Raw genomic sequence first — 72,089 nt, 5'->3', positions numbered from 1 at the left:
ACTGAACTTTTTGTAGTACTCTGTGCAGATCCTTGGGCTTGACACTTGGCATTGGCTGCCAGAATTCTCTGGTCCCTATTGTCTTTGCAACATTTATCTAGGGGGCATTCTGGCTCCCATGTCAATACAACATGGGGTCCTCCTCTGCACCTCCTGTACCAAGAAGCCCAAGGCAGTGTTAAAGAATCTTGGAGTACATTGCTGCACCATCATTCCGTCCTCTTCCTGCTCAGACACATACATAATCAGTTCCAGCACTTGCTCCAGTCAGAATCCAACTGCTCTTTAAGGGGTGCAGTCTAAGCTGAAGTACTGCAGTTTTAAGTGGTGCTAGACTCACACAAATTGGGACTTTTTGCTGAGGCATGTAGCCACTCAACAGAGTGTTAACTCCAGATAACAGGAATCATGCAAATAGGAAGGCATAATATACCTGTTTTCAGGGCTACTTTTCTGTTGTTTACAGATGGATAAAAGGCGTTTGACAAGGTACCTCACAAGAGGTTATTGCAGAAGGTAAGGGGGCATGGAGTTGGGGGTGGGGTGTTAGCGTGGATAGAGGATTGGTTGTCAAATAGGAGGCAGAGAGTGGGGGTTAATGGGTGCTATTCGGATTGGCGGTTGGTGACTAGTGGAGTGCCCCAGGGGTCGGTGCTGGGGCCTCAGCTATTTACCATTTATATAGATGATCTGGAGGAGGGAACCGAGTGTATGGTGTCGAAATTTGCTGATGACACCAAGATTGGGGGAACGGCAAATTGCACGGAGGGTGTGGAGAGTCTGCAGAAGGATCTAGATAGGCTGGGCGAATGGGCCAGGAAATGGCAAATGGAAATTTAATGTTGGCAAGTGCGAGGTGGTCCACTTTGGTAGGAATAATGGTAGGAAGGACTATTTCTTACGGGGCGAAAAACTGCAGCAGGCGACGGTGCAGAGGGACCTCGGGGTCCTTGTGCATGAGTCGCAAAAACCCAGCCTGCAGGTGCAGCAGGTGGTCAGGAAGGCAAATGGGATGCTGGCCTTCATAGCGAGGGGGATTGAATATAAAAGTAGGGAGGTCTTGCTGCGGCTGTATAGGGCATTGGTGAGGCCGCAGCTGGAGTACTGTGTGCAGTTTTGGTCGCCGCACTTACGCAAGTATATTTTGGCCTTGGAGGGAGTGCAGAGGAGGTTTACTAGGCTGATACTGGAGTTGAGGGGGTTGAGCTATGAGGAGAGGCTGAATAAACTAGGCTTGTACTCGTTAGAGTTTAGAAGAATGAGGGGAGATCTCATTGAGACGTATAAGATGATGAATGGGATGGATAGGATAGAGGTGGAGAGACTCTTCCCGCTCAGAAAGGACAGTAGGACTAGGGGGCACGGCCTCAAGATAAAGGGGAGGCGGTTTAGAACGGAGTGGAAGAGGAACTTCTTCACTCAAAGGGAGGTGAATCTCTGGAATTCTCTGCCCGTTGAAGTGGTGGAGGCTGCCTCGCTAAATATTTTTAAGATGCGGGTTGATGGGTTTTTGATAAGCGAGGGGATTAAGGGTTATGGGGAGAGGGCGGGAATGTGGAACTGAGCCACGACAGATCAGCCATGATCTTATTAAATGGCGGGGCAGGCTCGAAGGGCTAGATGGCCTACTCCTGCTCCTATTTCTTATGTTCTTATGTTCTTATATCTGCTTCACAGAAACAACAACTTGTGTTTATATAATGCCTTTAATATAATAAATGTCATTAAGGTACTTTACAAATATTATTGAACAAAGTTTGACACCAAGCCAAATAAAGAGATATTCGGTCATCTGACCAAAAGTTTGGTCAAAGAAATTTAAAGTTTATTTATCAGTGTCACAAGTAGGCTTACATCAACACTGCAATGAAGTTACTGTGAAAATCCTGTAATGGCCACACTCTGACACCTGTTCGGATACATGGAGATTGATTTTCGTAAGGCCAATGCACCTAACCAGCATGTCTTTTTGACTGTGGGAGGAAACTGGAGCACCGGAGGAAACCCATGCAGGCACAGGGAGAATATGCTGTCCTCACACAGACAGCCATCAAAGCCAAGAATTGAATCTGGCTCCCAGTTTCTGTGCTACCGTACCACCCAGGTCGGTGTAAAGGAAGGCCTTAATTTACTTCATTTCTGGGATGTGGGCATCACTGGCTAGATCAGCATTTATTGCCCATCCCTAGTTGCCCTAGAGAAGGTGGTGAGCTGCCTTCTTGAACTGCTGCAGGCCCTGAAGTGAGGATACACCCACAGTGCTGTTAGGGAGGGAGTTCTAGGACTTTAACCCAGTGACAGTGAAGAAATGGTGATATATTTACATATTACAATATTTACATATTGTCAAGTTTCTTGAGTGTTGCTGGAGCTGCACTTAGCCAGGCAAGTAATGAGTATTCCATCACACTCCTGACTTGTGCCTTGTAGATGTTGGACAGACTCTGGAGAGTCACGACATGAGTTACTCGCAGCAGGATTTCTAGTCTTTGACCTGCACTTGTAGCCACATTATTTATATGGCTAGTCCAGTTCAGTGATAATCCCCAGAATGTTGATAGTGAGGGAGTCAACACGATAATGCCATTGGATGTCAAAGGGCGATGGTTAGATCCTCTCTTGTTGGAGATCATAATTGTCTGGCACTAGTGTGTGCAGAGGCAGAGAGATTTAGAGAGAGACCTCCAAAGCTGAGGGTTTTGTCAAAGGCATGACTGCAAATTAAAATCGGGAATGCTAAATAAGTCTGAATTGGCAGAGCACAGAAAATGTGGGGGAGGCTGTAATCTGGAGAAAATCTCAAAATATAGAATGTAAGGTCATGGACAGATTTGAAAACATGAATGAAAATCTTAAAATTGAAATGTGGTTAACTGGGAGCCAATGTAGGTCACCAAGCACAGGGAGATGGATGAACAGTACTTGGTGAGATTTGCTGGGTCAAAGTCAGCAGTTTTGAAAGACCTAGTATTGCAGAAGGTAGAATACGGGAGGCCAGCTAGAAATGAATTAGAAGAGTTATGTTGAGAAAAAACAAAGGCAGGGAAGTGGGCCTCAGCAGCAGATGAGGCAAGAGCAAACTTGGGTGATTTTACAGAGGTGAAAATAAAATGTCTTTGTGAAGGCATGGATGTGTGATAGCTATCCATTTCAGGGTCAGATATAATGTCAGGTTTGCAAATGGTTTACACCAATCTCAAGCAGCTGTCAGAGCAAGGGCTGGATATTACTGTATTAATATATAGATATTTACATGTAAAGTTCGGTTGATGTTACGTGAATTGGATTTAAGAGTAGAATTGTAAAGATGGTGACTGCCGAGAGACAGCACTAACACGCTATTACCGACTCTTGGAAGCCCAGTGCCCTTTAAAACTCAATTGAACGTTGATTGGCAGTGGACTGGACTCCCTCTCATGTCCCGCCTGTGGGAATTGACGGCTCTCCAACACAACCAGGCACAGTGCTCCAGTGGCCAGAAGAGATACTGCAGCACTCTTCCTGGAACTAAGTCCCAGCACTGTTCTTGAGGTACATCCCGGGGGAATGGAGGTCCCGGGCAAGGGGGAGATGGAGTTGCCCAGGTTGGGAGGGGGTACTGGGGGGGTGGGAGAGGTCAGGAGGAGTGGGGGCTCATGGCATTGGGAGGTAGGCCTGGGTTAGAGGAAGGGCTAGAACTCCAAGGTCCAAGAGGAGTGGGCACCCCATATCTGAAGGGTCGTTTGGATTGAGATGCTCCCCCCTTCCTTCCTGAGATGGAGAAAAGTTTATTTCCCTGTTTCTCAGCCTACTCGCATCCACTTCCTCCAGCTTAAAATTTGAGGCTGGGCGGGAAAAGATCCTAAAGTGGCCATTAGGACCTTAATAGGTGAAAGGGTTGGCTTCTTCCGAGGCTTTGGCCATCCAACCATGAAATTGCATCTATATTGGGCCAGACGGGATCGCAGCAGGACTCCCATCCATGTAATTTTATGCTCCCTCCTCCTGCCTCAGAACCAAAGTAAAATTCTGCCCTAACATTTTTGATTGTAATATACCAATCTTTTAATTGTGAATAAAAAGCTGAATTGTTTGATAAAAGCAAACTTCAATTAATTTTTTTCAACAATTATTTCCCCTCTTGCTACAATCTTGATAGAGTCAAGCAACTTTATTTTTAAATCAAAGAAATACAAAATACCAATTATTTTACAAAGGAATGCAATCGCAAGATTCCATGGTTTAAAATAGAAGAATATTTACTGTCCAAGAGTCAACCAAGCAAACAATAAATGTTATCTATTCTACACCATAACATGCAGAATTAATGAGCTAAATATGAATTAACAGGCAAATTGTAACCAAAGATAAGCCACAAATTGCAAATTAAATGGCAGATCCAATTAAGCAGGTTTTACAAATTGATTCAGAGTCCACTCAGTTTTTTGACGATTACACTCAGAGTCCTTCAAAATCTGACTTCCACTTGAAGAACTTTAGTTTCTCCATTAAGGAACTGGACTGATGCCCAGCTGACAGCAGTGCATAAACCAGCCTGAAGTCCACAGGTATGATCTTAATCACAAATGCACACGTTTGCAGAACCAGCTCAACTCAGTCAGGATGGTATAGATCCACCAGCGTTATCTTCAGAAATATTTATTCTCTTTGCTTATTCTCAGCTTCTGAATCTAGCCTCTTCTTGAGTCATCCTCAACTTGTCTGTCCTGCTCCAGTGCACTCAGCAACTGCTGCTCAACTTGGACTGACACGTGTCCTTTTAGTTTTGATTTCTCAATCTCAGTTTGTTTTTGGTTTCCTTAAAGATTGGGAGATTCCGTTTCATTCTGAGGTTTGTCTTTTCTGTTTCCCCTTCAGTTTCATTTTCAGTTAATCTTCTGTTTTGAGTAATGGCCTGTCTATAAAACACACAAATTAAATATATAGCTTCCCCGTTTCTACTTCTTCTGAGCTTGTTGACTTATTGCTGATGTGGATTGTCCAAATAGCCATTCTCCATTAATGATGGGGAAGAATATGCTGATTTTGGATTCTTTAACTATTGGTGACTGAAGCTATTTTAAAGAGATTTGCACCTTAAAATTGTGGCCTTGAAATTGGATGTCTCTGCGCCCATTTTTGGATGTTGAAAGCCTGCATTATGGTAACGAGTGTATTGCATTTTGAGACATAAATATGCTTCCTACATATAGGAAAAGCAACACATTAGGTGCTAAGGCCCATGCCAGAAACAGGTTATTTGGCTCACTGAATATTTAATGATATTTGCTTGCTCGACTCTTGTACTGTAAATATTCTTCTGTTTTAAACCATGGAATCTTGTGGTTGCATTCCTTTATGAAATAATTAGGGGTTTTCTGAATTGCTTTTGGTATCTTTTCAAAGACATGTGGCCCAGCCATTGTTTTCCAGATGTTCTGTTGCAGACTCAAAAAAACACCAAGGTAAATGATTAAAATACATTTTCCTGAATGTGGAGCCAGGTGGAGTGACTTTCATAGCAGTTTTCTTCATCATCCCTTTTCTTACTCAGTCTTCTTTGTTCCTCATGTCACAACAGCCCAAGCTTTAAATCTTCTTCTCTAATTAGCTAACTGGGAAAAAAACATTAGGTATTTGCAGCTTTCTGTCTCAATGGTAGTGAGGCTCCAGGTCCAATAATGTATATGTCTCGAGCTTACCATTTAGGCACTGTAATAAAAAGGTATTTGAGAGAGCAGGTGTTGATGGTGAACTGGGAAACTGTACCACCCACAGTGTGATGTAAAGACACACATTACCTGAGACCAGTTATGGTCTGGACAGAGACCTATGTAGAAACAAGCATGGAGTTAGCTCATAGCTTTGAGCTATACAATATGCATATGTACATAGTTATGTATAGTTATCAATAAACACTTTGGGGATGATTTTACCAAAAACATTATAAGTGGCAAATGGGTGTGAAAACAGGAGAATCACGCCCATTTTTTAAGCAAGCTTTCAGACATAATCTTCTGCCACTTAGTGCAATTCACATCAGTATGGGGAGTGGATGGAGTCTATTCTCATCAGAAAGCCAGCTGCTCACAGCTTAAGGTGCCATTGCACATGGGCAGATCGCTCAATGTTCTGTGCACAAGTGAGCACACAACACAGGAAATCTGTCATTCCCCCACCTCCCTAGATATCCCCCCTCCCCTACCTGCCAGATATCATCCTGATAAGCCCCACCCCAGCTGATTGCTGCCCTGATAATGTCTCCTCTCTCCCTCCGGCGATCACCACCCTGATACCCCTCCTGCCCACACCACCCCCGACCCATCACTGTCCTGGCTGATCCCTGGTTGAGTATACACAGCTCCCTCCAGCCTATCTCCCCTTAGGCGCTGCCCCTTGGCACTGCTGAGTGCCCAATGGGCTCTGCCAAGGTACCAGGCTAGCACTGCCCAAGGGGCACTGCCCTCCCACCTCCAACCATTCGGAGGGCCTCAATGGCCTCCGGTCCCATCTGCAAAGCCATCAAGTCATTTGGTGTGGGCCATATATGACCTCCCATTTTCTATGCCTTTTAGCATTGACAAAGGATCATCTGGACTCGAAACGTTAGCTCTTTTCTCTCCTTACAGATGCTATCAGACCTGCTGAGATTTTCCAACATTTTTTCTTTTGGTTTCAGATTCCAGCATCTGCAGTAATTTGCTTTTATCCAATGTTTATGATCTTCACCGGTTAGGATCTTCACCAGCAAGGCTACTACGGCAAGTGGGCCTGGACAATTGTGTCCGATGCTCACTGATCACATTGAAATGAATATTTAAATCAGCCTTGTGGACTGCTGATCATGCCTGAAATCCATTGTGAAAGATTGTGAAAGGCGAGAAACCGGGCACGAACCTAATTTTTCGACCTGCATGACGAGTCGGTAAGATCGCCCCCTTAATGCTGAACCATACAAGACCAGAATCTCTTTGTGATCCACTGAACATTCAACTTACAACTGGCATAGGGATCATTCTTGTTCTCTACTTGGGATAATCAAGTTTCTAGGCCTCCAAGTCTTTTTCACTGAGATGTGTTTTCTTCCCAGTCAAAGAATCGCGAATTTTGTTGCTGCCTACTGTCACTTTTCTCTCTGAGGTGGCTCAGTTGTAATACAGTGCAGAGTTAATGCTTAAAATCATATTTGAAACTTGTTGATATTTTGTCTGACTCAGTAAAATATTCATCTGATAGAATGCCATAAGTGTGACATTGGACATGCGTTTTATATCTTATCTGCATGCATGCTTTGTGACCTTAGTATAAAAATATGTAAACAGCTTTATGAAATCAGTTGCTATTTTAAATACACTCTTAAAATAGTGAGCAAAGAAATGTTATGTTGATGCTTTTCTACTCATATTGTACAATGCAATTTCAACCAAATAAAGAATTGAATTTCCCATTGTGAATTCAGCAGGCAAACCTATGCCTGTTACTCTGTGTGCTGTGCCACAAGGCCACCCTGAGGCAGACCACTGAATCATTAAAAATGTTCAAGAAACTTGAGCAAAATGTGCGACAGAGTTCCATTCAAGTTGCACCTTACTTCCCATCCAATGATTTCCAGATACTCTGGCCTGAATGGATCTGTTGTTTTTTTTGAGGGAGGGTTGGGGGAAACAAGAAGAGGGAAAACCTGGAGACTGCACTTCTCCCTGGTCTGGCATGTCACAGTCCAAGAGATCTCAAGGTTTGTTATAATTTAGATTTATGAAATGCCAGCAACAAACTTGTCTTCATTCCAAAGCAAGGTGATTACATTCTGATAGGTCAGCATTCATCAGATCAAAATGGCATGAAGTTGATTATCTTTTTCTACTGTACTGTTTCACCCATTCGTATATGCATTAACTATAAAACATGCAAAAATGTTGTTTATTCTGAAACAATCCTGTTTCAACTAAACCGTGTTTATACATTGATGATAACTGAGTAATTCATGTCTGCTGCGCAAAAATCTGTCAATTACTTATCTCTAATGCTCAGAACAACAACCTTTCTTAGCTTGATGTAAATAACATGGTTGCGATATCATAGTTGATTATAACACAGTTATGCGTTTGATCACAGATTCCAAAGTCAAGTAGAAGTACCAGCATTTAATAACAAGCAGTTTTGTAGAGTGCGGTCCACTGTTAAAGTGGTGCCCTGCTCCTGACTGTCACCATGTTTTTAAAGTCCAGGTTGTTATGGTGACAATGTTGCTTTTGCTTGATAATAGATATCAGATCAGTTTTCTTGATGCCTCAAAAGTAAATAGTACCTATCAATTAAATTGGACACAGTTATGGTGTTTCAGCTTGGGAAGAGTTTACAATTTTCAAATCCGTCTTCAGACGCATTATATTGACTGTGAAAGTAAGGGAATAGTACTAACAATAAATAGATAAATCTGTCATTATTTTATTGATCAAATCATTTGAAATTACATTTACTATATGTGAATTAATATGGCTACCATTGTCTTTTGCAAAATCTTTTAAATGATTTCCCTCTATTAAAATATAAAAACAAACAACAAATTGACTTGGAGTCGTAAAGAGATTTCGAATTCATTGACAAATGGGTAACATTTAATTGCTGCTGGGTAAGTGGAAAATTAGTTATAAATTTTCAACACGAATTATTAATCTTTTCTTCGTAAGAGTCATTCTATTCAGTTGCACAATAAATTAGATATTGGTATTTTGTTCACCGTACATACTACTTTCATAAATTCTAGTTGTTTTTCTAGATTGGGAGTATTTTCCCTAATTAAAACAAAAGCTTAATAAAACAAAGAAACAGGTCAATTCTTTGTACTACTTCCTTAAGATGTACGGATTTTTGTTAGTAAGTATTTTCCTGCTTCCTGGACAGTGATGGGGTATACAGTCAAGTAGCAACTATCCTTATGTTTTTGCATTTCACATTCAAAAACCATGGAATTAGATTTTACTCCCTTTTCTGATTTGACCTCATATTTCTCTGCATTCAGCACTCCTATTGTAATCCAGTTCTGAGTCTGTATCCCAAATTATTTATATAGCTTTTCTGCTAATCTTTGTGAACACTGTTTGACCCAGATCAGGCTGGCCTTGGATATTAGTGATATGTCTTAGTAAAGTACAAGATCTTTCTTGACTTTAATTCATTCATCTAAGTTGTTTTTTTCCTCAGCTCACAGCAATGTCTGATAATCATACTTTGATAGTTCTCTCTGTTCAAATACAACATAATAAATTGTGTGAATTTCTTATTTCATGACTTATTGTTGTAATGTTTAAAAATCCAAACATTAAAATTGAAACTGCTCAGTGTGATAAATAACAAGGAGGTGCTTGAAAACATAAGTTTAATACTCCCTTCAAGAAGCCAGTTAACAAAATGACATTAGGAGAAACATTATTTTGATCTTAATTGATATTGACTGTTCATTCCAAAGCAATGTGATCTCCCGGTCAGCAGCTTCACATATTAATAACACATGCGGTAAAGGCAAGAACTTACAGATAATGGGATCAAGGCAGAAGAAGGCACTGTCACCAATGATGGGGTAAAGGAAGGGAGGATGCATAAATTCTGGAATCAAAGAAAGGATATATGGCTGAAGGATATTACTAGGATAATGTAAATTAGATCATGAATGGAGTTAAAAATAAGGATAAGGATGTTAGATTTAATGCAGTGTTAAAATGGGGACACAGTTAAGAATGGAGTGGGCAGGGCAGAGTTTTGAACGGGTTTATGGGGAATGGAGACTGAGAGACTAGCAAGGCAGTGTAGTCCAGCCTGGAAGTGACAAAAAAGTGACCACAGAGGGGGAAGGGGGGGGGGTGAAGGCAGGTAATATTATACAGATGAAGTAAACATTTAGGACTGAGACAAGGAGGAATTTCTTCACTCAGAGGGAAGTGAATCTTTGGAATTTTCTATCCTAGAGGGCTGTGGAAGCTCAAGCATGGAGCATGTTCAAGACAGAAATTGATTAGCACAGGAAGTAGTTGATGCCAAGACATTGAATGTATTCAAGAGGTGGCTGGATATAGCACTTGGTGCTAATCAGGTCAAATGTTAAGGTGAAAAAGCAGGATTAGGCTATCGAGTTGGACAATCAGCCATGATTGTAATAAATGATGGAGCAGGCACAAAGGGTAAAATGGCCTTCTCCTGCTCCTATCTTGTTTGTTTCTATAGATTTCTGGATACTTATGACAACAAGGGATAAGGGGATAATGGAAAAGTGGTACATTATTAGCATGATCTGTTTCAGTGACTAAGCAGGCTGAATGGACCAAATGGCCTCCTCCTGCTCCTATGTTTCTATTATTTATGATGGAGATCATAAAATTCCTACAGTGCAGAAGGAGGCCATTCAGTCCATACAGCCTGCACCAACAGCAATCCCATGTATTTACCTTTTTAATCCCCCTGACAGTATAGGACAATTTAGTATGGCCAGTCCACCTACAAGTGGGTGAACCCTAATATGTTAGCATGATTTTCAAACCATTAGACATTAAGGCACTGACAGAACTACGAGTATTAAGTTGAATAACTTTTAAAAGAAGTTTATGAGCTAACAAGAAAGCACTTTTTACATATGAAATGCAGTCAGAGATTTAAACAAGTGATTATGATTTTAAAACACATGCTGATATTTTGAACATATTAATGTGCTTTTTAAAGGCATGTTGTTCATTTTAGCCAAGAGCAAATTGCTGCGAAAAATATGGTAAAAGGCATTAGGGCGAGGCCATATTCCAAGAGAGTGTTTAGACCTTGAGAATATGCAAGATTTATCAGTACAGTTTCGAACAGAAAGAACTTTTAGAACACTTAATCATAATTCAGGAATAGGATTTATTCACTGTCCAGTGAGTTTACAGGGATAGGGTGAGATTGTTATCAGTGCAGCCTCAATGGGTGAATGGCCTCCTTCTGTACCGTAGGGACACTGTAATAAGTTTTTTTATATTCTGGGAAAGGTATATTTCAAAGAATGATAAAGAAAATTAGGAAAAGATGAGAGGAATAATATATTTAAAATGAGGTTGGAAGCTGTGCTAAGGAGTGACCATGTGCTCAGAAAGAAAAAAAACAGTAAAATGGGGAAATAAGAAAACTGGTCTTGTATGTTTTAAAATTGAACACCAGTAAAACTGATTTTTGCTTCTGGGAGATTTCCTGACAAGAGTGCTGTGCAGGGGCAGAACTGTGAGGAATTGAAGTGAGCAGCCTTCAGCCACCCCAAAGAAGTGTCCATTTGCTCCAGAAAGCTAGGTGTTGTTTAAAGACTTAATTTCCACATTTGAGTGAAAGATGCCTTTGAAATACCTCCCTTATAGCAAAAGTGGGTTGTGCCTAGTGGTGATTTTACTGGATTTTTTATAGTTTTTTTAATGAATTTGTGGGATGTGGGAATCACTAGCTGGACAGCATTTATTGCCCATCTCTAGTTGCCCTTAGAAAATGGTGGTGAGCTGCCTTCTTGAAACACTGCAGTCCATGTGGTGTGGGTTGACCCACAATGCATTTACAGAGAAAATTCCAGGAGTTTGACCCCAGTGACTGTGAAGGAATGGTGACATAATTCCAAGTTAGGATGAAGAGTGGTTTAGAACATATAACACTACAGTGCAGAAAGAGGACCTCCGGCCCATCAAGTCTGCACCGAACACAATCCCACCCAGGCCCAACCCCCACATCCCCATGTATTGTACCCACTAATCCCTCTAACCTATGCATCCCTGGACACTAAGGGACAATTTCTTAGTATGGCCAAGCAACCTAACTGGCACATCTTTGGACTGTAGGAGGAAACCGGAGCACCCGGAGGAAACCCAAACAGACGCGAGGAGAATGTGCAAACTCCACACAGATAGTGACCTGAGCCAGGAATCGAAAATTGGAGGGGAAATTGCAGATGGTGGTGTCCCATGTATTTGTTGCCCTTGTCCTTCTAGATGGAAGTGGTTGTGGGTTTGGAAGGTCTAAGACTCTTTGGTGAATTTCTTAGTGCATCTTGTAGATAATACACACTGCTGCTCCTGAGTGTCAATGGTGGAGGGAGTGCATGTGGTGCCAATCAAGTGGGCTGCTTTGTCCCAGATGGTGTCAAGCTTCTTGAGTGTTGTTGGAACACACCCATCCAGGAAACTAGGGTGTATTCCATCAGACTTCTAATTTGTAGATGCTGGAAAGGCTTTGGGGAGTCAGGAGGTGAGATACTTGCTGCAGTATGCCTAGTCTCCTGCAGTATGCCTGCCCTTGTAGACAATGTGTTTATGTGGCTAGTTTCTGGTCAAGGGTAAGCCCAAGGATGATGACAATGGGGGATTCAGTGATGGTAACATCATTGAATGTCAAGGAGTGGCGGCGGTTGGATTGTCTCTTACTCGAGATGGTCATTGCCTGGCATTTATGTGGCACAAATGTTACCTGAAGCGGTGTTTATTTCTGAGTTTAAGCAAATAAGAATCTTTTGGGGAAATATGATGTGAGACTAACTCTAACTATGTGAATGTAATCTTGTGTGTTTAAGTTTTCTTTTGTTTCAATTTACTATTTCAATCTCCAAAAGTGTTACGAGAACTTGTGGCTCACAGTCGTAGAGGTTTACAACCCAACTTATCTATGCTGCCCTTTTTTTAAACCCCGAAGCTAATTACAATTGCCCTCATTTGGCCCATATCCCTTTATACCCATCTTATCCATGTAACTATCTAAATGTTTTTTAAAAGACAAAACTGTATCTGCCTCTACTACTACCTCTGGCAGCTTGTTCCAGACACTCACCACCCTCTGTGTGAAAAAATTGCCCCTCTGGACACTTTTGTATCTCTCCCTTCTCACCTTAACCCTATGCCCTCTAGTTTTAGACTCCCTTATCTTTAGGAAAATATATTGACTATCTAGCTGATCTGGGCCCCTCATTATTCTATAGACCTCTATAAGATCACCCCTCAGCTCCAGAGAAAAAAGTCCCAGTCTTATCCGGCCTCTCCTTATAACCCAAACCATCAAGTTCCGGTAGCATACTAGTAAATCTTTTCTGCACTCTTTCTAGTTAATAACATCCTTTCTATAATCGGGTGACCAGAACTGCACACAATATTCCAAGTGTGGCCATACCAATGTCTTGTACAACTTCAACAAGATGGCCCAACTCCTGTATTCAATGCACTGATCAATGAAACCAAGCATGCAGAATGCCTTCTTCACCACCTGTCCACCTCTGACTTCACTTTCAAGGAGCTATGAACATGTACCCCAGATCTCTTTGTTCTGTAACTCTCCCCAACGCCCTATCGTTAACTAAGTCCTGCCCTGCTTCAATCGATCAAAATGCATCACCTCACATTTGTCTAAATTAAACCCCATCTGCCATTCATCAGCAGCTGGTTCCTGCCTACAACACATGCGAGAAGCACGCCATTTACAGGTCCAGGCAGTGGGCGATCTGGGTGGGGGAGGGAGGGGGGGGAGGGGGTGCGGTCTGTCCCGACTGTCTGCCCCTCTACCGCTGCTACGTTCGCAGCCGGGTGTCCATGGAGGGGGAGCACGCAGTGTCCGCGGGCACAGTCGACGCTTTCCGTGCCCGTTGGGCACCGCAGGGGCTGAGGTGCGTTGTAGACCCCGACAAACACATTTTGATTTGACGTGTCTTAAGTTTCCTTTGTACTTTTTGTTTCTGTTCCGGCCGTTCCCCCTTTCCTTTTTGGGGAGCCGCCCCTTTTTCTTTGTCCTAACGAAATTTGAGTTTGTTTATTTGGTTTGACCCAAAAGACCCCCCCCCACCGCAGCTGTGTTTGCAGCCAAGTGTCCCTGGAGAGGGAACATGCAGTGTCCGCGGGCGCAGTTGACACCTTCTGCACCTGTTGGGCACTGCATGGACTGGTGTGCATTATCGACCCTAATAATCACATTTTAATTTGATGTTTTCAAGTTTCCTTTGTACTTTGATTGTGTTCAGGCTGTTCCCCCTCCTTCTGGGGAGCTGCCCCTTTTACTTTGTCCTGACTTGAGTTTGTTTATTTGGTTTGACCTTAAAAGAGGTCAACACACGTAAAGCTTGTGTAGTAACAAACAAATTGAAAATCACTGATGGTTCCCTTTGGGATTTGGTAAGCAGGGCAATTAGCACCTGCCGGATGATAACAATCGTGATGGCTTTCTTTTTGCCAGTTGGTTGAGGATGTTATTACTGTTCTGTAAATAAATATCTGAGGATCCAAATGGGGGACACAGAATGCAGTAGGAACAGAGCGTGAAGCTGAGAGGAGTCACAGTAATAAAAATAGCAGGAGGCTGAGTTGGACTCGCCATTCAGCACAGACACTGATTCAGACACAGCCAGTGAAGCGGAAGTCGCCCTTTGTGGCGGTTGCCATGGGTTACCGGCCGCTTCCGCCGGGGTGACGCAGGCGCAGACGTTGGAGGAGGGGAGACATCCGGGTCTCGGTGTCTGCTGCGCATGCGCTGGGGGCGGCTGAGCCGTTGGCGGTGGAACGATACCGCGCTCGAGAAGAGAGAGACCGGGGACCGGGAGCCCAGTGAGCAGCCGGAGGCCGGGTAGGCGCTGTTCACACCCAGGGGAGGATCCATCCCGGCACAATCCCACCCCCACCTCCCTCATTAATTTTTGAGCGTGTTGCATGGTTTCTGGGGAAACCGAAGTCTGAGTGAGTGAGTGGCTGTGAGGGGGGACCGCAGCTCCATCACACAGAGAGAGAGGAGGCAGACAGGCCGGGGGGCGCAGGGAGAGGCCAAGGGGGCTAGGGGCCCGACACAACCAGCAAGAATGGGCTGCACACTGAGTACCGAAGACAAAGCGGCGGTGGAGAGGTCCAAAATGATCGATAGAAACCTGCGGGAGGACGGGGAGAAGGCGGCCAGAGAGGTCAAGCTGCTGCTGCTTGGTGAGTGAGTGACTGTATCCGAGCGCCTGGGGGCTGGGCGAGCCACGGCACTGAACCTCCCATCCCCACCTCACCATCTCATCATCTCCCCATTTCCCCACCCCCACCTCATCATCTCCCCATTTCCCCACCCCCACCTCATCATCTCCCCATTTCCCCACCCCCACCTCATCATCTTCCCCCCCCCCCACCCCCACCTCATCATCTTCCCCCCCCCCACCCCCACCTCATCATCTTCCCCCCCCCCCACCCCCACCTCATCATCTTCCCCCCCCCCCACCCCCACCTCATCATCTTCCCCCCCCCCACCCCCACCTCATCATCTTCCCCCCCCCCCCACCCCCACCTCATCATCTTCCCCCCCCCCACCCCCACCTCATCATCTTCCCCCCCCCCACCCCCACCTCATCATCTTCCCCCCCCCCACCCCCACCTCATCATCTTCCCCCCCCCCACCCCCACCTCATCATCTTCCCCCCCCCCACCCCCACCTCATCATCTTCCCCCCCCCCACCCCCACCTCATCATCTTCCCCCCCCCCACCCCCACCTCATCATCTTTCCCCCCCCCCACCCCCACCTCATCATCTTCCCCCCCCACCCCCACCTCATCATCTTCCCCCCCCCCACCCCCACCTCATCATCTTCCCCCCCCCCACCCCCACCTCATCATCTTCCCCCCCCCCCACCCCCACCTCATCATCTTCCCCCCCCCACCCCCACCTCATCATCTCCCCACCCCCACCTCATCATCTCCCCCCCCACCCCCACCTCATCATCTCCCCCCCCCCACCCCCACCTCATCATCTCCCCCCCCCCACCCCCACCTCATCATCTCCCCCCCCCACCCCCACCTCATCATCTCCCCCCCCCACCTCATCATCTCCCCCCCACCTCATCATCTCCCCCCCACCTCATCATCTCCCCCCACCTCATCATCTCCCCCCCCACCTCATCATCTCCCCCCCCCACCTCATCATCTCCCCCCCCACCTCATCATCTCCCCCCCCCACCTCATCATCTCCCCCCCCCACCTCATCATCTCCCCCCCCCCACCCCCACCTCATCACTCCCCCCCCCCCACCCCCACCTCATCATCTCCCCCCCCACCCCCACCTCATCATCTTCCCCCCCCACCCCCACCTCATCATCTCCCCCCCACCCCCACCTCATCATCTCCCCCCCCACCCCCACCTCATCATCATCTCCCCCCCCACCCCCACCTCATCATCATCTCCCCCCCCACCCCCACCTCATCATCATCTCCCCCCCCACCTCATCATCATCTCCCCCCCCACCTCATCATCATCTCCCCCCCCCACCCCCACCTCATCATCATCTCCCCCCCCACCCCCACCTCATCATCATCTCCCCCCCCACCCCCACCTCATCATCATCTCCCCCCCCCACCCCCACCTCATCATCATCCCCCCACCCCCACCTCATCATCATCTCCCCCCCCCACCCCCACCTCATCATCATCTTCCCCCCCCCACCCCCACCTCATCATCATCTTCCCCCCCCCCACCCCCACCTCATCATCATCTTCCCCCCCCCCCACCCCACCTCATCATCATCTTCCCCCCCCCCACCCCCACCTCATCATCATCTTCCCCCCCCCCACCCCCACCTCATCATCATCTCCCCCCCCCCACCCCCACCTCATCATCATCTCCCCCCCCACCCCCACCTCATCATCATCTCCCCCCCCCACCCCCACCTCATCATCATCTCCCCCACCCGCCCTCTGCTGGTTTGTCAGATCGCTCCACTGTTTTGTTTCGTTTCCCCCTCCCCCACCGGTTTGCACCACCATTTCACACCCCCACCGGTTCGCTTTTTCCCCACCCCCCACCCCCCCCCCCCCACCCGATTGCCTCACTGGTCCGCCCACCCCCCCCGCCCGATTGCCTCACTGGTCCGCCCCACACCCCTGTCCACTGGTTTGCACCCTCTCCCCCGTCGGTTTGAACCCCCTCTCCCGCTGATTTGCTGCCCACTGGTTCACCCCCATCACAGGCCCACTGAATCTCCCCATTGCCTCATAGTCACTGGATCGCCTCGCTCCCACCTCAACCACTGGATCGCCTCCCATCCCTGACCAGATCGCCCCACTGCTTTGCTCCCCAGTGGCCTACCAGATTGCTCCAGCAATTTCCCCCCGCTCCCCCATTGCCCCACCGGTTTGCCCCAGCTCCCCTGGTTCACCCCCCCCCCCCCATTGCCCTGCCCCGGTTCGCCCTCATTCCCCCCCACCCCTCCTCTCCTGGTTTGCTCTCATTGCCCCCCCACCCCCACCTGGTTCACCCTCATTGCCCCACCTCTCCTGGTTTGTCCTCATTGCCCCCCCCCCCAGTTCACCCCCCCTCCCCCATTGCCCCCACCAGTTTGCTCTCCCCCACCCCATCACCGCACTGGTTCGTTCGCCCCCACCCCATCGCCTCATCAGTTCGCCTGCCCCATCGCCCCACCAGTTTTATCCTTCCCCTCCCCCATCACCCACAAGTTCGCTCCTACCCCACCAGTTCACCCCTTCCCCACCGGTTTGCCCCTCCTCCATCGCCCCACCAGCACCACAACCCCCCTCCCCCACCCCAGTTCGATCCTCCACCATTGCCCCACCAGTTTGCCCCTTCCCCTCCACCATTGCCCCACCAGTTTGCCCCTTCCCCTCCACCATTGCCCCACCAGTTTGCCCCTTCCCCTCCACCATTGCCCCCCCCCATCAGTTTTTCCTCCCTCCACTGCTCCGCTCCACTCTTGCCAGTCCATTGGTACTCCCATCGCCAACACCCTTTCCCATACCCTGTCCGCCACGTGTACAACACTCGCTCTGGGTTTCATCTTGTGAACTTTTATCTAGTTTAGTCATTTTATTTTTGGTCAGTGCTTGACTTTCTAACAGCAAAAACTGCTTGCTGCAGAATCACATCATTGTTTCTTTGTGTTTTAATGCTTTACATCCTGTCATCCAGCTTTGCAATCCAATCTCTTTCTTTTGCTCCCTCTTGTGCCAGAGTTGTGGTCCCCCACCACTGCCCCACGTCCCAAAATAAAAGCCAAAATGTCAAATTTGTGGATGCCAGATGAATCTAGCTGCTGCTTATTTTGCTCCCAATTATAATGCAGTTTAGCTTTTGGAATGTGCAGGGAACGAAACGTTTGGAGGTGACTGCCTTTTCAGACTACTCTGGGTAGATAATTAGGAAAGTCTCTTAAACTGCTGACCAGCTGCGTTAGTATTGTTAATTTGTATTGACATCCCACTGATGTCGAACAAAATTACTAAAACTGCAAACCTATACCAAATCTGTTTCGTTATAACTTTACGTTTTTACACACATCTGAATTAATAGGATAGCAAAACATCAATGAGTTAAACAGATTGTGCGCGTTCAATGACGCGTTTTCATACAAGGGAGCTCTGCGCATTTAGTGCAGTTTAATTCTCTGATTCAGATTGAGCATTAGTTATGGAATCACGATTTTCTGAGTTTTATAATATTTTGATGCAGCTGTTCCAACATCATAGGCTTTAGGTGTGTTCATTTTCAAACAATCACTTCCTGTTTCTAGGTAACAAATGTGCTGCAGCATGCAAGATCAAAATAGGAAAGAATGTTTTGTGCTTAAGTTCATACATATTGACCAGAGTGCTTAAGTTTAAAAAAAAAACAACTAATTGCAATTCATTCAAGTATATCAGTCTGGCAAAACAATTGGAGGTGAAAATCTAAGCAAGTCCAAACATATTTTGTAGTACGATTGCACTTAGTTTTAATCTTTTTATGTTGTAATGTTTCTCAAATTTGTGATTTAAATATTACTTTTTCTCAGGGTGATAAGGCTTGCTTTAAATATGTAACTCATAAAATGGAGAGGAGGATTTGGGCAGGATTTCTTTAGTGCAAACTATTGGTGATACCCATCGTGTTTATCATATTTAATAGGCAGTTTTCTAAATTGGATTTTCTTTGAACTTTGAAGAAATTGGTACAGTCTGACATTGAAAATATTACTCTGCACATTGAGTATTGAAAAAGTTAATGTTAGTAATGGATTAGTCGAAGGAGGCAATATTGATGTTTGTATTTTCATATGTAATGATGTGAAAGCTGCCTTGAGGGTTTGTTGCCTCATAGGTACAACAAGTAATTGGGATGGCAGCTGATTATTGGATTAGATAACATAATGGCATTAAAACTGTTATCTAAAGCATTAGCTATACCTAATTGGATATAGACTAAGCAAACAGAAGCTGAGTAATCAACACCACATTGGGCACGTGATAGCGCCCATATTCCCATGATGTATATATTAGTACACTAACCTTTTTCCTGCATTTGGTAAAGCTAGAAAATGTCATGCAGTGTATGTGTGCACAAATGGTTTTTGGTTGAATATAAGAACATGGGCAATCAAAGTGGGAGGAGATCACATAACCATGCATTCTGCTGTGCCATTCAATATGATGACAGCTTCAACTCTACTTTTCCCCTCCACACTCCCCATATCCTTTAATTCCCTTAGAGACCAACGTTTTGTCTGTCATAGCCATAAATATATTTCATGATGTAGCATCCATAAACTTCAGGGATAAATAATTCCAAGGATTCATAACCCTTTGAGTGAAGGAATTTCTTTGCACGTCGGACCTAAATGACCAGCCCATTATCCTGTGACTGTTGTCTTCATGTTCTAGATTCCCTGCTGGCAAACATCTTTAATGTTTACTTTATCAAGTTCTTTCTGAATCTTGTATGCTTCAAAAAGATCACATCTTAATTTTCTAAGCTGTGCAGCATCTAGACCCAATATGCTCAGCCTCTCATCGTAGGAAACCCTCTCATTCCAATCTGGTGAACCTTTGCTGTGCTGCCACAAAACTATATTCTTCCTTAAATAATTTAATGCATTTCTCTCTACAGACCCTTATGAGTAGTAAATTAATACAAGTGGAAACTTTAATCACGTGACTTCTTTCAGGCTGAGATGATGCCTGTTTTGGGCGCTGTACTTACGCAAGGATATTTTGGCCTTGGAGGGAGTGCAGAGGAGGTTTACTAGGCTGATGCCGGAGTTGAGGGGGTTGAGCTATGAGGAGAGGCTGAATAAACTAGGCTTGTACTCGTTAGAGTTTAGAAGAATGAGGGGAGATCTCATTGAGACGTATAAGATGATGAATGGGATGGATAGGATAGAGGTGGAGAGACTCTTCCCGCTCAGAAAGGATAGTAGGACTAGGGGGCACAGCCTCAAGATAAAGGGGGGGGGGAGCGGTTTAGAACGGAGTTGAGGAGGAACTTCTTCACTCAAAGGGTGGTGAATCTCTGGAATTCTCTGCCCGTTGAAGTGGTGGAGGCTACCTCGCTAAATATTTTTAAGACGCGGGTTGATGGGTTTTTGATAAGCGAGGGGATTAAGGGTTATGGGGAGAGGGTGGGAATGTGGAACTGAGCCATGACAGATCAGCCATGATCTTATTGAATGGTGGGGCAGGCTTGAAGGGCTAGGTGGCCTACTCCTGCTCCTATTTCTTATGTTCTTATGTATGTTCTTATGTCTGTCCAGGATGCTGGGCTGGGTTAGCTGCATCCTGGCTGCTGCATATTCCCTGCTGAACACAGTATTTCAGGTGTGATGTCACCAGAGACCTGACCAGTTGTGACCAGAATTCTTTGTGTTCCAATCCCTTTGCAATAAAGGCCAACATGGCATTTGCTATCCTAACTGCTTGCTGATTCTGCATACTAACTTTGTTCCTTGTATGAGTACACCCAAGTGTCTCGGAACTTCAGCATCTACAAATTTCATACCATTTGAAAACATTCTGTTCCACTGTTCTTATGATCAAATTGAATAATCTCATTCCCACATTATCTCTATCTACCACTTTGTTGTCCAGCCACTTATCCTGTCTAAATCTCTTTGCAGCCCCTCCACAGCTTGTGTCCCAGCCTAGTTTCATATCAGCAAATGTGAATATATTACTTTTTCTCTCCGTTAAGTCGTAAATTTAGATTATGAATAGCTGAAACTCCAGCCTTTGTGGCCCTCTGCTAATCATAACTTGCGAATTTGAAAATGACACATTTATCCTTACTCTTTGCTGTTTGTCTGTTAACTAATTTTCGGTCCATACTCGTATATTGCCATGCTTAATGAAACCTTATCTTTGTGGCACCTTCTGGAAAAGTGCCAGAATCCATTATTAAGGAGGTTAGAAAGGGATAGTTATAAAAACACTGATGAGGCAGAGCCAACATGGCTTTTTGAAAGAAAAATTGTGTTTAACTAATTTTAAAGTAAGCCAAGTTGGATGAAGGGGAAGGAGTATATGTGTATACTTGGATTTCCAAAAGGCATTTGATAAGGTGCCACATTGAGGTTTACTACGCAAGATAACAAATGGTTGCTGATTTCTAAAACAGTCCCAATCCTCATTACCACTATTCTTTGCAACATAAACTTCATTTTTAATCTAATACTATAGCTTAATAAGTCACAAATGGATCTTTCTTGCTGACTTTTTCAATAGAATGTATTTTTGTTTAACATTTTGAATTGTTTCTTTACATGTTTCTTGCTGTTTATTTGCTACTATACCTTTTAGTTTATTCACCAATCAACCTTAGCTAGCTCTCCTCTCATACTTGTGTAATTGGCTTTGCTTAAGTTTAAGATTCTTGTTTGTGATTGTGTGGGATATGTTGCTTTCAAACTTAATATCAAATTCAATTGTATTAATGATCACTATTTCCCACGGATCTTTTACAACGTGATTACTAATTTCCTCCCCTCATTAAAAATGCCAGATCTAAAATAGCTTTGTCTCTAGTTGTTTCCACAATATGTTGCACCAGGAAACTAGCAGAAATGCATTCTACGATCTCACCATCCAGTTGACCCAGTCTATATGAAGATTCAAGTCACCTACAATTGTTACTTTGTCTTTGCATGTTCCAATAATTCCTTGCTTGGTGCTCTGTCCAGAGGTATAGCTACTGTTTAGAGGATGATGTAAACTACTCCTCGCAGCATTTTCTGTCTATTGCTATTTCTAATCTCCTCCATATTGAATTTGCTTTCTGATCTTCTGAGCCAAGGTATTTCCTCACTGATGTCCTTATGCCATATATCAGGGCTATGTCCTCGTTTCTATTCTGACCATCTTTTCAAAATAGTATACCCTGGAATAGTTATTTTCCAAACTTAAGTTTATTAGTGTCACAAGCAGGCTTACATTAACACTGCAATGAAGTTACTGTGAAAACCTGGTCTTCTTTTAAACTTAACTCTTGTTATGGCAAATAGATCTAAGCCACTTGCCTCGATTTGTGTCACTGGTTCATCTATTTTGGTTTGTATATTTGAATAAAGAGCCTTTCATTTGTTTTCTTTGCCTACATGGACTTTACTAGCTGATGCACTTTTATCATTCCTGTCCTACTCTGCTTGCCTTTATCTACATTGCTACACTGTTCTGTTGCCTTGACCCTTTCACTTTGAATTTCTAATTCATCCTTCACCCCTCTCCTATTAGTTCAAAACCTCATCTCCAACCCTAGTTATACAGTTGACAGAATGCTGGTCCCAGCCCGGTTTAAGTGGAATCCAAACCAATGGAACAGCTCCCTCTTTAGTGTCAGTGCCCCGTGAGTTGGCCTGTTCTTCCCACAGCACTGAGTGCTTCAATTCCTTATCATTCATTACTTAATGTATTTGGATCAAATTGGATTAACATATGTAAAAAGTTTTTTGTGAACTCCAGTACTTTATCCTGTTTAAAAGTACCATTCTAAATTCAGCAGGATGTGAAATCAATAATTGTACTGTTTCACAGTTTATGAAAGTTTGACAAAGTTATATGAAAGTTGTGCACATCTAACATTTTGTTGATTGTTCTGTAGAACATTATCCACAGTTCAGAGGTTATAATTCAGTTGCCAAATTTATGCAGTGTTCTAAAGTAATATTTCTGGGAGGTGAGGGAAGATGAGGCATGGCTGTTTTACTCCCATGAACTTGCAGCAGGCCAAATCTTAGTGTCAGTTTGATGAAAGGGGAAGTGAGGTAGATGGGTGAGGCTGAATGAGGGAAAAAGGTGTGTAGGTGAAGAATTGAGTGAATGATTGGGAGCCGGTTAGTTGGTATGGAAGGTAAAGTATCCAGGTAAATCCTGCATAACTGGTCCCAAGTATCTGACGCAGACTTTCACCAAGGGTCCTTTGCAGTGCAAAGCAGCCGATTGGCAGTTTAAACTTCCTGGGAAATTTCAGCTTGTGTCAGAACTTCCCATTGCTTATCTCCCAACTTTTGTTCCATCTCTGATCTGGATACTGGGTGATTTGGGCCAGTATGATCTGTGTCTGTATGTGTAGTGAGCTAATCCTTTCCATTGCTGGGCATTTGATCTTGGTTTTCTTGAGTCACTTAGAGAAAAGTGGAATTGTGCTGGTATCTGCCAGTTTTTCCAGCAGAAGGACTTGAAGTAAATCTAAGTTCTTGTATGCTTATTGAATGTAAAAGGTCAGCTTGTTTTGATCACAAATGTGGTCATAGCTTCAGTGCAGCAATTAACAAACTGGAACGTGGAAATTGAGACAGTTGCATTTGTGCTTTAATATGATGATTGATAACCAACTTCTTTTAAAGGATGGATTTAAAATTGAAGTTTAAAAAATAGTGGATAAGTATGTGTACTACTTGTGCAATGAAATACTGTGATTGCAAAAAGTTTACAGACAGGAAGTCAAGTGATAACAATACTCGAGATGTTTTATGAAGGAATGGGTCGCTGGGTAGATATGTTTACTCATTAAATTCAAGCTAATTGAAGTGCTTTTAAAAAATCATTTCAACTAAAATAGAACTTGGTGGAATTCTATAAATAGCTATAATTCTATAAAAGCCTTACCAGAATCCGGTTCAAAACATGGACCAGTGCCTAGAACTAATTTATGGATTCAAACATAAAATGAGATTCACTTGCACTACAGAATTTTCACCTGTGGCCTTACCTTGATGATTGATTTTTGAAAATGATTTTCTTGGCTACCTTCAAGCTTCAAAGATTTCTGTAAATCGCAAGATAAAGGCCCCTGTCTTTTTGAGCCTTGCGATCTCAAGTTTTAAGTCAATCTCTGTTCCTGGAGCACAACTTTTTCAGTAGATAAATATATACGGAACATGAAGGCTGATTGTCATGTGCATATGTAGCTAATCTTGATCAAGGCAATGGTGGGGATATTACAATTAGCCTGTAATGGGGATAAGGAAAAGGAAAAACTAGCCAAGTTTCCTTATCTCTATTGCTATCTTGTAATGCTGTTAGTAAATAATTGTAGTTGTTGAAGGCATTATGCCTTTCTACAGTCATATCCTAGAAGGATAGTTAGCTGAAGAGTGGAAGGATTTGCAGTGCCTGCGGAACAGTACACTACTGTGGGTAGCTGCCTTAGGAAATGAAAACAGATAAATACTACTAGGTAATAACCATTTGACAAAATGATAATTCGGAAACTGCAAAATATAAATTGAAACTCAGATTTACCTTTGCCAAATCTATTTCTCATTCAATATTGCTGAATAATCCACCATTCACCTTCAGACAATGACTTGGCTTACTTTCCTCTTCTTCATTAAGGTGACAATGGAGTTGGAATCCAAACCAAAATTTATTACTTTCAAAAACTCCTAATTAAGATTCTGTTCATTGCAAATTCGGACTTTAATCTTCCAGCTAACAATGGTGGTTACATTGATTATTTTGAAGAAATGATGCACTTGCATCTGAAAGCTTTGATTATTTAGTTGGAGTGTGTAAGTTAAAGGAGAAGGGGAAATCATTTATGAAATATATGAGAATGAATAGCAATTTGTGAAGGTGATTAAATGGTTTCTATCATGTTGGATTCCTGAAATGCATGCATTCTTGAGCATCTTTGTGATAATGAGAAGTAGTGCTACTTTTTTGAAGATACTGCAGAGAATAAATTTTACTAATTGGGGTACCTGACATTGGGAATCTCTAGGCTTCTTAAGACAGCTCAAGGGTTGGAAATGTTTTCTAGTTAAATTAAGTAAAATGCCAGATTTCACGTGTGGAAAAATGAGAATTGAGTAGTACTCCAACTGTCTACTAGACCACTCATTATTGCTGTATTACTGTAGGATTTCCAATATGTTGTTGTTAACTACTTGTTCAATGCTTCCACCAGAACCTTTTAATAAAAGAAAGTAAATTGGGTATTCTTGATGTGAATACTGTCTTATAGATTGTTAGGAGCTTAAAGCTGATCATCAAAAGGTTGATTGTAAAGGCAATTGATTATCCTATTAAATCAATGTCAAAAAAGAATACATTTCATTAACCAGAAACATAAGCTATATCCTATGTTCAGCTATATCCTGTTATAGATGGCATGCTAAACCTGACCATACAACTGTTAATCATCTGTTTAATTGACATCTTGGGAAACCAGGCAACAATCACTGATCCATTTGAGGTGCCATGGATTGTTAAAATGTGATGACTTTTCCACTGCAAGTTGCATGCAATATAGAGTTACACCAATCTATTACTAACATTCTTCTAATCAGAGTGGACTCTGTGCTAATAAATTTATACTTTAGATATATTGTGTCAGGTTTCCTTGCCTAAACGAGAGTAACTTTTGTTAATGAAAGCAGATCAGCACAAATGGATATGATCTGGTGGTCATTACAGAGACGTGGTTGCAAGGTGACAGGGACTGGGAGCTGAATGTCCAGGGGTATCAAGTGTTTAGGAAGGATAGATGGGAGGAAAAAGAGGGGGGGGGGAGGTGCGGATAGCTCTGCTGATTAAGGATAGTATCAGGGTGGTAGTAAGGGAAGATATAGGCGCCAAAGAGCAAAATGTGGAATCGTTGTGGGTGGAGATTAGGAACAGCAAGGGGAGGAAGACGCTGGTGGGTGTTGTCTATAGGCCCCCAAATAATGACCTGGAGGTGGGGTGGGTTATAAACGCACAAATAAATGCTGCGTGCAGGAATGGTACGGCGATAATTATGGGGGATTTCAATCTACATATTGATTGGTCGACTTATGTTGGACGTGGTGGGCTTGAAGATGAGTTCTTGGAATGCTGCCAGGATAGTTTCCTTGAACGGTGTGTGTTGGAGCCGACGAGGGAGCGAGCTATCTTAGATCTGGTGTTATGTAATGAGGCAGGTAGAATTAGGGACCTAGTGGTGAAGGACCCTCTTGAGAAGAGTGATCATTGTATGGTGGAGTTTCTGATGCAGATGGAGGAGGAGAAAGTAGGATCCCAGACCTGTGCCCTTTGTTTGAACAGAGGGGAGTACGATAAGATGAGAGAGGAATTGGTGAATGTAGATTGGGGGAGCAGATTGGTCGGTAGGTCTGCTGAGGAACAGTGGAGGATCTTTAAGGAGATCTTTCTTGGTGCTCAGCAGAAATTTATTCCGATAGTAAAAAAAGATCGTAGGAGGAGAGATAATCAGCCATGGATAATGAAGGAGATAAAGGAGAGTATTAAATTAAAAGCTGAAGCGTTTAGAGTGGCTAAGAGTAGTGGGCGAGAAGAGGATTGGGAGAGGTTTAAATATCAGCAAAGAATGACGAAGAAGTTGATAAAGAAAGGAAGGTTAAACTATGAAGCTAGGCTAGCGCTAAATATAAAAAAGGATAGTAAGAGTTTTTATAAATATATAAAAAGGAGAAGGCTGGCTAGGGTGAATGTTGAACCCTTAGAGGATGAGAGGGGGGATTTAGTGGTGGGGGATGAGGAAATGGCCGAGGCCTTGAATAACTTTTTTGCTTCGGCCTTCACGGAGGAGGACGCGAATAGTTTGCTGGGTGTCAACGATGGAAAGATGGTAGGAGTGGAGGGCCTGAATGAGATCATTGTTACTAGAGAGGCAGTGCTCGACAGACTAGAGGGACTGATGGTGGACAAGTCACCAGGACCAGATGGAATGCATCCAAGGGTTCTGAAGGAAATGGCGGAGGTAATAGTGGATGCCTTGGTGATTATTTTCCAAATCTCGCTGGATTCCGGGGAAGTGCCGGAAGGTTGGAAAACAGCTAACGTTACGCCGCTGTTTAAAAAGGGTAGCAGGCAAAAGGCAGGGAATTATAGGCCGGTTAGTTTAACGTCTGTTGTAGGAAAAATGCTTGAATCCGTCATCAAGGCGAAAATAGCGAGGCATCTTGAGGAGAATTGTTTGATAGAACAGACGCAGCACGGTTTTGTTAAGGGGAAGTCGTGTCTGACGAATTTATTGGAATTCTATGAGGATGTGTCTAGTGCGGTGGATAGAGGGGAACCGGTGGATGTGGTGTTTCTCAATTTTCAGAAGGCGTTTGATAAGGTGCCGCACGAAAGGTTGTTACAGAAGGTTAGGGGGCATGGAGTTGGGGGTAGGGTGTTAGTGTGGATAGGGGATTGGCTGTCAAATAGGAGGCAGAGAGTGGGTGTCAATGGGTGCTATTCGGATTGACGGTTGGTGACTAGTGGAGTGCCCCAGGGATCGGTGCTGGGGCCTCAGCTATTTACCATTTATATAGATGATCTGGAGGAGGGAGCCGAGAGTAAGGTGTCGAAATTTGCTGATGACACAAATATAAGTGGAATGGCAAATTGTGTGGAGGGTGTGGAAAGTCTGCAGAGGGATCTAGATAGGCTGAGCGAGTGGGCAAGGACCTGGCTGATGGAATACAGTGTTGGCAAGTGTGAGGTTATCCACTTTGGTAGAAATAATGGTAGGAAGGATTACTACTTACAGGGCAAAAAGCTGCAGCATGCTACGGTGCAGAGGGACCTGGGGGTCCTTGTGCATGAGTCGCAAAAACCCAGCCTACAGGTGCAGCAGGTGGTCAGGAAGGCAAATGGGATGCTGGCCCTCAGTGAGGTGGATTGAATATAAAAGTAGTGAGGTCTTGCTGCAACTGTACAGGGCACTGGTGAAGCAGCAGCTGGAGTACTGTGTGCAGTTTTGGTCGCCGCACCTGCGCAAGGATATTTTGGCCTTGGGAGTGCAGAGGAGGTTCACTAGGCTGATACCGGAGTTGAAGGGGTTGAGCTATGAGGAGAGGCTGAGTAGACTGGGCTTGTACTCGTTAGAGTTTAGAAGGATGAGGGGAGATCTCAGAGACGTATAAGATGATGAAAGGGATGGATAGGGTAGAGGTGGAGAGGTTCTTCCCGCTCAGAAAGGACAGCAGGACTAGAGGGCACAGCCTCAAGATAAGGGGGTGGGGGGCAGTTTAGAACGGAGTTGAGGAGGAACTTCTTCACTCAAAGGGTGGTGAATCTCTGGAATTCTCTGCCTGTTGAAGTGGTTGAGGCTACCTCGCTAAATATATTTAAGACGCGGGTAGATAGGTTTTCGGTAGGCAAGGGGATTAAGGGTTATGGGGAGAAAGCGGGAAAGTGGAACTGAGCCACTTCAGATCAGCCATGATCTTGTTGAATGGTGGGGCAGGCTCGAAGGGCTAGATGGCCTACTCCTGCTCCTATTTCTTATGTTCTTATATTTAGAACTAGTGTCTGAAGTTTTTCACACACAATTGATCCTAAAGTAGTAGAGTGAAGTATCGCCAAAGAGCCAACTGAATGCTATATTAATCAGGGCCAGTTACCTCAGTACGCTGGGCAGCTGGTTTGTGATGCAGAACAACGCCAGCAGCAAGGGTCCAGTTTCTGTACTAGCTGAGGTTTTTCATGAAGGCCTGCTGTCTCAACCTTGCCCCTTACCTGAGGTGCAGTGATCCTCAGGTTAAATCACCTCCAAAAGGAAGAGCAGCCTATGGTCATCTGGGGCTATGGTGACTTTAGTTCGCACTGAAGAAATGCCACCATTTTAGATGGTTGATTTAAAGTAAATGGCCTTCCTTGTTTACAATCATTTTACCAAAATGTTTTTTTTACTGAAGCATTATTAAAGTTTTTGTCTGAAAGTGCCCTCTTAAAAACAAAATGCAATTGTTTGAAAGTAACTATAACTGAATTTCTTCCATTTGCTGTTGGGGGTTTTGGAAGAGGGCTTTTGTCTTCAGATGATGCATACCTTTAAAGTGAATGTGTATTTCAGTATGCGCATTGTAGATATATAACAATATCATTTATTTTTCTTGTTATTTCCTCTACCAACGTTTTTCTTCCTTATCATGGATACTGGTTGACATCAGTCCCTTGACAAAGATGCTAATGAAGCTCATGGTAAATGCCAGCAGATTTTTCGGTCATGGATTATGCCTATTCCTTTCCAAACCTGCATTTGTTGAACATTTGCTTAGTAATGGTCGCCTCATCTAAACACAACATGGTCCAAGTATAATGACACACCATTGTGGAAAATGAGCTAATAACATACATGTTGCAGTGCAGGATTTTGAATGTAATTGGTCTTATCCAAAATGGCGTTGCACATTAGATAGCAAATGTAATCGCTTTTACATTATTACAGCATAGAACTTAACATGTTCAGCACACAAACTTTACTTACCAACTTGAATTTCAGCCATTTCCTGGATTCTTGTAAAGAATGATTGAGGCATCTGAAAACGAGCAAGGATTTTAAGAAATTGGTTTCATTATTCGGAAGCACAAAAGAAAGGCATTGTAAAAGTGATCACTATACACATTGAAGATGGTGACATCCAGAGTATGTTTTTGTTTTTAAAATTTATTTTTACCTTTTTTATATATTCTCATTGAAGATTTTTCCCATTTTTACAAACAATGCAACAAACTCTCAAGAATTAGTATAGTACAGCATAATCATTTTTCCACATATATAGAAAGAGATGCAAGTACCAATGCATTTCATTCAGATCATTCATTGCAAATGGCACCTCCAAGAATACAACCAATGAAAGGATGTTTCAGAGATTGGAGCAAAAACAGGATAACAAGATAAAACTATGAGTACATAGCATAATGATGGATGTCCTCGTTTACAGGATACCAGAGACAGCCAAGTAACCTGAACTCCAGTCTTTTCAAAGTAACTACTGCCATTGTGTATTCAGTCAAGGTGAATATAGGATATTGACACAAGCATAGAAAAGGCTGATCACCAAATATTCTCGCATCAAAGCATACTTCCCCATCATTCAATATCAAGGTCGCCACACAGACAGTGACCCAAGCCGGAATTGAACCTAGGTCCCTAATACTGAGAGGCAGCAGGGTAGTGTTGTCAGCAAACTTGAAAATTGAATTGGAGGGAAATTTGGCCACACAGTCATAGGTGTATAAGGAGTATAATAGGGGACTGAGACCGCAGCCTTCTGAGGCACTGGTGTTGAGGATGATCGTGGAGGAAGTGTTGTTGCCTATCCTTACTAATTGTAGTCTGTGAGTTAGGAAATTCAGGATCCAGTCACAGAGGGAGGTGCAGACCATGGAGTTTAGAGATGAGTTTCATGGGAATAATGGTGTTGATGGCTGAGTTTTAGTCAATAAATAGGAGTCTGACATAGGTGGCTTGTTATCTAGGTATTCCAGGGTTGAGTGCAGGGCCAGGGAGATGGCGTCTGCTGTGGACCTGTTGCAGCGGTAGGCAAACTGTAGTGGATCCAGGTAGTCTGGGAGGGAAGCTGGAATTAATTCGTGACGTGACTAGCCTTTTGAAGCACTTCATAATGATGGATGTCAGAGTCACCGGCCAATAGTCATTAAGGCATGCTGCTTGGTTTTTCTTAGGTACCAGTTAGTTTACTGATCAAATTGCCGTATTGAGGGCTCAGCTGCCTCTTGCTTTTTCTTTCCATTGAGGATTTTCGTTACTTAGCACTTTTTCACAAAACCTAACCAAAAATGTTCCAAGGACATAGTATTGAGTTTCACTCCATGATTATGTACTTATGCATCAGAATAAATGAAAGGATTGAGTAGTGTCATAGCTTGTGAAAACACAGTCATTCCTGTGCTCATATCACATACAACCACCACCCCGCACCCTACCCCCCTTTTTAACTTTTTTAAAAGGGACTATGCGAGTTGGAAATAATTTCATCTTTTGCAAGTGATTTTTCAGAAGAATTTTATGCCTTTCAATGTTGATTTCAAAATTTGTTTTAAAAATTTCAGTGCAATTCTGTGGAAAATCATGAAGCTATAATTGAAGCCAATCAATTTTTAAGGTTTTAACTGGGGAAATTGTCTTCCTTTATCTATTTAAGCAGAATGAGCATGCGTGAAATATCTAAGATACTTGTACTTTTCCTTGAGGCACATTTCCAGGCATTAGGAATAGAGTGTAAATGCTTATTTTTGATTTATCTTGGTATTATATGATTTACTTGAATAAATCTCAATGCTAGGATTATACCTGACTGGATCTGACTTGATTGCAGCAGAATATTGTAGTTATCTGTCTGGGTTATTTGCCTCTTTAGATTATAGAGATTGTAGGTAGAAATTTATACAATTAAATAGGGAGTTTTACAACATGTTTACACGAATGGGGTTCACCCTTGACTCAATGTAGGAAGACACTAAGTAGTAAATAAATTGTTTTGTGGACATAATTGAATGTGCTTGATTTTAAATCTGTTTTGCTAATTCATTGCATTGCAGGAAGCACAGACATAATTGTTCTATCATATGAATTTGTGTAGTTATTGTGCTTCTTTGCTTGGTTTCAGTGTATGTGCAAAACTCCAAATAATGGGTCTGAGAGTTTTAATGAGCCTGTTTCAATATTATCCTGTCAGTAATTGTTGATGGCATGAGTATTTACAAGTTCCTTCCCCTCTGATCGAAAGTGTATAAAATTTATGAAACTATTTGCAAGGCACAATTTAAACTAGGAATAAGTCTTGGGAATAAATTCTGTGCTTGCATTGAAAAACGTTAAGTGTGATTTTACTATTCTTAATTTTGTTGGCTATAAAATAGATGCTTCACTCCATTTGATTTTATTTCTCCTGAGAAATATTATCAATAAAACATTTTAGCCATGCAATATATTTTCAGCCTTCTGCAGTGAATGCTTAAGGACTCTATGGCTTGAAAAGTGAACATTACATGATTGGATTAGCTAATTTTAAAGCAATGATTTCAAATGGCATTTGTTAATAAAATAAAATTTCATTATATTGTGACTAATATATTAGCACTAATATATGCGCTCTTTCTATGAGCAAGCATTGTTTACATGAAATCCAATAATACTTTAAATTTGTGTTTATTCTTAAATAAAAGTGATGTTTTTGGTTCTGTTTTTAAAATACAGTTCTGAAAACAAAGTAGTTCACATTTGGCAATTGTAGTTGGGCAGTAATCTAACAATTTGACATTTTTGTGGCCAACTAAAAATTAAGATGTTGAAAACTTAGTAAAATTTCTAGATTGCAATTGCTTATCTGCAAATAAGATCCATTCAAAATAGTGTAATGGGAAAATCTTAAGTTTTATTGGAAAGATAGTCTGTACTTTTTTTTTGAGAGTTCCAGAACTCAAATCTATGACTGTAGGAATCTAAGCGGGTAGGATACAATCTAACACCAGAGTTGATTGAAAAGGCAGTAAAGAGCATTTGAAGTTTGATGAATGGAGCCTCCAATCCTTCAAGAACAGCTTCTTCCCTGCTACTGTCAGACTTTTGAATCGACTTACCTTGCATTAAGTTGATCTTTCTCTACACCCTAGCTATGACCGTAACATTACATTCTGCACTTTTTCGTTTCCTTCTGTATGAATGGTATGTATAGCCCGCAAGAAACAATACTTTTCATTATGTTAATACATGTGACAATAATAAATCAAATTCATGAACCTAATTATGTAGATGATATCCTATTGGCTGAAATAGTTGTCATTCTTTTTTGAAGAGCTTAAAGGTCAAGAAAGAAGTTGGCCACTTGAATTTACAAGTTTACTTGGAGAAAGCTAAAGTGCAATAACTCAACACTTTTTCTTCTCTAATTTAGAGAATTGTGGTTAAATTATGGAATATATGGAATGTTTATCCCCAGGTCATATTGAAGAATTCCAGAAATATGACAAAATTATATTGATATCCAATACCTTTATCTATTGTTTTCGTATTTCGCTCTGCTCAAATACATACTGGATAAATCAACTGAAATACTGGGAGGGCCTTAATACCATTTTGTCAATGGGATAGAGACCTATTATAATCTAATTCTTATAAACAGATCATGTTAAGTGCATAGCTAAGATTAGCTTGGACTTTTGGATCATTGTTTATTCAGTCTCTTAATTCCTTTTACTGGAGCTTGCAGTACAAGAGAGTTGCTTTACGTGCAAGTTTTCGGTTAGTTTTCTATAATTAGAAATTGCATTTTTAGCAACTAGCTGTTTCAAAACCTTTTGAGTCAGACTGCTTTTTGAAACCATGCTGTATGTGTCCCTGAGCCAGAAGTACCTGTTTATTTAAAAAATGCTTAGATGGAAACAAATGTTTGAGTATTGCCTATGAGAAGTCTCATGGAAAAAGTCAAATGTGGTCGATATGGTTATAATTCAGAAAAGTTGTAGGTTAGTTTCAATTGACGTATTACCAAATGGATTTCAGAATCATTTTACATTTGGTATATGATCAGAAAAAAAACTGATGTCAATCTTTAAAGCAAGCTTGATAGATTTCTGTTAATTCAAAGATACGTTGTTTGAACAACTTCGAATAATCCAATAAAATTCTAATTGCTGAAAAAAGAGACATGCTGTTGAAGCTCTTCATCCTACACTCAAGACAGGTGCAAGATTACCAAATTTTAGAAGGAATAACAATTTATACTACATGAGAAATAGAATACTGGATGGTTGGAAAATGGACTCTGGCATTCTTATTTGTCCTGATGAATGGAAGGCTAAAAGTTTTGGCAGAGGGTTTTTTTCAAGGCTAAAAGCTTTGACAGAGGGTTTTTTCAGCAATACTCAAGTCAAATTAAGTAACTTAACACCAGTGACTGCAGACAATTAATAACTATTGGGGCAGGAAGGGGCACGTGATAAGATGGATGACACCATTAGAATGCAACAGAGACTGGGTGAGTTGCAGATTAGGTTCACGTGGGAATTCAGTGGGTGGGGGAAACGGCCATCTTTTGTGTAAAGATTTCAGAAGCTGCTTTGGCCAGGTTATTTGACAGCTTGCATTGATATACTTTTACTTCTCATGATATCTTAAAACACTTCATATGTCCTCTATCCATTAATACATCAGTTGATAAATATTTTCTTTATTTACTTTTTCTAAAATTTTCATAATTATCAACATTTCCCTGGAATAGAAGTTATTGAAAATTTGAAAAAGGCTGCTCTTCCCTCTTTAACCTGATTTATCTTGATGTATTTCTTTTATACCCTCTTGATGGCATTAATATCCTAGAAGAGGGCATTCTAAAGTAACCACAGCGTTCTAACTGAAGCCTAACCAATTCCAGCATTAGCCTTACAATCTGCATTTGACGTACCAATGCTATTTATAAAATCTAGGATTCCATACTTTAGTAATTTGATTAGCTTCTTTTTAAGATTTGTGATTCTGAGCCCCTAGTTTGTGGTCCTCTTATTAAATGGTGAAAGCTTTATGAATATTTCAGCTATGTATTTTGCCAAAAATATATCAGTTACCTGCACTAATTTTCACCCAGTCTTCCCAATTTAGCTATCATGTGTTCTCTTGCAATCACTTTTTCTGTCTGCAAATTTGCATCCGTATCGTCCCAAGAATTTGCTATCGCTGTTTCCAGTTCTTGGCCAGGTTTGCATTTGTGTTGCCACATTCCTTTTAATATCCTAAATCTTGATTTTACTAAAATTATGAACTATCCACCAAATCCTTTTGAAATGCAGATGCAGAACATTTTCTTTTTATCATCTAATCTACAAGGGCGGGTTTAAGGGCACAGAATTAATTACTTCAGAGAAAAGCTAGCTAACAGTATTTTAAGGGAATGGCCTCAGAGGAATATTTGTGGGATGAATGCAAATTAAGTATAGAAACGAAAAGGTTATAGGATGGAAATACAGGAAAGTTGCATTATTGTTTGAGGAAGCAAGCAGTTTGGTGTACTAGTTGTTATAAGTCAGATGGCAGAGCTGCTGCTTTGCTCCCCTCTACTAAATGGGGCTTAGAGAAAATTGAAGACAAAGAACATTCCAAATATTTGAGTTGGCAGCTTTGTAGAGCCTATCAGGTTGATGGGCCATTGAACCTAATGCTTCCACGTGGTCCTGGGCATGCATGATGCTGAAAATGTTTTCTACTACAATATTGCACGCGCTTTGCTTTTTTAAATCTTGTTTTATTGGGGCATAATTACAGCAGAGAATGTATGTTTCATTACTCCTTCCTTTAGACTCTTGTAATGGGGTCAATAAGACCATAAGATAGAGGAGCTGAATTAGGCCATTCGGTCCATCAAATCTGCTCTGCCATTCAATCTTGGTTGACCTGATCCCCATCCCCATTCTCCTGCCTTCTCCCCATAACCCTTGATTCCCTTTTTGATCAAGAACCTATTTATCTTTTCCTTAAAGAAACTCAATGACCTAGCCTCCACAGTGAGAATGAGTTCCACAGATTTACCACCCTCTGGCAGAAGGAATTCCTCCTCACCTCAGTGCCTTCGAGTTCAAGTTTCTCCCACTAGTGAAATCATCCTCTCCATGCCCACTCTATCTAGGCCTCTGTGTTCTATAAGTTTGATTTCTCCCCTCATTTTTCTAAATGCCATCAAATATAGGCCCAGACTCCTCAACTGCTCCTCATATTCATTCCTTCATTCCTGGGATCATTCTTGTGGATCTCCTCTGGACCCCCTCCCAGGCCAGCATATCCTTCCTTAGGTATGGGGCCTAAAACTGCCCACAATATTCCAAATTTGGTCTGACCAGAATCTTTTACATCTCAGCAGTACATCCCTGCTCTTGTATTTTAGGTCTCTAGAAATGAATACTAATATTGAATTTGCCTTCCTAACTACCAACTGAACCTGCATGTTAACTTGAGAGTTCTGAACCAGAACTCCCAAGTCTCTTTGTGCTTCAGATTTCTGAAGCCTTCCCCCATTTCAAAAATAGTCTATGCCTCTCTTCCTACCAAAGTGCATAACCTCTCACTTTCCCTCATTATATTCCATGTGCCACTTTTTTGCCTACTCTCCTAGCCTGTCCCAGTCATTCTGCAGCCTCCTCACTTCCTCAACATTACCTGTCCCTCTATATATCTTTGTATCATCTGCAAATTTAGCAACCATGCCTTCAGTTCTATCTTCCAAATCATTAATGTATATTGTGAAAAGTTGTGGTCCCATCACTGACCCCTGTGGAACACTACTAGTTACCAGTTGCCATCCTGAAAAGGGCTCCCGTATCCTCATTCTCTGCGTTCTTTCTGTCTGTTAGCCAATCTTCTATCCACGCTGGCACTTTGTCAAAGGCTTTCTGGAAATGTGCAATAATGAGCCATTGGGTGCTGCAACTAATATCTGGCTGATTATATGCTTGCTCCTATCTCTAATTCAAGAGAAATCCTAAAGAAAGAAAATGGCATTTATGTGATGCCTTTCTTGACCTTGAAATATATCAAAGCATTTAACAGTCAATTAAGTAGTTTTGAAATGTTTTCACTGTTATAATGCAAGCACCATGTGTGGTGATCGTCCTTTTAAGGGCAACACAGCAGAAAAGGGTCACCTGGTTTGGAGGACCATTTGGGGCTCACTGAGTAATTGCGCCAGGCTGTGAAGCCCTCTTAAGCAGGAGATATATAGGGGACCTAGGTGCAGCCATGCAGTTGTTGTAGGCTGCTGAACAATTCTTATTTAATCCTTTTAGTTTTCACTAATGGAGTTTCTGGAAGTGTATCATTACAACATAGCAAGTACGTGCATGACAAGCCCCACAAACTGTACTGTGCTATAACCTGATCTGTTTCGTTAGTGATCTTGGTTGAGATGTGAGTAGGGAGAGCTGGAGATAACGCCATGGTATTTTTTAATCTCACTCTGGAAGATATCGTGCAGCAGTTCCCCCAATATTATACTTAGGTGTTACCCAAGATTTTGTGCTGAAATCTATAGTCCATGGTGGGACTTGATTGCACAACCTCTCGACTCAGGCATTACTGACTACAAAAAGGCCACTTGAGCTGTATTCAAGCTCATCGGCAGTAATTAACATTTAAAACAATGTGCTGAACTTTTTTCAGTAAATGTTGAACGCTCCCAACTTTTGGTTTGCTTTTTATTTAATATTGATATAACTACTTCATACAAGGCGGAAGTACTTTATGATTTAATCTGTCCCTGATTTAATGCCTGTGCATTCATTTTTATGCATGGATCAGAATATTCAATTCTCTTTAAGATCTGACTGACTTGAGCGTCTTGGTTTTTGTTTATTCATTTTCGCTTGATTACAGTTCAAAACTTCAGTGATGTTAAGTGGGCATGGGGGAAGAGCAAAAAATTGTTTACATTGTTAATGTGCAACTGAAGATGTTTCTGTCTCTTACAGGTGCTGGTGAATCTGGCAAAAGTACTATTGTTAAACAAATGAAGTAAGTATACAGTTTTTTGCTGGGCAAGTGGGTGAAAAGGTGTCCAGTTTTCCTTATTCTATTGTGACAGATTGTCTTTGTAAATTTTACATTACAGTTTTTTGTCTGTAGGATTATACACGAGGCTGGTTATTCAGAAGAAGAATGCAAACAATATAAAGCTGTTGTCTACAGTAACACCATTCAGTCTATTATTGCCATTATTCGGGCAATGGGAAGGTTAAAGATAGACTTTGGTGATCCTGCAAGAGCTGTAAGTAGCACAAAAAGTTGACATTCCAATAATGCCAATTTCATTATTCATCTAATTATAATTAGAATAATACTTTATCTAGAAAACGATTTTAAAACGTTCTATCGTGGATGTGGGCGTCACAAGACCGGCATCTGTTGCCCTTGAACTCAGAAGGCAGTTGAATCATGTAGGCTAGACTAGGTAAGGATGACAGCGAACCAGATGGATTTTCACTCGGTGATGGTTGTTATGGTCATCATTACTAGACAATTCTGATTTTAATAATTGAATTTAAATTCCTCCTGTTACCATGGAGAGATTTGAATCCATATCCCAGAGCACTAGCCTGGGCCTCTGGATTACCAGTCCAGCGATGTGACCACTACACTGTCTTCCCTTTAAAAAAAAATTCTTAGACCAAACTGATGAAATAATTTATTAAACACAGCAAAAAGAAAGGAATAATGTCGAACTGTTGAGATTGCTGTTTCTCAAAATGAAACCAATTTGTGTTGGGAATAAGAGCTTTTTACCTTGTTGAAGAATATATCGATTTATTGATGTTGAACATCTACTTGCAATGAATGGAGCAATTGTTCTGCTTAAATTAGTTTCTAATTTCATTAGTCTTACAGTTTCAATGGAAAGAAACAAGGTGGATTATCAGTGGGGTCAGATATGGTCGCATTTAAAAATCAGGTTTCTGGAGGGTATCTCTGGATCTGGAACTCTGCTTCGAGGATACCTTCTCGTTTTCAAATTGAAGATGGGATGGTGGTGCTGGGGGGTGGTTGTGGATGATGGAAGGGAATTGGGAGCCCTCTGTCCTTGAATTAATGGCCCATTAAGCTTCTTGTAGCGCTTGTAGATGGGCTGGAGAGGCCAGGACTGCAACTTTTTAAAAAGTGAATTTGGTGACAGTGCACAGTAGTTATGTTTGAAACAGGGTGTAGAAGGAAGTTTCTCAATGAATTGAAAGTTACCAGGCCCTTGTAGAATCATAGAATCCCTACTGTACCGAAGAGACCACTTGGCTCATTGGATCTGCACAGACTCACTGACAGAGTATCTTACTCAGACCGCCTCCCCATCCTTGTAACCCCACACATTACTATGGCTAATCCGTCTGCACATCTTGGGACACTAAAGGGCAACTTAGCAAGGCCAATCCACTGAACCTGTACATTTTTGGACTGTGGGACGAAACCGGAGGAAATCCACTTAGACACGGGTGGGGGGTGGGGTTGGTGTGGTGTGGAGGGGGGGGGGTGTGGTGTGGAGGGGGGGGGGTGTGGTGTGGAGGGGGGGGGTGTGTGGTGTGGAGGGGGGGGGTGTGTGGTGTGGAGGGGGGGGGTGTGTGGTGTGGAGGGGGGGGTGTGGTGTGGAGGGGGGGGGGGTGTGGTGTGGAGGGGGGGGGGGTGTGGTGTGGAGGGGGGGGGGTGTGGTGTGGAGGGGGGGGGGTGTGGTGTGGAGGGGGGGGGTGTGTGGTGTGGAGGGGGGGGGTGTGTGGTGTGGAGGGGGGGGGTGTGTGGTGTGGAGGGGGGGGGTGTGTGGTGTGGAGGGGGGGGTGTGGTGTGGAGGGGGGGGGTGTGTGGTGTGGAGGGGGGGGTGTGGTGTGGAGGGGGGGGGGTGTGGTGTGGAGGGGGGGGGGTGTGGTGTGGAGGGGGGGGGGGTGTGGTGTGGAGGGGGGGGGGGTGTGGTGTGGAGGGGGGGGGGGTGTGGTGTGGAGGGGGGGGGGTGTGGTGTGGGGGGGGGGTGTGGTGTGGAGGGGGGGGGGTGTGGTGTGGAGGGGGGGGGGGTGTGGTGTGGAGGGGGGGGGGTGTGGTGTGGAGGGGGGGGGGTGTGGTGTGGAGGGGGGGGGGTGTGGTGTGGAGGGGGGGGGGTGTGGTGTGGAGGGGGGGGGGTGTGGTGTGGAGGGGGGGGGGTGTGGTGTGGAGGGGGGGCGGTGTGGTGTGGAGGGGGGGCGGTGTGGTGTGGAGGGGGGGGGTGTGGTGTGGAGGGGGGGGGTGTGGTGTGGAGGGGGGGGGTGTGGTGTGGAGGGGGGGGGGGGTGTGCAAACTCCATGCAGTCACCAAGACCAGAATGCAACCCAGGTCCCTGGCACAGTCAGGCAGCAGTGCTAACCACTGTGCTACCCTAGGATCTTGCACTAGTTTGTGCACATTTACCTTTTCGGCTGGATTGTCACACTTCTTTGAGGGCTGTTCTCCCCATTCTCTTTGATATGGTAATGGAAGGCCCTCATCATGGCTTCTGGGTGTCTTTGCTGCTTGCATTCTGCAGGGATCTCCTGCAGATGCTTGATATCACAATTGGACACTTGAACGCAATTAGAACACTGCACTCCAAAATAGTTGGGGAGCAAGGTTGGCATCTGGATTTTATTTGGGTGCTGTGTTCTGATCCTAATGTGAAAATCTGGTCCATTGTTTTGTATTTTTCAAGGAGTGAAATAGTTGCCGATTAATATGCATGCAACAATATCTGGGTAGTTCAATGGTATCTGTATTTAAAATAAATTGAGATAAACTTTGTATTTCTCTTCAATTCATGAGGAAGCAAACTATTTTTAAAGTAAAATGTGAATAGAATGCATTTTGTTAGTTGTAGATCTTAATATTTTATGAATAGAGGCATGAAGTATGAAAACAAAGCAAACATTGAACTTTAGAAATCAGTTGGTTAGATCTCAGCTGGAGTGTTATGGAGGTATCAGACATCTGATAAGATGTAAAGGCAGTATTCAAAAGGATACAGTGGGAGAGTGAGGGAATGTTACTGGAAATAATGGGCTTGAGTGGTGGGGAGATGTTAGCACTCATGCTGCTACACATTACATGCAAATACATGTATGATAAATTAATGATGTTGCCAGTATTAATTTATCATGTATGTATTTACATTTAATGCAGCGGCTCAATAAGACACAAGGAAGCAGCACTTACTCTGTTCCTGAAATGGAGAGGGTTAAGAGATGACCTAATAGGTGCCTTTCAAACTGATGGGTTTTGGTAGAGCACATCCAGAAAAACAATTCCATCTTGTAATTGTGTCATTATTCAGAGGCCAAGGTTTAAAATGATTGGCAAAATAGCTGGATGGCAGGGAGGAGAATTTTTTTTCACTGAATTGTCAGGATCTTGAGCATGCTACCAGAAAAGAGGGTGAACTGAATTTAAAAGGGAATTGAATAGGCACTTGAGGATGAAGAACTTATTGGGTTACAGACATAAAAAGCAGGGATGCGAGACTAAATTATGCTATTAGGTTTCGTTTTTATGTGCAAGTTACACTTCTCAGTGGAGCTAACTCGACTTTCAAAACTAGCCCTGATTGAGTGGAACCTCTTGGGGCACAACCACAATAGCAAAGCCAGAAAGGTCTCTCTACCTCTAGTCTTTAACAATTATCCCACTGCTTTTACTTGGAAGGATTGAGGATAGGATTGGGTGAATACCTAACATGTCTGATTTTGGAGAAATGACATTTTTCTAATACATTTGCTGCTACGCCTTTTTTTTTCTAAATGTTTCCTTTTCTGATCAAAAGTTTTCTTGTTCCTTCTCTCAAATTTTGAACTTCATCCTCTGGATGAAGGATAGAGTTGATTACTTAATTGGCCCATGTGGGCTACCGCTTTGAATCATTAGCTGCCTTCTCACTGGCAAAACATTGTAATTTTCAAGCAACTGTGTAATCACAGATACTCCTGAACTATGGGCTGCATCCCAGTATAGAAGTGAGGTGGCTACGATAAAATCAGTAGCCTTCACATGTATTTCAAACGACAGTGTATGCACAAGTATTCCACCGAAGCTGTAGACTCATACCACCATGCAAGTGTGGTGGCTATTATGGAAGCAGCAGTCTTCACTTGAATTTCACAGTTTCTTCTTTAAATAGATGCTCAAGTGGAATTCAAAACTGGAACTTGTACCAGTATTAATTTATATATGTATTTGCATGTAATGCAGTGGCGCAATAAGTAACAAGGAAGCAGCACTTAATGTTCTAACATTATGTTTGGATTTGTTGAAAACAGTTGATTAGAATACTCATAGCTCAATTTAACATAACATTTTACAATTTTAAACAGTGTTGAATGACTGTCATTTGAGGGATAATAGCTCAGGTGTGATATTTTATCTTATCAAAGCATTTGATTGCAGATAATTGAAGTTTATGTGCATGGTAACAATGGCAATCTTGGTTTTCAATTAGCTGAAATCAGTTTTCATGTCACGCAAACCCTTCTTCCAACCAAACTTGTATTGACATCAATGGACAGCAGAAACAAAAACTGTTCTTTAATGAGGTCTTTAAAAACTACTTGTTCATCAATATCTTTGAGTCATTTTGCCTGACTCTTCTGTCATCTGTTGAGTGACCTGATTATTTCTCTCCCCTCTGTGAATTGCCTTGGGTTAGTTAGCTGCATTAAGAAAGGTGCTAACTTAGCAAAGTGCTTCTATCGTCCAAAGGGAACAGAGACACTTCTCTTGTTGCAGTGTACCTGGTGTTACTATGACAATATCTAACACACAGGATTTTTTAATTAGATGCACAATGAGATTGCTTGCATCTTAATGCAAGAGAACATATTGTATTACTAGCACAGGTGTTGCACAGTCACATTAATTGTAATTTATTTATAAATGATAGCAGGTAATTTGGTCAAATACAGTACAGGGGGTACGATTTCCATTTTTAGATGCAGTTGAGAAACTGTTCTAAATGAACTTGAAATTGTGCTGGCTAGTTTTTAATTTCTGATTAAAACTCATTGGATAATCATGTCATATCTTCCATGAGCTACTGCAATTGGCATCTTCAACATAATTGTTTTTTTTTCCCCATTTAAAATGTATTCCTTCTGATATCACATATTTTTATTAGTACAACTGAAAATGGTTTATCACCAAAAATAAACATTTCCTCCAGCTATGGGTAACCTGATTTCAAATCTCTTCTCTACGGAAGCTTAGTATCATTGGTGTGCACTTAGTCAGTTTAATAGTAAGTTTTTGGCACAATAAATCCTTTAAAATATGCTTGCTGATGGCTGTGCACATCAGTCAATGACTGCAACTGTATGAGGTGTCGTTAACCAACAGGACCTTGCAATTTCAACAAGACTGCCAATGGTAGTTTTGTTGGCAGACCCCATGCAACCATGTTGAATCTTAAACCAGAGTAAAAGATCAAGTGTACACAAATGCAAGAAGAAATAATGTATTTTTCAATTTTATTGACTTTTTTTCCTGTTCACTTCTGCTTTCACTTGTTTAATGGGGATAGGTGCGTATGGTTAGATATCTGGATGACCTTGTTGACCAGTGACTTGAGATGTGTCGAAGCAAATTGGCTCTTGGGCAACATGTGTTAATATACTTACCCTACTTTGCATTTAATTTTCCATTTCTGTTCTACACATACCATCTCCCTTTTAATTGTCCAATTAATGCATTTGAAATCGAGCCTGATTACACTCTGTTTTCTCAATACCTAATTCTTACTAATCCATCCTGATTTGGGGTCAAAATTTGGTATACTTTAAAACTTACTTGCACCCTGTTCAACCTTTAGAACAGTACAGTACAGCACAGCACAGCACAGGCCCTTCGGCCCTTGATGTTGTGCCGTGCTTTGTCTGAAACCAAGATCAAACTATCCCACTCCCTATCATTCTGGTGTGCTCCATGTGCCTATCCAATAACCGTTAGAAAGTTCCTGAAGTGTCCAACTCCACTATCACAGCAGGCAGTCCATTCCACACCCTGACCACTCTCTGAGTAAAGAACCTATCTTGGACATCTCTCCTATATCTCCCACCATGAACTTCATAGTTATGCCCCCTAGTAACAACTACATCTCCCCGAGGAAATAGTCTCTGAACCTCCATTCTATCGATCCCCCTCATCATCTTATAAACCTCTAAGTTGCCTCTCATCCTCCTCCGCTCTAAAGAGAAAAGCCCTAGCTCCCTCAACCTTTCCTCATAGGACCTACCCTCTAAACCAGGCAGCATTCTGGTAAATCTCCTTTGCACTCTCTGTAATGCTTCCACATCCTCCTTATGATGAGGTGACCAGAACTGCAGACAATATTCCAAATATGGTCTCATCAAGGTCCTGTACAGTTGCAGCGTAACCCCACGGCTCTTAAACCCAAACCCCCTGTTAATAAATGCTAGCACGCTATAGGCCTTCTTCACGGCTCTGTGCACTTGAGTGGCAACCTTCAGAGATTTGCGGATATGAACCCCAAGATCCTTCTGTTCTTCCACATTCCTCAGAAGTTTAGAAAAAGGGGATGTGGATGAGGGACATGTTTGGAATTCCTATTTAATTCACATAATACTAACCTTTTTCTTCAGGATGATGCTCGTCAGTTGTTTGTTTTGGCTGGTGCAGCAGAAGAAGGGTTTATGACTGTGGAGCTTGCTGGTGTAATCAAGAGACTCTGGAAGGATAGTGGTGTTCAAGCTTGCTTCAATAGGTCCAGAGAATATCAGCTGAATGACTCTTCTGCATAGTAAGTATTATGTGCTGTGGTGTTCAACATTGCAGAAAATATGAAAATGGCAATTGCTGCAGCAGTTGCCTAAAGATATTTTGATGGTAATGAAAATGCTAGCCTTAAGATAACAATTGAAAGCTATAGATGCTTTCTACTAAATGTGATTATTTTACAGTCTGTCATTGTAACAGTCCCATGGTGTGCAGTGATTTATGATGTGGAGATGCCAGCGTTGGACTGGGGTAAACACAGTAAGAAGTCTCTCAACACCAGGTTAAAATCCAACAGGTTTATTTGATAGTAAAACCATCAAGCTTTCGAGGTTTGCCCCTTTGTCAGGTTTCCACTCACCTGACGAAGGGGCAAACCCCGAAAGCTAGTGGGTTTATTATCAAATAAACCTGTTGGACTTTAACCTGATGTTGTGAAACTTCTTACTGTGCAGTGATTTACCCATAATTGTTCCTTGAAATCTTGATCAAGCTTTGGTCATTCCTCTTAATATCTCCCCCTTTTGGCTTGGTATTCATTCTTGTTTCTGCTTCTGAAATATCTGTGATGTTTTCCTACATAAATCCTACAATATAAATGCAGGTTGTTTTAGTATCCCGATTCACCCATTTTGACTTTGATGTATCACTTTTTAGGAATATATGGAACCCTATTGTAAGCGTGTCAAATTTGTTTCTTTGATGGCATTTCCAACCAGTTCACATTTGGGTTTTTGGTGATTGATTAAGGCATTTTCTTTGGGAACTGTTGACTAAACATTTCAGTGTAAAAGGGCAGAAGTGGGAGTTGCCACTTGAATTTATCTGAAAATATGATGGTGTATAATGGGCCTCAGTACTTCTGATGGGAATCTGACGGGTGATATCTAGTAACCACTAAGAATGTCTTCTTAAATGGCTACTGCGTGATGATTGCATCAAGCTCAACCCTGTTACCTAATTAAATGCCAACATTCATCATCTAGGTGGGCATGTACATTGTGCACAAAAGACCAGAGGGTAACTTGAAGGAGCACCCAAGCAAGCAGTCAGACCTTTGGGAGGGGAAGAAACGTTTTCGAACATTGAGTTTTCTATTTAAACTGAACATTAATGTTTTTCTAAAATTTTTAAAGGACTGTGGAAATTTGAGTAATTAAAAATATTTGAAAATTGTAACAGTATTTTGTGTCATTATTTCTAATTTTTATTCTTAAGTTATCTGAATGACTTGGACAGAGTAGCACAACCAAGTTACATTCCAACTCAACAAGATGTTCTAAGGACCAGAGTTAAAACAACGGGCATTGTGGAGACCCATTTCACATTTAAGGACCTTCATTTCAAGTAAGTACCATTATTCTTTAAATTCATTTATCTACTTTGCTGACCATTTTGCTTGCGTGATATACTGAAACTTCAAAATTAATAAACAAAAGGTAATGTCTGCTAATAATTCAAATAACGTGAAAAAGTTAAATTGAATAGTTAATAGTGAGCCAAGTGAAAGTTTAGTGTGTTTCTGTATTTAGAACAGATTAATTAGTGGATTTATAGTGTTTGCTGTGTTTTCTTGTACTGCTCTTGTATAAATAGTGCCATTTTTTTCTCACATTCGATTCAATGTTGTAACAGCCACTTGCATAGTTGGAAAAATTAATCAGTGGATACAATGTTTTGACAAGTGTATTTTCAGTTTTTGTTAATGCAGAATATACTGCAAAATGTTTTTGTTACTGGTTTTTGCTGGAATAAACTTGAATGATTCAAAAGAGGATAAAGGTGCTGTGAAATGCAATTTTGTAGAACAGGAGGTGAGAAACCATGAAAGAGATTTGAATAGTGCAGTGATTATCTCTTGGGATTAGAAAGTTGGCCTTTTTGAGCAATCCCCTGCAAAACAGACACTGCAAGAATTGTTTGAAATGCTTCACATTTTGATATAAGTCTTACATTTTGACTAACTGAAATGTCATAGCATCTCTGTGCCTAATCTAAAGCAATAGAGTTTGTTAAAGTGGAGAAAATATGAAAGCAACTATGAAATAGAAAAACAAGATCTCATGACGTCCTATTAATCAGCTGCCTTCACATTGCATTCTTATTGGTTTTGTAGCTAAAAGCCTAGTTGGCACAGCTTTGTGTTTAACGAGGGTTGACTTTGGACTTGTCTGTATTGTATTCAAGTGATGCAATTTCACTTGGCAGCTGGATAGATGGAAGTACTGATAGTGTGCTCCATTACTTGGAAAGTCTTGTTTGTGTTTTTACAAATATACCTGCTGTCATATCTTGGAATGACGCTTGAGCTTCCGAAAATGGAAAAACACTAAAATGCTGTTTTCTTTCAGAATGTTTGATGTGGGTGGCCAGCGGTCTGAGCGTAAAAAATGGATCCACTGCTTTGAAGGAGTAACTGCCATTATATTTTGTGTGGCACTCAGCGATTATGACCTTGTTCTTGCAGAGGATGAAGAAATGGTAAGTGAATTGATCGTATTTATCAGGATAAATATTCAAGAGAATCACTAATAGAATGTGATGTATACCCATGTTTTTCTTTCCATGTTTGTTCAACGTTAATTCACAGGTAGCTGTGCCATGCTCTCTTCATTGTTAAAGGCAGTTGGTGTTTCCCTGAATTTGGATAAAACCATACGCAGATCACATCTTGGGATAGCTCTTCCCCACTAGCACTATAGAATTCTGATCTTGGGTACATTGTTGCAGGATGGAGTTGGGGTGAGGCCACCCTGTTGGTAGTAATGGGGAGGAGGAGGAGATGAATGGAAAGTTGCAAGCAATTTGAGATGCTGTTGTATACCCCTAGCATTCAGGTCAAAACAGCATTAACAGAAGACGGGAAGCAGGATGATTAACATTTGCAAATCCAGACTTCTATTAACATTTTCTTTTTAGTAGCTCTTATTTCATCAAATATTTTACTTTTTGAAGTGGTATGTTTAAGATTTGAGATGAGTTTAAACTAAAGTATTTTCAACACAGAGTTACCTATGCTCACACTACTGTGCAAAAATTTTTCAGTTTAAAATCTGGTTTGAAGATTCTTGAGTGCAAGATAAGTTTACAGGATCTTAAAGAATATGTGAATTGCCATTAAATAATGCTGTTGATTTTGTATTCATATTATGGGCATAATATTTTGTAGACGCTGTCCACCTGTGACTCCACTTTCAAGGAGTTATGAACATGTACCCTTAGACTCTTTGTTCTGTAACTCTCCCCAATGCCCTACCATTAACTGAGTAAGTCCTGCCCTGGTTCAGTCTACCAAAATGCATCACCTTGTATTTACCTAAATTAAACTCCATCTGCCATTCGTCAGCCCACTGGCCCAATAGATCAAGATCCTGTTGCAATTGGAGATAGCTTTCTTCACTGTTCACTATGCCACCAAACTTGGTGTCATTTGCAAACTTACTAACCATTCCCCTATATTCTTATCCAAATAATTAATATTATTGACTTTGTGGCTCTTTCTCTGCAAATGACTTTGTGGCTGTTTCTCTGCAGCACAGCCAAAACTCAGATGTCTTCCTTATGTGCCCAAAGTTATACATAGTATTGTGATAAAATTGACATTGCATCTTGTTGTAATCTGCAGATATGATCTAGTGCAGTTCTACATTCTGAGTCAATGAATTCTTAACTGTTTTTAGAAAAACTTTAAGCAGGACTAGTGAGCAGTTACATTTGTGTAGGCTGTTTATGATTAAATATCGAGCATACATAACAAAATACATGTTAAGTTTAGTAAACTAATGGGAGCAATTTTGTTCATAGTTATATTTTTATTCTAACTTGGACCTTTTTATACTATGTTCACTAGGCTGATACTGGAGTTGAGGGGGTTGAACTATGAAGAGAGGCTGAATAGACTGGGATTGTACTCGCTGGAGTTTAGAAGGATGAGGGGGGGATCTTATTGAGACGTATAAGATGATGAAGTGGATGGATAGGGTAGAGGTGGAGAGGTTCTTCCCGCTCAAAGGACAGCAGGACTAGAGGGCACAGCCTCAAGATAAGGGGGGTGCAGTTTAGAACGGAGTTGAGGAGGAACTTCTTCACTCAAAGGGTGGTGAATCTCTGGAATTCTCTGCCCGTTGAAGTGGTGGTGGCTACCTCGCTAAATATATTTAAGACGCGGGTAGATAGGTTTTTGGTAGGCAAGGGGATTAAGGGTTATGGGGAGAAAGTGGGAAAATAGAACTGAGCCACTTCAGATCAGCCATGATCTTATTGAATGGCGGGGCAGGCTCAAGGGGCTAGATGGCCTACTCCTGCTCCTATTTCTTATGTTCTTAATAATATAAAAGTAAAATACGTCTTACACTTTGAGGATTCCAAATGCTGGGAATCTGAAATAAAACACAAAGTCAATAGGTCTGGTAGTTCTGATGGGTCACAGATCTGAATTAACTCAGTTGCACTCTCCACAAATGTCATCAAACCTGGCTATTTCCAGCATTTTCTGTTTTTATTTGGCCTCACTAATGTGTTGCAGCTTGATTGAAAACTCAATCGATCTATTTCATTGGTCTGATTATAGACTTGGGAAAACAGTGCTGGAGTATTACAGCCAATTTCAACACATTGGGTTGCAGGTTTAAAATGTTGGCAATTTTCCAGATCTCAGCTTCATTTTAATTGCTAAGTCATTCAAATTAAATTTCCTTGCTGTGAAGGAAGAATGAATTTTCATGGTCAAAACACTTTTCAAGATTTTTGCAGATTGCTTCACTTGAATTTCAGTTTGAAGCTTTGTCCCCGTTATTGGATAAGTACAGCATAATATTTTACATAAAATAAAATTCCATCTTCAGCAAATGGCGGGTGACCAGTTGCACTGATGTTGCTGTTGATAATTGAGAGAGGAATATTGATGAGATCACCGAGAAAATTTTGTGCTCTTTGGAAGGTGCAGTGTTGTCTTGTATATCCACCTGAGACTTGTTCAACATCTTATTCAAGAAACAGCATCTCTGAAAGTGCAGTGCTCCTTCTGTGTTGCATTGAATTTAGATTAGATTATTTACATAAATCCAGTTAATAGATTGTACTTATTAAAATTGTGTAATTCCACAGAACCGAATGCATGAGAGCATGAAGCTATTCGACAGCATTTGTAACAACAAATGGTTTACAGACACATCTATCATTCTATTCCTGAATAAGAAGGATCTCTTCGAAGAAAAGATTAAAAGAAGCCCCCTTACAATTTGCTATCCTGAATATGCAGGTAAAAATATGGTAAAGGTAGTATTTTAATTTTTTGCATGAAAACATTTCAAACTTTAATCTACATAGAATCATAGAAACCCTACAGTATAGAAAGGCCATTCGGTCCATCGAGTCCACACTGATCACAATCCCACCCAGGCCTTACCCCCACATCCCTACGTATTTTACCCACTAATCCCTCTAACCTACTCATCTCAGGACGCTAAGGGGCAATTTCAGCATAGCCAATCAACCTAACCCGCGCATCTTTGGACTGTGGGAGGAAAGCAGAGCACCTGGAGGAAACCCACGCAGACACGAGGAGAATGTGCAAACTTCACACAGACAGTGACCTGAGCTGGGAATCGAACCTAGGTCCCTGGAGCTGTGAAGCAACAGTGCTAACCATTGTTCTACCGTGCCACCCTTTGAACAAAATCTTAAATTAACCCTACCAGTTCTAGGAATGAGTTTAATAATCTGTTCTGACGATTTATGAGGACAGCTAGTGTGTGAACTTGGCAGCAGTTTTTGTGGTCTTAAAAGTTGTTCTGTGCATTGTAAGATTTACCTGGCTGATTGGGTGATGATTCTTTCTGTAGTGTCTAGAACGCCCTTTTTCACCAAACCTACTCCAGCTTACAAAGTGGGTTAATGAATGTATGGTGCCAAATAATTGCAATAAAGCTTTTAATCTTAAGTGAAGAAAAGTTAGGAAAGATCATATATTGGTCAAAAAATAGAGTACAAAATAGATGTAGGGGAAAAAAACTATGGGAGAAGAAAGTCAGCAAGTTGATTGTAACAATTTTGTTTAGGTATTAAATTATCTTATTCAAATTTAGGGGTAATACAGCAACTGTGAGGTGATGCATTTTGGGAGGACTAACAAAGCCAGGGAATACATGATGAATGGAAGAATGCCAGGAAGTACAGCGGGCTGAGGATGGACACCATCTTCAGGGAGCAAGGGCACATCATTGTGTGGAAAAATCTTCTTAAATTGCATGTCCAAATATCCCCGAAGGCAGCAGGACATGTGGATGAGGTAGTTGAGGAGGATACTTGCCTTTAGCTAAGGCATAGTATACAAGAACAGGGAGGTTATGATGGAGCTGTATGAAACACTCAGGCCACAACTGAAGTACTGTGTGCAGTTCTGGCTGCCACACTATAGGAAGGATGTGATTGTACTAGAAGGGGTGCAGAGGCAATTCACCAGGATATTGCTTGGGTTTGAGTGTTCTAGCAATGAAGAGAGGCTGGTTAGGCTGGGATTGATTTCCTTAAGCAGAGAAAGATGAGGGGGGACCTGATTAGGGTGCGCAAAATTTAGGGGGCGGGTTGATGGGAAGAAAGCTTTCCCCTCAGTAGAGGGGTCAATAACCAGGGGTCATACATTTAAGGAAAGGAGCTTCGAAAGAATGTGAGAAAAAAGTCTTTTCGCCCAGAGGCTGGTGAAAATCTGGAACTTATTCCCTGAAAGGGTGGTAGTGGTTGAAACCCCCAAAATTTAAGAAACGTTTAGATGAGCATTTTGAAATACCATAGCATGTAAAACTACAGGCCAAGTGCTGGAAAATGGAAATAGAATAGATAGATTCTTTATGGCTGGTGCAGTCATGATGGACTGAAGGGCTTCTTTCTGTGCTGTAAAATTCTGGCAGTATTATGGTCATCGCGATTAGTTTTCCAAGTGTTTGTATCCTTTGTTTAACTGATTGTTCCAAGGTATTGAAAGCAAGCAGTCTACATCTCTAATGTAATCCATGAAACGAATAAAGTGGAGAATTGTAGCTGCAGAACTCGACTGCCATGTTTTGCTGTGTTCTCCGAGGCTGAGCACCATCTTCAGAGAGCAAGAACAAATCATTGAGTGGAAAAACCTTTGTAAACTGCAGAACTCTCCAAATTACTACTTTGATACCTTTTCACTTGAATTTGTATTTATAGGTGTGACTTTATGAAAGGCTAATAATCTAACCTATTACACTATCAACACAATGTGAAAATTCCTGTGACTTGATTTTTTTAAAGATAAGTCGTAATATTCCATGGTAGTTATTTTGCAATTTCAAGGGAAGGTTGTGTACACAGTATAGATAAAAATGCTGAAGATTCTGACTGGAAATTCCGTGTTACAATAGTTAATTTATATTTAAACATTGACTTTTGCTTCATGCAGGATCAAACACCTATGAAGAGGCTGCAGCATATATACAATGTCAATTTGAAGATCTGAACAAACGAAAGGACACTAAGGAAATCTACACTCACTTCACATGTGCCACAGACACCAAAAATGTGCAGTTTGTGTTTGATGCAGTCACTGATGTCATTATAAAGAATAACTTAAAGGACTGTGGCCTATTTTAAAACTGTTGAAGGGATTGGTAAGTTACCTTAGTTTTTCCCTAAACTCATTACAGTAACTAGCCTTGATATAAAGATGCCAAATCAAACTTTCAACAGGTTCATTGTGTTGAAAATATTTATCATCTGTCAAAAGATAGATTTTTGAAGTGATTCAGTCACCAGGGAAAAACTTTCATAAAAATTATACACTTTAAGGAAGGAGCGACCTCTATTTGTATTTTCATTTAAAGGTATATTCATCTGTGTCACATTCACTGCCCTATTATTTGTTGGTTTACGACAATTGGCCTACTTCAGTCTTTTAAAATTCATATGCTTGATAGCTTTCTAACACACGTACACTATTTGTTCACAAGTCCCCAAAATAATCCTGGTGCAGCAGTTGTGGGCTCAGGTATGGTTGGATCCATCCAGAGCTTAGCTAAGAAGCTCAAAGGTGAGATCCCTGTTTCCCACGCCTTCTCTCTCTCTTGTCCGCCCTTGTTCACTTGCCTGCCCTCTTTTGTAACTATCTTGTTGCCATTATCTTTGTCTCCCTGAAGGCACAAACGAGATGATGAAAATCATATTTTCAGTTCATCATAAAAAGAATCATAGAAACCCTACAATACAGAAAGAGGCTATTCGGCCCATTGAGTCTACACCGACCACAATCCCACCCAGGCCCTACCCCCATATCCATACATATTTATTAACCCACTAATCCTCTAACCTATGCATCTAAGGTCAATTTAGCATGGCCAATCAACCTAACCCGCACATCTTTAGACTGTGGATGGAAATCAGAGTACCAGGAGGAAACCCACACAGACACAAGGAGAATGTGCAAACTCCACACAGTGACCCAAGCCAGGAATCAAATCCAGGTCCCTGGAGCTGTGAAGCAGCAGTGCTAACCACTGTACTACCATGCCACCCATTAGTTCTTCAAGGATCCAGCTTCTTTTAGTTTTGAGTTTGATTGCTGTCTTTTGTACTTTAGCCTTGTGCGTAATTAGCTATTTCTGTGTAACTAGCTCAAGATCAAATGTAACCCCACATTAATCCATTGCTAATGTACCCAGTACCCGCTTCCTACCTTGTGCCCACACTTTTGTCCTCAGCAGCTCTCAAATCCATAAAGCCAAACTTTGTCCAGCACTTAAGAGCTACTCCCTTCTCTGGGGTGTCCTTTAAACTCTTCTGATAAAACTAAGAATGTAGGGGAGGGTTAGGATTATAGGTCTTTTTAAAATATATTAATGAATTGGGTTTATGGGATATAATTTCAAAATTTGCAAATAACTCAGAATTTGGAAATGTAGTAAACAATAAAGAGGAAAGCAACAGGCTTCCAGAGTTCATGGATTGGTGAAATGAGCAATCAAATGGCAGATGAAATTTAATCCGGAGAAGTATGAAGTGTTAGATTTTGGTAGCATGGAGTGACGATATAAATGAATTGATACAATTTTAAATACACAGTTCTTACAAGAGGACATAGATTTAAGGTAATTAGCAAAAGAACCATGCATGATATAGGGAAAACGTGTATTGTGCAGCAAGCTCTGGTAATCTGGGCCACCCTGCCAGGAAGGGTAATGGAAGCATGTTCAATAATAACTTTCAAAAAGGAATTGGAGTTCTGGGAAGAAAGCAGTGAAGTAGGCCTAATTGGAAACTCTTAACAAAGAGCTGTTATAGTCACAATGGGCTGAATGGCTTCAAGGCTTGGCTTTTGCCTCCTTGTACCAACAGCCAACACTCATTTTGATGTAACTGTTGCCAGATTGTCTTGAGGCTTTTAAAACATGAACTGATATTCCTAAATTACTGTTTTATAATTTGTTTCCTCATTTACCTTTACTTTTGAGCCATGTGGTTACTAATGAGCCTGGCCATCAGTTAGATTTCAGATTTTTTAATAAAAATCAAAGCATATGTGCTTTATCTTCCCATTTTCTATAAATAAGCTGCTCCATTTTGCACAATTCAAAACGCCTTGGCAAGCAGTAGGATTTAGTTTCTTCATTCAGTGGTCTTTTCATATACTAACACTTGTTTTCTGCTGAGATTTATAAAACGCTTGTAAACTTAAAAAAATGCGTTATTATAAAAATCAGCATACTTGATATTTAAATATTCTCATGAATTAATGGCTTCATTATATCAATCATCGGAAATGCAGTCTTCAAAAATTGCAGTTATTGCAGTGTGATCTTTCCAATATACAACTTGTAAATGATTAGTTCCTATAAGGAGAATGCCTGCAGGATTTTGAATTGTTCTAAATGGAAGATATAAAAACAAAATGTCTCTTTTTTTTTTGCAGATTGAAAACTGTTCAGTCAACTTGAATCTACTTCTGAATATAAGGGAAGATATACTGAATGGACCAGTACTGTACAATTTACCAGTTGTGACAGCTTTATTTATGTTTGTCTTGTAAATTTTTTAAGTAATTAGGATAGTTGACATTGCGCATTTTTGTGTTTAATTTTGTATGTATGCCTGTAATTGTAGCTATGTTTATTGTAAAACATTTTTCTTTTTATTCCTATGCCTTCGCTCTCTCAAAGGGAGATGGTCCTTTAGCTTATCTAAGAAATGGCTAATTACACGACTTTTTTTTCCACCTTCGTTAATTCTGCATGCCTTTTTAATTGTATAAGATACTTTGCTTGGCAGAATGTAGAATCAGTACCTTAAGCTAATTGGTTTATCGTGGTCACCTTATTTTCTCACTGAGTGGAAGTACACTGCTATGCACGGCTCCATTTTGGAAGGGTTTTATCAATTAGCTCACTGCTCATTACAGCAGATTGAGTATTAACAGTCCTTGTTGTGCATTGCCTTAAAGGTAGTGCCAAACTTTTATACATTTTAAGCTGAAATAAAATGAGCTTTTGTTTGTAAATAGGAGTTAACATTTGTATATGTATTCTTTTGAAAGTATCCGTGAGCATTTACAGGGAGAGACGGGAAAGCAGTGTGATCAGACATATCACTGAATATAATTTGCAGTGGCTCAGGCAGTGTTGAAAATCTTCTGAGTATTTGAGCTCCAGTATATGTTTCACCACAAAAGTCTACTCAACTTAAGAAAGGAGAATAACCTTTCTTTTGTAACATAGAAACTTACAGTAACGATTTTGAGATCCCTGGTTAATACCAGAAATTAAGGTACGTTTTGGGTTTACATTGCTACAGAAGGCGGTTTGGGATTGTTTTTAAGCAGTGTTCTGCCTGCATATGGTTTCGGTCAAGTTTGTTGAAATCTACTTTAGATGCTTTCTGCTGTACAAGATACCACCTCATGGGCTATTTCTGACAACTGCATTTGGTGTATTAGAATTTAAATCTTTAACTTTTTTTCTGTACTTATTTGAAGATAAATTTTCAATGTCGACTGAGTTTTTCTGATATGCTTTTGTTTTGAATCTGCTCTCTATGTAGTCCCATATTGTGATGGCAAAAATATATCCACGAGATATCTGTGAAAGTTAACATTTAGTGAATTGTCTGTAGGTGCTTACCTAGTTCTGGAAAGTTTTCAGTGTAAACCAATTTCTTGTTGTTGTGCATACATTTGACCAACACATTTAACTCGTACTCAAAGTAGGTCAGAAATACATGCATTCTTTGTGTAACTGGACTGCAGTCACTACCAATATCATTTTATACTGTTAAAACTGTTGTAGAGGTTCTAAAGAATATTGCAACCTAAGAACAAGGACAAAGAAAATGAATTCTTGGAGCTATTTTGTGCATTTGAGTGACATTGGCCAAGCTTATTGGCTATATGTACTAACTATACAGATAAATTTATGTAAAGTTTATTTTTGTTTAATTGACCTACAGATATAAGTATGAAAACATTTACAGCCTTTACTGAGATTAAATGATGCAACAAAAAGGCATTCATAAACTTACTGAAACATTAATTCTTGTATGTTCGCCCAACAAATGTATGTATATTGCTGGTTAGATAATCCAAGTTGGTTGTTTGAAATAAATTTTCCTTTTTGCACTTACTGCAAAAGGTGATTGGGACTTGAATAACTAACATTGAAAAAGGATTACTTACAATTAGTCCAAGTACTTGTGCCTTTCTGGTGAACAATTTTTGTCAACCAGGTCTTATTTCATTAAATGTGTTCTGATAGAAGAAGCAGCTCGATCCACAAACTTGATCATAATTGGTACAAAAATAAGTGGTGGAATTTATTTGTGGGACCACCTTCTGTTAATTCTGAAAATGTAAGGAGTTTGACAAGGCAAAAAAAACTACTGACTCAAATATTGGTGATCATTACTACTGCTTTTTTGAACTTGGTCTGTACCATTATGGATGTCAGTATATGAGCTTAATAAAACTGAATTTTAACATGTCTAAAGTGGTTTTGTTTAAAAAAAAAATTAAGATTCAATATGTGTTTCCTAGTTGAACCTCAGTTTATTTTCAGTCACAGTGGGATTATAGCTCTAGTCTAATTTAACATGTCAAAAAAAGGGAAATATTAATAATTGTCATTTTTCCTGGTTATTGGGAGTGAGGTAGAATGAAGCTGTAAGGTGGTGGAAAGAGTTTGCAAAGTGGGAAGTGAAGGTAATCAGTGTGAGAAGCTCATGGATGCATTTATCACAAAGATAACAGACTGTTAGACGCCTCTGCTAAGCATGTTGATGTTCTGGCAGTATGATGTGCCAGGTTTACTCACCAACTACTTAATCCAGCTCCTTGCTTTTAAGAAGGTTGTCATGTTCGCCATCCAAGCAGTAATCCTAATCCCATGTGGTCACCATGTTCCCACAACTCTCTTGCCCATCGCACCCTCACCTTTCACCACCTAGCTGACGTTTTTGAATATTGACCTAGCTTCTGATTCAATCACTAATGTAGCACACTGACAGCCTCAATAATTAGCAGAAACCTTCTTCCTGCTCTCTGCCCTAACAATACTTACAGCTTGGAGCTATATTCTTTTGTTCTAGACAGCTCAAGCACTGGAAAGTCTTTCTATTTACCCTGATTCACCCTTCAAGATATTAAACTATTCTAACAAATCATATCTTGCCTTTACCTGTGCTAATAGAACCATAGAATCACTATGATCGCTTCTCAGCCTTTTGTCTAAGATCAAGTGCAGTTTCTGTTTTTCAGTTTAATATCTGATATATCCCCTATCTGATAGCCAAATATTAAATTGATTTTTGGGACAAGGAGGTGGAACAGAGGCTTGCTCCTTCCACTCGAAGCTTTCATACTGGTCTTCCAGAGCCTCCAGGCTCTCTCTTGTGTACCCACCCCTCTTTGGGGAAATCCTGAACTAAGATGACACCGGAGAGAAGAGACCCCAGTATACCCTCAAATTCTATTTCTTACCCAGTAAGTAGCCTCAAAACACGAGGTTAAAGTCCAACAGGTTTATTTGGTAGCACGAACTTTCGGAGTGCTGCTCCTTCATCAGGTGAATCTCACATGGGGCAGCACGGTGGCACAGTGGTTAGCACTGCTGCTTCATAGCTCCAGGGACGTGGTTCGATTCCTAGCTTGGGTCACTGTCTGTGTGGAGTTTGCACATTCTCCTCTTGTCTGCATGGGTTTTCTCCGGGTGCTCTGGTTTCCTCCCACAGTTAAAAGATGTGCAGGTTAGGTTGATTGGCCATGCTAAAAATTGCCGTTAGTGTCCTGAGATGTGTAGGTCAGAGGGATTAGTGGGTAAATATGTAGGGAAATGGGGGTATGGCCTGGGTGTGATTGTGGTCAGTGCAGACACAATGGGTCAAATGGCTTCTTTATGTGCTGTAGGGTTTCTATGATTCTATATAGACTTGGAAGACCGCTTTGTATGCACTTAAGTACATTTGGTGTGGATGCTTGCTGTTAGTCATGAGTCAGCTGTTGCAGAATATGTAGAAGAATGTAACAGTACAGTCCCTTTATGGCTCTCCTGCTCCCCACAGGCAGCCTGATTGACATGCTGGGGGCCTTTCAGGTGGGGTTGAAGCTATGAAGTACAAGTAGTATATTAGGGGTTGGGAGTGCAATCAGCGTTGGAAAGGGGGTTCAATAGCGACGAGGAGAAAAGCAGGCAGATCATTCTGGGGTGTAGGAGAGTACACTTGCATAGCTTATTGGGACTGGTGAAAGATCTTTCAGGCCCACCCACAAGCAATCCTATAAAACACTTGTCATATGAATTCAGTGCATCACGTAGCCTTTCCTGAGGCCTAGAAAACTGGTTAAAAATCAAATACCTATTCCTCATTTCAATATTTAAATGACCAACCCCATACCCTGTAAGCAAATTGATTGCTCATTCTATTCCAGACCCCATCTACGGGATTTTACAACCTCGCTGGGGTGAGACTCGCAAAATCCCACCTGAGGCTAATGGAGAATTCTGTTCTGCGAGACTTGCCTGCCCCAGATTGAAAATTCTGGCCAAGCTTGTGTTTTAACCTCTGATACAGCCCACTCTCCCCCTGCCAACTGTTCTTTGGGAGTTAGCATTCAGCGTATAATATTTGCTGCTTAGAGTCAACAAAATATGGGGATGGACTCTGGAAAGTCAAAAAAGAAGTGTTTATTAGTAAAATTATAAAGACTGAACAAGCAAAGTAATAAAAACTCCTAATTTTATTTGTCTGCAGCTGGAATACAATAAATTCAATTGGATGAGTTTCTAGTAACCCTGCAAATGCTCAACAGGCTTTGTTACCATATCAACTGTTTAAATAGAAAAAACTTAGATACAATTTACCTTGAGGTTCTCTACAAAATAGGGTATTCCTTCAAATGGTTGATTAACCATTGATGAGCTGGCACAAAAATATTCGCAAATAGCCAGCTCTTGAAAGTGATTCCATATTGTAGTCTACTTAAACCTGATCCCTGAATATCATCTGGCTAGTCATGATGTGGCGATGCCGGCATTGGACTGGGGTAAACACAGAAGTCTCACAACACCAGGCTAAAGTCTAATAAGTTTATTTGGTAGCAAACACCACTAGCTTTCGGGACTTTGTCCCTTTGCCAGGTGACTGGGGAGTTCTGATCACAAACAGCACATTAAGGCACACACTCAGTTTATGGAATACTGATTGAGCTCGTATTCTAGTGCATGCCTTTATATGCTCTGTTTGAACTCCCCACTCACCTAACGAAGGGGCAAAGCCCCAAAGGCTGGTGGCGTTTGCTACCAAATAAACCTGTTGGACTTCAACCTGGTGTTGTGAGACTTCTTACTGTATCATCCAGCTAAGCATAATGACGCTTGGAATTTCAGACTTAAAAGATTCATGCCTTCTCAGAATATTAATTTTTCTTCTGCAGCATCGCAACAGGTTAACTATTGCGTTGGTGTAGCTATTTCCAGATTGCTCATAACGTCTGCCTAAAACACTTTGACTCAACTTACTGATGTAGTGATCAACTAACAAGAGCTTAGGGAAAGGCCCTGTAACTAGAGCGGCAGAAAAGTTGTCAATTGCTCGCTAATTGCATAAAAAAAAAGAAAAACAAATACTTGACTAGCTATACCAGCAATTATGACTTTGATTCTCAGTGATTCATTTTGTGAGCGTGTGGTTGGGGTTCTGAGATCTTTGGGGATCAGGATCATGAATAACTAATAGCAGAACATGTACAGCATGCAATGTGTGTGTGCTGATACTACACATGAATTGTGTGCATTCCAGTAATTAATTTAAAAATTGCAAGATTGGATGGAATTCAAATTTGAGAAAATAGTATTTAATGAATTTTCATTAAAATAAATTGAGAAATTTGTGAAAATCAGTAAATACTCATTTTAACAAACTTTGCAGATTTACTGGTCCCTGCCTTTGTTTTTGGCAGCCTATCGATGATCAAAAATATCTAAACTTATTTTGAGTGTGGAACGAGCAAATATGATCACTACACATTTTCTGGATTGTAAGGTTTCGGATCACAATACAGATATAATCTACTTTAATCTTGCCCCAGGTTACGTGTAGAATTATTCTGCCTTTCCTTCCCGTTGAAAAAGATTTCCTTTAAAACTGGGATGTGCTGGTATCTCCACCTCATTGGTTTGCATAAAATCCAGCGTTCAGACTTACCCTGGCACAAACCTCCAAAGCAAAGCATGGCTACAAATATCAGAACCACAAGCCTCCGATTATAAACATTACTGAAAGATGATAAGGATACGAAAAACAATTTCATTGGTAAATGTATTTACATTGCAAAACCAGTTTCAACATTTTTTTACCTGCATTTTGGCTCAGCTGTAGGAAAAAAGATGGGCTGAAAGATTGTAAAATTCATACACAATTTGGTTTTTCATTTATCATGGGTAAATTTTCAAACCACTCATTGATTTATGATCAGGCCGAAGGGCCTGTTTCCATGTTGTAAAACTCTCTGACTCTATGATGGGTAGGTTTGTAACAGGTTTTCTTGCTTGTGTACGTTTAGTTGCTATTTAATAACGATACAACTTTAATTAAAAAATGAAATAAGTAGGACAAGAGTCTTATCGTACCATAATACAACCACATTTAAAGGCTTCGTGCTTCCTGTGTTAACATTTACGTTTAAGTAGCATTACCAGTATGGCTGAGCAATGCAATTCCACCCACGCAATCTTGCCCCAATATACCAGTTTTGAATGCCTCAGCTCTCATCAAGTATTCCTATAAATCTAACCTCTTCATATGCCACTGTTAATACAACTTCGTCCCTCCAGTAACTCCCCCAACCTAGTTAAGTGTAATGTAATGACACTGTGCATAATACTATGGCTGAACTATTAGTTGCATATTTAGGTCTTCAGTTTTGCTATGACCATGAAGCTTGCAGTATGTTGGAATCAATGGGTAAGTAGCAATGCGTGTATTCTTGTCTATTCCTAACCTTCCTGACAGCAAAGTTTGAAGCTAAAGGTCCATTCAAGTAAATGGGCAGAACATTGCAAGCTAATGAAAACAGGTAGAAATTGTAGAGTACAGTTTCCTCTGACTAATTATGAGCATACTCAATTGCTATGCCCGAAAATATACATTTTTAATAAAGTCTATTAAGCAGTTGCCTATTGCAGTGTTGTAGCTTTGATTCCAGTTAGCTAGAGTTGTGGTGGTGTATTATGTACATTTGTGGAACTAGATGTAATAAAAGTGCAATTTGGCTCAGGTGGGGATGGCCTCTGAGTAATAACACTGAGATATATAAGTGATGAAATTTGCTTATGGAAGGGAATAAAATGAAACAATCTTATTGTACTACTTGTCTGTGTGAAGAACGCATTGTTTATCTCCAGCAACTCAATCCCAGAAATGCAGGAACCAAGATAATTTATCAAAACCATTTCAAATGAAAGAGAGTGGGACATTGAGAGAGCAATGTGTACTTTCTGATCACCAGATTTGCATGTTAAATCCTTAAAGTCCATATCTTCTGAAACTGCATCATCTATTGTGATAAGCCCAGGCATTATATATGGCATCTTTAGTTAGTGGCAAATGTTTGAGTTCAGGAATTTGTGAATTTGCAGCTTGACTCAAATCATAGGCACCCTGCATTGTCTGATTTCAAGGGATCAATGGACCTGCCTTCCAGTAATGATAAACCTTTGGATAATTTCCATTAGCAGCAGACTACCATTCCATAGCAACTTACCAGTTCCAAAGTGCCTGTTTCAGGCTGGTGTGGTGTTGAGCCCGGTCATGTAAGGTTGTGGGAGGGTGGGGCATCCCATGTGGATGGGAAGTACCCTGGTGGTGGAGTCCTTTGCTGGGGGTCCTCTGATGTGTGGAGTATGGGACTCAGTCTGGATGATTAAAATTAGGTTAAAAATGATTTTTTCCTTCTAACCTTTTCAGAGTAACTATGAGTGTAAAATCGGCACAGCCTTCTGAAATTAGCAACTTAAGTTGCTTTGTTGGGTGGTTCTGAGAGCAATTGTTCAGGGAAAGCTAGCCCTTCTGGACAATTGCTAGGTAAGTTCTCATGTGGGAACTTGCAAGAGGGGTCCTTCAGCACATCTATGGAGTACATCCCAAATCCTATGTTGGGGAGCCAGAAAGTTATGGGACGAGAAATACTGTTCTCCTTCCTTTTCAAAAACTCAGGAAAACTTGTATTTTGCAGTCACAGCACATAAATAGTTAAACATTCGCTGAATTGGCAAGCATATCCTTTTTAAATAGTCGTATGAGGAATGGGGAGGAGAGCCATTCCATCTCTCCTAACCTGAACTGACAACATTAATTTTTCTTCTATATAAGCTGCCAAATGATTTGTATTGTGAGGCTTATCAAGTTTTGTATCTGTTTAATATCCAATTGACATATCTTATACCAATGCTGAAAAATGCAAAGAGACAATTCTCAGTTCAGCTCATATTTATTGTCTCATGGAATGTGTGTCATTGCTAAGACCAGAATTCATTCTTTATCTCTAGGGTCCCTTGAGAAGCTGGTGATAAGACGTCTTCATGAACCACTGAAGTAATTCTGGTATAGGTACATCCACAATGCAGTTAGGAAGGATGTCCCAAGATTTTGAACCAGTGACAGTGAAAGAATGGTGAGTGACATGGTTCCATGTCAGGATGGTGAATAGCTTGGAGAAGAACTTGCCGGCAGGTGGTATTCCCATACATCTAATGCCGTTGTCCTTCAAGGTGGTAGAGGTTGTGGGTTTGGAAGGTGCTGTCATATGAGGCTTAGTGAGGCTTGTTCTCAGCTTTGTCATGCCTTGTATGCTGGGAGCATCTGTGGGAATATAATTGACTAGTTTGTAAGCTGACCATTAGAAATTCACATTTTCAACAAATTAGGGTGAGGAAATAACATTCTGCCTGAATTACCCTCCATAAATGATCAAATGTTGCAGGGAAATGTTCTATACACAAAAAAAATCAGACTGCCTATTCTTAATGTTTATTTATGCTTGTCCCTACGCAAGCAAGCAAATGCAGAATCAGCAGCATATCCGATGCTTGACCTTGAGTCATTTATTTCCCTGAGCTTTTGAAATTTGCATGTCTCCTGTCTCGTGAGATAAGATCTTTGTGTTACCTGAGCGGATAGTGTACCGACTCCTGACGATGTGAAGCCTCAGGATAGTAAAATGCCACATTGTCAGTCCAGTTTAGATCAGAAATTTTATCAAGGTAAATTCTCTCATGCCCAGCATTAATTTTCAGGTAAAACTGCCTCAGTGTTGTCTGCGCTCTTACACGAGATTGTCGCCTTTTGGGCCGCATCATGAATAATTCCAAATTAAAATTCTAACATTATAATGATGCTCATGCTGTAATTGTTAAGAACAATGTGGCCCTGAATTTGTTTGACGGTACTGTTTCAATTATACTGGAAGGCATTTACGCTCAATGAGGCTGATAATTGTGGTGGATCCTGTTCACAGCAGATTCTCTGCTCCTAATGGGCGACATTCACATACTGTTGCTGCTGGGAGATTTTTAATAGCGGAAGAGATCTGGAACAGTGCCAGGAGTGCTAAAATCTGGAGAAACTTTAAAAAAATGATTACAAGTGAGCTTGTGGAAAGGATTTTTAAAAAATTCTTTGCACTTTGATAGAGCAAATAAAGCAATGTTGTAAAGACTGGATATTATTTCTAAGGACAGGTGTTTTGCTGTGAATTTAGAATGATGACCAGCCACAGTTTGTGGAGGTTTGTTGTGGGTTTACAATGGAGCTGAACTGGCAGAGGAGAACTGTTCCAGCTGCACCAAAAGAAACTTAACCAACATTTAAACAGAATACTTGGACCTCTTCTGGCTCAAATTAAGGTTATCAAACTTACCTCAATATTTTGCCTCTGTTTCCAAAATGGAGGATACTAGTACCATCTCGGTAGTAACTGGTAATGGAGAGGAAATAGAAAGGGAGGAACTTAGAACAATCATTATCAATAGGGAAATTGTGCTTAACAAACTACTGGGATTGAAGGCAAACAAGTCCCCAGGGCCTGATGGTCTATACTCTAGGGTATTAAAGGAACTGGCAGAGGATATAATGAATTAATTGGTTATAATATTCCAAAATTTCGTAAGAACTAGGAGCAGGAGTAGGCCATCTGCCCCTTGAGCCTGCCCTGCCATTCAATAAGATCATGGCTGATCTTTTTGTGGACTCAGCTCCACTACATGTGGATGAGGCTCCTGGATATGGATAAGGTTCCAGAGGTTTGAAAAAATGCTAATGCTAATGGTTTGATTCAAAAAGGGAGGAAGGCGGAAAATAGAAAATTGTAGACTAGTTAGTTTAATGTCTGTTGTTGGGAAATTGTTAGAATACATTATTAAGGAAGTAATAACAGGACATTTGGAAAGTCAAAACACATTCCATCAGATTCAGCATAGCTTTATGAAGTGGAAATCGTGTTTGACTAATTTGCTTGGTTTCTTAGAAGATGTATTAAGCCAAGTGAATAATGGGAATCCTGTAGACATAGTAATTTTGGACTTCAGGAAGGTGTTTGATAAGATGCTGCACAGAAGGTTAATTCACAAGCTAAGATAACATGGGGTACATAAGAACATAAGAAATAGGAGCAGGAGTAGGCCATCTAGCCCTTCGAGCCTGCCCAGCCATTCAATAAGATCATGGCTGAACTAAAGTGGATCAGTTCCACTTTCCCACTTTCTCCCCATAACCCTTAATTCCCCTGTCTATCAAAAACCTATCTACCCGTGACTTAAATATATTTAGCGAGGTAGCCTCCACCACTTCAACTGGCAGAGAATTCCAGAGATTCACCACCCTTTGAGTGAAGAAGTTCCTCCTCAACTCTGATCTAAACTGCCCCCCCTTAGCTTGAAGCTGTGTCCTCGCGTCCTGCTATCCTTTCTAAGCGGGAAGAATCTCTCTACCTCTACCCTATCCACCCCCTTCATTATCTTATACGTCTCTATAAGATTCCCCCTCATCCTTCTAAACTCCAACGAGTACTGACCTAGTCTATTTAGTCTCTCTTCATAGTCCAACCCCCTCATCTCCGGTATCAGCCTAGTGAACCTCCTCTGCACTCCCGCCAAGGCCAATATATCCTTCTGAAAGTACAGCGACCAAAACTGCGGACAGTACTCCAGCTGTGGCCTCAGCAGTACCCTGTACAGTTGCAGCAAGACCTCCCTAATTTTATATTCTATCCCCCTCGCTAAAAAGGCCAACATTCCATTCGCCTTCCTGATCACCTGCAGACTGGGTTTTTGCGACTCGTGCACAAGGACCCCCAGGTCCCTCTGCACCGTAGCATGCTGCAGGTTTTTGCCTTTTAAATAATAATCCCCCCTACTATTACTTCTGCCAAAAGGATAACCTCACACTTGCTAACATTATACTCCATCTGCCAGTTCCTCACCCACTCGCTCAGCCTATCTAGATCTCTCTGCAGACTTTCCATACCCTCTGCGCAATTTGCTTTTCCACTCATCTTTGTGTCATCAGCAAATTTCGTCACCCTACACTCAGCCCACTCCTCCAGATCATCTATATAAATGCTAAATAGTTGAAGCCCCAGCACCGATCCCCGCGGCACTCCACTAGTCACCAACTGCCAACCAGAATAGCACCCATTGATACCACCTCTCTGCTTCCTATTAGACAACCAATCCTCTATCCACGCTAACACCTTACCCCCCAACTCCGTGCACCCTAACCTTCTGTAGCAACCTTTTATGAGGCACCTTATCAAACGCCTTTTGAAAATCTAGAAACACCACATCCACTGGTTCCCCTCTGTCTACCGCACTAGTCACATCCTCATAGAAATCCAATAAATTCGTCAAACATGACTTCCCCTTAACGAATCCGTGCTGCATCTGCTCTATCAAACCATTCTTTTCTAGGTGCCTTGCTATTTCCTCTTTGATGACGGATTCTAGTGTTTTTATGGGATTATGGGTTTGGGTCAATTTATTAGCTTGGATAGAAGACAGACTAACTGACAGTAAGCACAGAATCAGGATAAATGGGTCTTTATCTGGATGGCAAGATGTAACTAGTGGAGTGCCACAGTGTTCAGTCTTCAGGCCCCAACAATTTACAATCCGTATTAATGTCTTAGGTGCAGGGCTAGAAGGTATAATAGCCAAATTTGCAGATGATACTAAAATGGAGTGGCACAGTGGTTAACACTGCTGCCTCATAGTACCAGAGACCTGGGTTCAATTCCAGCCTTAGATGATTGTCTGTGTGGGGTCTGTACCTTCTCCCCATGTCTGCGTGGGTTTCCTCCAGGTGCTCCGGTTTCCTCTCACATTCCAAGGATGTGCAGGTTAGGTGGATTGACCATTTTAAATTGCCTCTTAGTATCCAAAAATGTGCAGATTAACGGGATTGGTGGGTAAATGTATGGGGTTACAGGGATGGGATGGGTTATGGGCTTGGAGAGTTGGTGTGGATCTGATGGGCTGAATGACCTTCCTGTGCACTGTAGTGATTCTATAATTATATGATTCTACAATTGTAGGTGGGATAGTAAGTTGCAATGAGGAAATTAACAAATAGAAACGGATAGGTTCGGAAAGTGGGCCAAAGTGTGGCAGATGGCATTTAATGTGGATAAGTCTGAGGTTATCCATCTTGGTCAGAAAAATGGAAAGGCAGCTTATTATCTAACTGGAGAGAGACTTCCAGGAGCTTATTTGCAGAGGGAACTAGGTATGTATGCGTTGCAGAAAACTGGTATGTAGGGACAGCAGGTAATAAGGAAAGCAAATGGAATTTTGGCATTTGTAGCTGAAGAAACAGAGTATGAAAATAAGAAAGTATTGCTGCAACTATACAAGGCATTGGTGAGACCGTACCTGGAATACTGTGAAAAGTTTTGCTACCCTTTTTTGAGAAAGGATACAATGGCATTTGAGGCAGTTCAGAGGAGGTTCACTAGATTGATTCCAGAATTGAGGAGTTTGTCTTGTGAAGAAAACTTGAATAGTTTTGGCCTGTATGCTCTAGAGTTTAGTAGAATGAGAGAATATCTAAGTGAGGTCAATAAGATGACAAAAGCTATTGACAAAGTCAGTGTAGAGCAGATACTTCCTCTTGTGGGGCAGTCAAGAACAAGAGGTCATTAGTTTAGGATAAGGGGTAACAGATTTGAAACAGAGACGAGGAGAAACTACTTCTCTTAAAGGTGGTGAATCTGTGAAATTCACTAACTCAGAGTCTGGTGGATGCTGAGACATTGAGTCAATTAAGGAGGAAATAAGAAGGTTTTTAATTAGTAGTGGTTGAAGTGTTATGGAGAACAGGCAGGAGGCCGAGAAAAGATCAGCCATGATCTTGTTGAACAGTGGAGCAGGCTCAAGGGGTTGAATTGCCTACTTCTGTCCCTAGTTCTTATCTTCTTAATAGCCCTTTGATCTTCTCAAGTAGTGAACTGAACTGGTGTAATTTTTTCTTTTTATTTCCCCTGGTGCATTCTCCATGGAAAGTCTTCAACCAATCAGAGTCCACTTGTCAATCAATCAGCGCATTTTTCTCATGCAGTATAAACTGTTCCATTTGAAATTTGGCATTCTTGCATCTGTCCTGATGAATACAAGACAAAAAGCTTTGACAGTATGTTTTTTGAACAATACTCAAGTTTTTTAAAAAAAATCCAGCTGGGTTAGCAGGTGCACTACCCAGATAACGACGTAGAATGGCAAAGCATCATTTCATGGACAGTTTTATACAGTTGATAGCTTATTGGAGACTGAAGACAAATTAAAATCTTTGTCAATATCTGAGTGAATGGCTTCAGCAACACTGCAGCAGCATCTGAAAACCAAAGCAATTTTTTGCTTTGCTATTAAAATGTGGCGTCCTGCATTTTGATTCATTAATTTCTGAAATTGAAATGGAAATTGCAATCTGTATGTTGAGAGTCAAATTTGGAGTTGCCTAAAGATCCAGGCAGACCATGGGTTTAGAATCCAAACAAAATAGCACCAGCTCCCCAATAACCCCGGTGCATTCATATTTTTGCCTCATCATTTCTGGGTGTTGGACCTGACTTTATTAATTCTGTAAGGAAATGATTTTATATCTCCGGGGACGGTACAGCTAATGAAATAAAGGTCACCCTATTCTGACTCTATGTTTTGCTGAAATGAAGATGGAAGCTATGCAGGAATTAATGAGAGTTATTAATAATAGATTATTTGAACTTACGGAACTTTGGTGTATTTATGTTCCAAGTAAACATTGAAAAATACTGCAGCAGAACTACAATTTCAGTAGAACACTGAAAAAAATAGCTTCGCCTGTGTCTCACTGAATTAATTCTGTTCATGTTATTAGCGATAGCATTTTGTTATTAAAGTTGTAAAGCAGTGACAGTGGCAATATGGAAATATCCTATTAACTCACTCTGGGGTAAAGAGGTTAGCAAATAGTCACACGAGGCAAAATAAATTTCAGCTCTCTGCTATCTCAATGAGTTATTCTTTCAATTATAGCTATGTTTACTTTATTTGCAAGGTCTGTGTGTACAAATAATCCATACTTTGCATATTTTGTTGGAAAATAATCATGAGCTAAATGTTTTGTAGAATAGATAGCACTCAGCACTGAACTTTTATGCTTGTTTCTAGCATTTTCTGATTTTATTTGAGTCATCTCTATAATCTCTCTGTCCACAGAATCTTTTGGATTATCTTTACCATAGAATCATAGAATCCCTACAGTGTAGAAGGAGGCCATTTGGCCCATTGAGTCTGCACTACCAACAATCCCACCTAGATCCTACCCCAGCAACCGCCACATTCACCTTGCCAATCGCTCTAACCTATACATCCCGGGACACTGATGGGCAATTTAGCATGGCCAATCCACCTAATCAGCACATCTTTTGATGGTGGGAGGAAACTGGAGCACCTGGATGAAACCCATGCAGACATGGGGAGAATGTGCAGACTCTGCACAGACAGTGACCCAAGTTGGGAATTGAACCCAGGTCCCTGGAGCTGTGAGGCAGCAGTGCCACCATACCACCAAATTCCCTTTCTCACCTTAAGAGAGGCTTAGTTCCTTTTCTCCTTGAGTGTGGGAGGATCCTCACCTCCAGTTTCCTATGCTTCCATTACAGTAGGATTGTAGCAAGGTGTAAGTATGCTTAGTGGAATTCAGCATTTCTTTACTCTGCATCCCTCTCTTTAAGGGGCTTACTTTTTCTTATTGAAATCCTTGGCTTAAAGCATTCCAATTTACAGTTTGGAACAGTTAAATCAAACTAAAATGAAGTTAACATTGGGAAGGGACCCTTGAAGTCCCTATTTAAACATAGAACATAGAACCCTACAGTGCAGAAGCAGGCCCTTCGGCCCATCGAGTCTGCACTGACCACAATCCCATCCAGGCCCTACCCTGCCACATCCCTACACATTTACCCGCGAATCCCTCTAACCTACACAATCCAGGACACTAAGGGGCAATTTTAGCATGGCCAATCAACCTAACCCACACATCTTTGGACCGTGGGAGGAAACCGGAGCACCCAGAGGAAATCCATGTAGACACGAGGAGAATGTGCAAACTCCACACAGGCAGTGACCCGAGCCACGAATCAAACCCAAGTCCCTGGAGCTGTGAAGCAGCAGTGCTACCTGTGCACATTATCCACCATGGATGGTACAGTGATTGGCACTGCTGCCTCACAGCGTCAGGGACCCGGGTTTGATTCCAGTGCTGGGTCACCGTCTGTGCAGTGTTCGCACGTTCTCCCAGTGTCTGCGTTGGTTTCCTCCATATGCTCTAGTTTCCTCCCACAGTTCAAAGATGTGCAAGTTAAGTAGAATTGCCATGCTAAATTGCCTCTTATTGTCCCAAAATATGTAGGTTAGATGGATTAACCATGGTAGGATTATGGGATAGGACTGGGGAGAGTGACTGGCTAAGACATTCTGTCAGAGAGTTGATGCAGACTCAAAGGGCTGAATGGCCTCCTTCTGCACTGCAGGGATTCTCTGATTTCTTATCAATTGATTGAGCATTGCCTTTCTCCGCAGAGCATCTAATGAGCTTTTGTTACAGACAGTAATAATTAGCAGGAATTTCATTAGTTCCAGATCAGGTTCAAAAAGGCTATCAGCATTAAAATCAATGGCTTCCAGCGATTCTTCTCTGCTGGGTTCCTGCTTAATATCACCACAGCCCACTGATTCATTTCAGCTTGAATGAAATGTCTTTCAGAGGAACATTCAGCTGCATTTATATTAAAATATAGAAGCTATTTCATGAAATAAATTCCTAAATAAGAACAAATCATTCAGCTCTATGATTTAATTTTGACTACATTTTATTCTGGGAACACACATGTTCCTCTAAATGAATACAACAGATTAGCTCCTTTGCCTTGACAGCTTTGACACTGGGAACTCGAGTGACACTGCTGTGATATAAACAAGGTGTCAATGAAACTTCTGCCAGCACAAAATCCTTTCACTGCAATCAGTGCTGTTCATTAATCCATCTTGCAATATCAGTGGTATGGATCCCATAGCCCTGGCAGCGGGAACACATTCGTAACCCACTAGTCGGAAACATATTCCTCTCTGAGTCAGAAGGTTGTGCGTTGAAGTCCTTCTCCAGAGACTTGAACATAATTGTCTAGTCTGCCAGCGCTGCGCTGTGTTGAAGGTGTTATCTTTTAGATGTGGCACCAAACTGAGCCTCTGTCTGTCCTCACATGAGGATTTTAAAGATCCCTTTGCACAACTTTGAAAGGTGACAGGCGAATTATCCCTGATCTTGGCCGATATCTATCCCATGATCAAGATCACGTAATCAGGTTACCTGCTCAGTATCACGTTGCTGCCTGTGGAATCCTGCTGTGTGCAAATTGGCTGCCTTGATTCCTACCTTACAACAGCCACTACCCTCCACAAGTACCTTATTGGCGATAAAATGCTTTGTGATGTCTTAAAGTGGTGAAAGGACAGGCGGGACCATCTGAGCAATAAGTGCAAATGTCTGTCAGTGACCTATCATGAAAATGATGCTGCAATGTCAATGCAACATAAGAAAGAACACAATGAAACTATGAAGAATGAGCATATTCACCATCAAGATGCTTACACTGAACCAATAGATCGCTTACACAAATGACCCTATTCTTCTAATTTAATTGATTTACTTGAAATCATGGAGGTGATTTTCCAGCTTCTGTTACACAGGAGCAAATTCTATCATGGTCAGGGACTCTCGTGAGTAGGCCCATAACAGGATTTGTGATGGGGAGATCTCATTTTGAGATTCTCCCTTTCCAGGTACACTGAAAGTGGCAATGCAGGTGAAGAAGGTAGTCAAGAAGGCATATGACATGCTTGCCTTCATTGGCTGGGGCATTGAGTTTAAAAATTGGCAAGTCATGCTGCAGCTTTATAGAACCTTAGCTAGGCCGCACTTGGAATGTAGTGTTCAATTCTGGTCGCCACAATACCAGAAGGATGTGGAGACTTTGGAGAGGATACAGAAAAGATTTACTGGGATGTTGGCCGATATGGAGGGCATTAGCCATGAGGAGAGATTGGAGAAACTTGGTTTGATCTCACTGGAGCGACAGAGGTTGAGGGGAGACCTGATAGAGGTCTACAAATTATGAGAGGCATGGACAGAGTGGATAGTCAGAAACTTTTTCCCAGGCTGGGAGAGTCAATTAATTGGGGGCACAGGTTTAAGGTGCAAGGGACTAGGTTTAAAGATGTATGAGGCAGATTTTTTACACAGAGATTAGTGGGTGCCTGGAACTCTTTGCTGGCAGAGGTAGTGGAAGCAGATACTTTTAAGCGGCATCTTGACAAGTACATGAATAGGATGGGAAAAGAGGGATATAGTCCCTGGAAGGATAGGGGGTTTTTAGTTCAGTCGGGCAGCATGGTTGGTATTGGCCTAGAGGGCCAAAGGGCCTGTTCCTGTGCTGTAATTTTCTTTGTTCTTTCTTTGTTCTTTGTCCTGGCTGGCGACCTAATCGCATACATAATTATTAATTTAAGTATTCAGAATCGGCTGTCATCCAAATTCTCCGGCCTCCTTAAATTCTCTCACCCACCAGTGTGACATGAAGCTAGTGGGAATCACTGCCAGTCTCCAGAAACAGAGGCCAGGTGTGATTACCAAGCTGGGGTCTAGGAGGCCAAAAGGTCTCCTGTATGGTATGGAAGCCCCCAGGTGGTCAGTGAAGTGGTTTACCACTGCCCTGGCAGTGCCCCCGACACCCAGGTTGGCACTTCCAGGGTAATGGAGGACTGCCAGGTTGGCATTGCCAAGGGATG

At 41.5% G+C, this 72,089-nt stretch overlaps 1 protein-coding gene and 1 non-coding gene across 2 annotated transcripts; both read left to right on the top strand.

The window, feature by feature from the left end:
• The first annotated feature begins 14,483 nt into the window (after window positions 1-14,483).
• Window positions 14,484-56,201, top strand: LOC145355390 (guanine nucleotide-binding protein G(i) subunit alpha-1). The gene is made up of 9 exons (XM_080207417.1): window positions 14,484-14,924; window positions 37,428-37,470; window positions 37,582-37,723; window positions 44,082-44,239; window positions 45,433-45,561; window positions 46,566-46,695; window positions 49,321-49,474; window positions 51,641-51,848; window positions 54,143-56,201. The coding sequence occupies exons 1-8, from the start codon at window positions 14,807-14,809 to the stop codon at window positions 51,829-51,831; spliced, it is 1,065 nt and encodes a 354-aa protein (XP_080063543.1). The 5' UTR covers window positions 14,484-14,806; the 3' UTR covers window positions 51,832-51,848; window positions 54,143-56,201.
• A 723-nt stretch (window positions 56,202-56,924) lies between these two features.
• LOC145355661 (U2 spliceosomal RNA) lies at window positions 56,925-57,119 on the top strand. Its single transcript, XR_013889020.1, has one exon. It is a non-coding gene; the product is annotated as a U2 spliceosomal RNA (small nuclear RNA).
• Window positions 57,120-72,089: the final 14,970 nt, after the last annotated feature.

The sequence above is a fragment of the Carcharhinus amblyrhynchos genome, chromosome 19, assembly GCF_965287045.1.
Source record: "Carcharhinus amblyrhynchos chromosome 19, sCarAmb.v2.hapA, whole genome shotgun sequence".
Taxonomy (NCBI): Eukaryota; Metazoa; Chordata; class Chondrichthyes; order Carcharhiniformes; family Carcharhinidae; genus Carcharhinus; species Carcharhinus amblyrhynchos.
The sequence above is the reverse complement of the archived record's forward strand: the minus strand, read 5'-3'. Positions and strand labels throughout refer to the sequence as shown.

Coding starts and splice junctions, on each gene's coding strand:
- LOC145355390 (XM_080207417.1), top strand. CDS start 14,807: ATGGGCTGCACACTGAGTACCGAAGACAAAGCGGCGGTGGAGAGGTCC. Junction 37,724..44,081: donor TTGGTGATCCTGCAAGAGCT/GTAAGTAGCACA, acceptor CTTTTTCTTCAG/GATGATGCTCGTCAGTTGTT. Junction 46,696..49,320: donor TTGCAGAGGATGAAGAAATG/GTAAGTGAATTG, acceptor GTAATTCCACAG/AACCGAATGCATGAGAGCAT.